General features: G+C 43.3%; 1 protein-coding gene and 1 pseudogene across 1 annotated transcript; one reads left to right on the top strand and one right to left on the bottom strand.

Annotated features, from left to right (window-relative positions):
- Positions 1 to 25,491: 25,491 nt before the first annotated feature.
- LOC121466322 (retinoic acid early transcript 1E-like) lies at positions 25,492 to 61,781 on the top strand. Its single transcript, XM_041679984.1, has 6 exons — positions 25,492 to 25,546; positions 56,122 to 56,379; positions 56,639 to 56,905; positions 57,518 to 57,661; positions 61,076 to 61,180; positions 61,651 to 61,781. Exons 1-6 carry the CDS (start codon positions 25,492 to 25,494, stop codon positions 61,689 to 61,691), a joined length of 870 nt encoding a protein of 289 aa, XP_041535918.1. The 3' UTR covers positions 61,692 to 61,781.
- On the bottom strand, positions 61,061 to 61,188 carry LOC121466660 (annotated as a pseudogene).
- Positions 61,782 to 72,089: the final 10,308 nt, after the last annotated feature.

Raw genomic sequence — 72,089 nt, 5'->3', positions numbered from 1 at the left:
TCTATCCAAGTGTGCTGTCACTTTTCCCAGGACTGATGAGGAAAACGTTTCACAGCTGCAGTCATTCCTTCCCACGGTGGCTGAATGGTACTTAGAAGCATCATGGAGACCATGTTGGCCTGGGAGGGTTTATATGTAAGAGGCTGAAGATCTGTGTATACCTCTGAGTGCTCACTGGAATTCTACTGCACCTGTGCAAGGGATGTTGTTGTCTAGGAGGGTGGCTGAGACCAGGGAGTGGAAACAAGGCTCATGAGGAGCCGCTGAGCCAAACATGATCTGGAGCAGTGCTGAGCATCTAGGTACAGTGGAAGAAAACAGAGACAATTCTGTGCAGAGAGGGTGAACAAATCATGGTGATTTTTGCTTCTACTGTAGAAGTCCTGCCCTCCATATTGCCTAAAATCTAGCAGAACTGACATGCAAAGCTATGGATTTATGAAGAACAATTAAAGTAAGTTTTAGGGGCTGGAAGATGGTTCAATCAGTAAAGTTCCTGTCTTGTAATCATGGAGGCAGGGGTTTGGATTCCCAGAGCTCAAGTAAAAAGCCCGACATGGCAGTGCACCCTTGTAGTTCCTGCACTGAAGGGGGAGGGTGGAGAAAGGTGGATCGCTGAAGCCCACTGGCTAGGCAGGAAATATCGGGGAGCTTCAGGTTCAGTGAGAGACCTTGTCTCAAAGAATAAAAGATGGGGAGTAAATGAAGGCACCCAAGGTCAGTCTCTGGCTTCCACAGGTACGCGCGCGCACACACACACACACACACACACACACACACACACACACATTCTCTCTCTCTCTCTCTCTCTCTCTCTCTCTCTTCCTCCCTCCCTCTCTTGCCCATATATCCACACTAACATACACAACACACATACTTTATGTATCATGAATATTAATTACATATTGATGCAGAAAAAATTACTTCAAAAATTGCTTAATAAAATAGAAGCGTTTACCATTTCACACTATCTGAAGGTCAGATGTTTGGGAGCGGTTTGTCTGGGTTGAGTCATCTCCAGGTGCCCATGAATTACAGTCAGAACCATTGAACCTGGACTACCTGCCTAGGGTCACTATCACCTGAAGGCACAACTGAGCGACAATGTCTGCTTTCAGGATGGTTAGTTCACATAGCTGCCACATTGGTACAGGATAGCTGGCGTCACACACTCTCCATAGGGTTCTACAGGCCCTCACACTCCAGAGAGGCTCTCTCTAAGAACATGTTCAGACAGAACGTGTTGGACTCTACAATGTTCTCTATAGTATAGCCGGTGGAGTGAGTCATACTCTGTCCTTTCTGCAATGCTCTATTGTTTACACAAATGTTGACTAGTTAATTAAAAGTTAACGCAAAGCCCTCATTCTTGACAGAAGATGGGGACACCACTCCTTCTGACCTTGGCCACCACGACATAGGATTTCCAGTCACTCTGTGTGAGAATGACTTTGTCATCACCAGAGCACTGGTTTTCTACATGACACTGTCTGTGTTCATTTCTCTGATGTTGGTGCCATCCTTCCTCATCTGCATCATGCTGACAAATTGTCCCTTTGGCCTTTATATGAGAGCTGGACTTCACTGAACTCCCATTATCCCTTAGCTTTGATTCATTGGTTGATTGATTGGGGGCGGTCTTTGCCTTTGGGGTCCTGTCAAGCATGTGCTGCCACAAATTCCCCATTAGCCAAAGAGAACAATGGAGAGAGGCTGTGGTCCTGCCTGGCTTCTTCCTTGCCTGTCCCACCTTGGAGCACTCTGACACTCTGTGGGTAGCGGCAGAGAGTCAAAGGAAAACGGAGTTTAGCTGTGCTTCTGGTTCAAATGCAGGGTGGAGGATTTGAAACCTGAACAAGACTGGACTTCCTGATCATTTCAGTTAGTCCTCTTTTTTTTCTAGAATGTGTTTCCTGTGGTGTGGCTGCTGTCCTCCAAGACTCTCACATCTTGACTGTCCTGTGCCAAATAGGGAAACCAATTTTGTGTAAACAATAGAGCATTGCAGAAAGGACAGAGTATGACTCACTGCAAGGCTATACTGCAGAGAACATTATAGATTCCAGCATGTTCTGTCAGAACATGTTCTTGGAGAGGGCCACCTCTCTATGAACATGTACTAGTTAGCTACTGTCTCTGCCTGCCTAAAAGTCCTCTTTTTTCTAAAGATACCAGTTGATCAAATTAGGGTCGAACATAATGATCTCATTTAACTTTATTATCTTTGGCCTTAATGCATCCATTTGTGTTCTGAATGGCTAGCGTTCATATGAATGTGGTTGTGAGTACACACTTCAGTCTGTAGCAGATGTTTTGAACTTTATCTAAATGACATCTGTGTTCAAAATAGTTCATCTTTTTAAAGGTGTGTGTGTGTGTGTGCATGCATGTAAGCTTGCAGAAACCAGAAGATGGGCATCAGATCCCCTGAAGCTGGAGTTACAGGCAATTGTTAGACACTTATGAGGGCCCTGGGAACCAAACCTGGATCGTTGACAGGAGCAGTCAGCTCTTGTAACCACTGAGTCGTCTCTCTGGCCCTAATCATCATTGTTAAATACTGCAAAGTTTTGCTCTCAAATGGGTCAACCAACCTAAGCATCAATTATTCTGAACATTATTCCTGTTCAGCTTTCGACAAAACCAACAATTTCATTTTTTTAAGACATAAAATAAAAGGAAAAAACACCTCCTATAAAAAGAAAACAAGTCTGAGGAGCGGAAGATGCGAGCATTAACCAGAATGAGATTTATTCACAGCTCTGATATAAGTCATGGACTTAACCTGGCACTCATTAAAAGAATTGCAATGACAGTACTGGTCCTAATTAAAATAAAGTTAATCTCGGTGTCATTCCATAAACACTGGCAGAAGGCACTGTGCCCACGGTTATTTTACAGCTCTCATTAACCCAGGATTAGAACCACTATCATCTTCCATGGCTCAGTCTGAGGCCGACAACATTTGGAAGAATAATTTAAAATTCAATCATGCAAAGTAAGCAAGCACGAGACAGATGTGACTGGGATTCCTTGCTCTCAAGTGGGTGTATCCCAGAGAACAGCCGGAACTGGAGTGACAGGAGATCACCCCGCGAGCTCTCAGGGGGACATTTCATGGGCTCAAAATGTTCAAGGCATAGCTCCTAAGCGAACTCTGACCTGCTTTGAATTTTCCCACAATGGATTATCAAGATTGCAAATCAAACCTTTCCTACATTCTCTCCTCTATTCCATCCAACTCTCTACTCTCTCACGAATGTGTGGAAGTTACAACTTTCTGTTTTTAAAGTAAAACATGTATTACATCTCTCAGGATGCCTGTTCTAGCTGGCCCATGAGAAATCCTTATTATAAGTCCTTATACAGCAAGGGTAGTTATACACCCTATTATAAGTGACAGTCTGACATCAAAACACTGCAATAGTCTCCTCCTAAGCCATGATTTTGCTTCCCATGATTTCAGTTACCTATGGATAATAGTGATTCAAAAATACTATATGGAAAGTTCTAGAAATAAACATGGCCTAAGTTTTAAAATGCATGGAGCCTGAAAACTGTCCTCTCCCATACATTCCAGAATGAGAATGATCTTTTTTCCCAGTGTATACACACTGTATATGCTACCTTCCTATAAGTCACTTAGTAAGAGTCTTGGTTATCAGACAGGTTATTACACTGCCAATTATACATACTTGTGTTCAGGCAACCCTTATATCACTCAATAATGACCCTCAGTTTCAAGGATAGTGATGCAAAGGAAGCTTCAGAACAGAAACAAGGAAAGGTCAGCTCTGGTACAGTGGGCAGCACTGCAGATCATATAAGAGAAAGCTCCACATATGTAGGATTCAGAACCTTGCAGGGTTTCAGGCATCCACTGTAGCAGATAAATAGTGTCGATTAAACTTTCCACCAATCCCTCAGTTACACTTTCCCACCCCTCTTCTTCCTAGGGAATTTAACCAGAATCATCTTTTTCCTCTTTAAGAGAGTTATAAAATTAAGAACAGGCAAAGAGCCAAGAAGACCCTGTTAAACAATTTGTCTTCCTGGTGGGCACCTCGCTGTGTTGTGGAGACGCTCTATATCATAGACCCCATATGGTTCCCAGCTTCCCCAATAACCAACAACACACAAGTAATTCCCAGCTTCAGCATGTCATAAACTCTTGCCTAATGATGAGGTTAAAACAGTATGGAGAGTCAAAAAGCCACCTTCTAGAAGGGCATAGATATATAGGCTACATAGAGGCAGCAAGAATAGAATCACATCACACTTACTAGGTGAACCTGGGTACAGGAGGCAGCTTGGGAAATCAGTATGAAAACCTCAGGTCTCCCTTTAAACCCAGCACTCGGGAGGCAGAGGCAGGCGGATCTCTGTGAGTTCGAGACCAGCCTGGTCTACAGAGCTAGTTCCAGGACAGGCTCCAAAGCCACAGAGAAACCCTGTCTCAAAAAACCAAAAAAAAAAAAAAAAAAAAAAAAAAAAAAAAAGAAAGAAAGAAAGAAAGAAAACCTCAGATCTCACCTACATAGCAACTTTAACTCCTCAGTTGAGGAACCTGTGACCTCTCATGTCCCTGGTTTCTGGGCAGTCAGGGGATCCCGGCCAGAAGCCTGGCAGAAGGCAAGATTAGAAAGCTATTTGTAGCAACCAACCCAGTAAGAGGAGATGAGTCCCTGGGTTAAGTCACTGCAGTCAACAGAAAGGTCAGACTTGCAAATAATTTGCAATGGAGCTGGTTGGATATGGGGAGGGGTGTGAAGAGAGGAGGAGGAAAAAGTGAGTACTCCAGCCCAGTTGTCTGCATCCCTGAGAAGGAAAGAGGGGGGACTTGGGGATTGATTTCCAAGTTAGGTTATATTAGAAGCTCCGTTTAGCAAATGAAATAGAGCTGAGCTAAAAGCATGGAGCCAGAAATCATACAGACAGTGGATGCCAAAGCCAGGCCATGCATGCCCTGCCAAGCTCTATTTTTGGGCAGCATCCAGAAGCCAGTTCTGTTAGTACTTCATCACACAACTGAATCCTGTCTTCTCTTTTCCAGCTCTGAGAGCATGCATTCAAGGGCGGCCACTCGGAAAAGCTAAACCCATTGTCTAGAGGGGATATTGTCCCAAGGAACAGCTGTGCTGGTCCTGTTTCATCCTCTGTACTGGACATCTCGAATGGTCTACTTTGGGGCTGCTCAACTTCTGCAGTCTCACATTTCAGTCTCCAGGGACATTAGTTCTGGGAAGTCGACTGTCACTTTCACCACCCAAGCCAGTGCCTGTCAAAGAACAGAACAGAATGAAGTGCCCTGGGAAGCTACGATGTGCCCACACATGCCCAGCTTGGAAAACTGCCAAGTCAACACTTCACGAAGCATAGCTAGGGTCTTTGGTTACAGGCCTTGGTGGACAGCACTCTCTCTGCCCCTCCCTCCATTTCATGTGGATGCTCAGGTGACCTACAGTTAACAACGGCTGCAGGCAACTTGGCAGCAGAGCCTTCCTTCTTTCCCTGAGGTCACACTCCACAGGAAGACTTTCATATCATTATATATATATATATATTGCTTAGGCCAGGACACAATGGAAATGAACAAGTAGAGAAACAAAGCCATCAGCTTGCTTTTAATTGTTCGAGTGTGTAGGAAAAGAATGGAAGAAGATATCCCTTTGGGGATATGTACACCAACTCAAATTGCTTGGATAGCCCCGGTAACGTTACTTCCAGAAGAGCCAGCAAGGAGCTAAACAATATGGTTATTTTTAGCATTTATATTCTAAAATCCGTGATTCAAAAATACATATATCGTGCAAACAGTTCAATATGTACTACTTTAATGGCCCTGTATGCAGAATTTTAAAGTACAATCAGCTACTCTCTGAGAATACCCACCTAATACTTTGTTTCCTGTTCACAGATAGACATACTCCTCCTTTCTTTCAGCTCTATTCTGTGTATTTCTTCATTAGCTTCTTCCTTCCTTTGGTTAGCTGTACTAAAAGCCAGCACCTTCCACAATGTTCCTGAAAATAGGACCTACGTAAGTCTCAAGTTTTGAGGAACCCAGTCAAAACATATCCCCCCCCATCCCCCACAAATGATAGCTCAACAGAAACCATTGCCTCTGGTCCTTTGGGGGAAATGAAGTTATGTAAAAAAGATTAATAGGAAGTAGGGAGATGAACCACCAGTCAGTTCTCTCCTGTCTACAGAAGTACAGAGGACTTTGCAGAGGGAGACACATTGGGATCTCTTTCTGCCCGGGAATGGAACATCTCCTCACTCATCATGGTAGCATACCCACGATGCATTGTGGCATGCAGCCCTTAACAAGAAGGTGCTTTCCAGTCTCTATGGATCTTTCCAAACAGTGAGGTCAGAAGATACTGCTTCACATGTCCAGGAGCTCCAAGAGGACATAGGCCCACAGTTGACCTAACAGACCAATTGCTCTGCGTTTGACCGCTGCCTTCTAGGTGTTGGCCACTCTCCCGTCAGTGGTGCCTAAGACCACTCAGCCTGTAGAAGGAGCTGTGGGCCTGCTTTTCGTCCTGCCCAGCTCCGCATGGTTAGCTTTATACCCGAAATAACAACATACAAACTATATTCATATAAACACTACCTGGCCCATTATATCTATCCTCTTCTTGGCTAACTCTCATATCTTGCTTAATCCATTTCTAATAATCTATGTAGCACCACGAGGTGGTGTCTTACCAGGAAAGACTCAGCATGTCTGACATGCATCCATCTTGGGCCGGAGCTTCATCGCATCTGACCAGAGAGGAGAGGTATGGTGTCTGGCTCACTTCCCTTCTTCCCAGCATTCTATTCTGTCTACTCCATCCACCTAAGGGCTGGCCTATCAAATGGGCCAAGGCAGTTTCTTTATTAACCGATGAGATCAAGACAAAAGAAGACCCTCCCACATCATCAGCCCACCTATGTGTGGCTCAGCTCCCAGGTTACAGAGGACCTTCTACTGTTACTTCATCCGTAGAGCCAGCCACTGTTCTCTGGGCTACATCTCAAGGTTCCCCTCTTCAAGGTATCACGTGGGTATGTCATTGGGCTAAAGGTTTATGATTTATGATAAGAGCTGCGAGCTGGAGTTAACCCAGAACTGCCACTCCCCCCACTTAAATCAGCAATGTTCAGACTTTTGTTTACCCTAACCTACAAGGAGAAATATACTGTACACTTTTTCAAAAAAAAAAAACCAAACCTTTTTATAGAGACAATTATGTACACATTTCAGGAGCAGTAAGATGGTTCAGTGAGTTAAGGTGCTTGCTATCAAACCTGAAGACCTGACCCCAGGGCCCCAGTGGTTAGAGGAGAGAAAAGGATCTCATGCGTTGCCCTCTGACAAGCATGTGAGCATCCTGCATTTTATGCACATACACACATAAATAAATGAGTTTAATTTTAAAAACTGGTGATGAAGGTGTTTCAAAGTTATTTTTTATAGCCAAGTGTGGTGGTGCACGACTTTCATCCCAGCCCTTGAGAGACAAAGATAGGTAGATCTCTGTGAGTTCAGAACCAGTCTGGGGCACATAGTGAAAACCTGTCCAAAAAAAAAAAAAAAAAAAAAAAGACAGACTTACTGCAATGAAAAAGCCTCTAGCAGTCTAATTGCAAAGCTTTAATTGTGGCAAGCACACCTCATAGGAAAGAAAGTGGGTTTTTCTTTATTTTATTGGCATATAATCATTGTATAAAACACTGGATTTCATTGTGACATATCCATAATCATATACTTTGATCATTATCAACTCCAGGTTTCTTCATTTGCTCCTCTCTTCTTACTGGTTTCCTTTCTCTTTCCAAATAGCCTCCCTAATAATTCCCTGTATTTTTAAATTTAATATCCACACATGAGAGAAAATGTGCAATATTGGTTACTCTGCGTATGACTTGCGCCACTTACCAAGACAGTGGCCAGTCCTACTCATTTTCCTGCAAATGATATGACTATGTTCCTTAATCTGATAAAACCGGACTGTTTATGTGCACCACACACATTGTCCTTACCCATCCCCTTGTGGATGCCTATATGGATCTCTTATCTTGGTTACTATGTACAATACTACAGCAGACACGGGGGTGCAGGTCTCTCCATGGTGTTTGACGTGTATTCCTCAATGTTATAGCCACAGGAGTGACGTAGCTGGATCATATGGTATTCCCACTTTTCGTTCTGAGCAATCTCCATACTTATTTCCATAGTGGCTGCAGTAATTTACATCCCCAAGATGGTTACTATTTAACTCCAGGAAATGCTTGGTTAAAGGTCACTAAAGTATTAACTCAGCTAATAGTCAACTAGTGGGTAGGTAGCTGGCTTCTGTGACCGAGTCTTCATCCATAAGGTATATCAGAAAATTGCTTAAATGTTTCCTCGGGAAGAGTGCTTTCATTCCAGAAAGAGGCTATGAACCCTAATACATTAAGGCTTCTATTTCAGTGGAGATTGGGGACAAGTTTCCCACAAATGTTTGTATCATTGAAACAGAAGTCACAAGAAATACATGTCTACTCCAAATAGTGATTTTTTTCTTCTCATTTCTGTACTGTTTTGGGGTTTATGAGATGGTCTGGTAGGAAAAAGCTCTTGCCGCACAAGCCTGACAACCTGAGTTTGGTCCCTGGATCCCACAGTGAAGAGAAAGAATGGACTCCTGAAGGTTGTCATCTGACCTCCACGTGTGCACTCGTAAAATAAAAGCAATGTCAAGGGTTGTTTTCAAAAGTGTCATTCAAATGTGCCATCCACTTACCCCAATAATGCCACCGAGCTTGTTGTTCTTTGAGTTTGGAGACTTTAAAGTGCATGACTGATGTCATATCATTTGTCTGTCAAATGTTTCTATGAACCCCATTTAAGATTTTATAACAGAAGCCAATATTTAAAGACAAGAAAGTTCATGGTGGCGTTGTGCATAATACCTGGAAACCAGAAGCAACACAAATGTCTGTCAGCAGAAGAGTAATCTGTACAGAGAGAATTATGAGAAAGTCATACAAAAGAATGCTACTTGGGATCTTAAAAGAGAGGACTTTGAATGCACAAACCAGAAAGACGCCCACAGTCATGCAGAGAACAAAGGAAGCTATACATGAACAAAGATAGGCCGTGTGAGTCTATTTACATGAAGCCAAAGACCAGACAAGAACAAACCAATGGTGAGAGGATTAAGAACAGTGGTTGCCAGGGATGGGGCAATGACTAAGCAGGTAAGAGTAGGCTTCAATTCCCAGAACCTACCTGGTGGCTCCCAATTCCAGTCCTAGAGGACAGAGCTCCTTCTTTTGGCCTCATTGGACACTGCATGTATACGGTGCATAGATAGAAAAGTAGGCAAAATACCCATACATGTAAAATAAAACTTTATTTTTTTTTTAAAAAAAGAAAGAGGAATAAAGGTTTCCTCTGGGTATTATAAGGGCATGATGATATCTTCTGGATGTGGAAGCATTCATGTGTTTGCAACTTTATCAAAACTCAGTTATTGTGGGGTGATCATATCAAGTTGATAGCCAAAATCGGACTTGCTTAACATCTTTATGGGTGGTGAGAGCAATTAAGCTCTTCTTTCTATAGGAAAGACTCAGCCAATCATCTTGCTTGCAGGGGGCGGGGTCCCCCGAGGATATTTTTTACTTATAAAGATTGCGGGCGTGCTCCCCGCCTTCCCTTCTGTTTTCCTGTTCTCCGCTGGAACTTTTGGTTCTGTAAGTCTATTTCTCAGTTAAAGCTGTGTATATTATTATAATCTTTGTCTGAGTTCATTTAAGCCGCTACACTTGGCACCCAAGTGTTTTGCTATATGTAATTTTACTATGTTAAAATAAAAGCCTTCTTTTTTGTTTAAACAGAAAAAGGGGAAATGATGTGGGAGTGATTTCTTTCTAATCTGTTGCTTTCATTGATTGGTTAATTAATAAAGAAACTGCCTTGGCTCATTTGATAGGCCAATCCTTAGGTGGGTGGAGTAAACAAAACAGAAGGCTGGGAGAAAGAAGCCGAGTCAGGAGTCACCATGATTCTTCTACCCGACACAGACGCAGGTTAAGATCTTCCCTGGTAAGCTACCTCGTGGGCTACACAGATTATTAGAAATGGGTTAGATCAATATGTAAGAGCTAGCCAATAAGAGGCTGAAACTAATGTAATGGGCCAAGCAGTGTTTCAAAGAATACAGTTTCTGTGTAATTATTTCGGGGCATAAGCTAGCCTTGCAGCGGCCGGGAGCCGGGGATGCAGCCCCGTCGCTTATTACAACACTTTCCAACAATTTTCAAGTAAACAACACCCAGTTATTAATCTATGCATTATATACTGCAGTAACCATGCTGCATAGTAGATCCCGGAACTCTGTGTTCTTTCTGCCACTCAGACCAGCATCCACCACCCACAACCTCTGAGAATCATCATTCACATCGTTGCTCTTTTGGATTCCACATACAAATGAGACAAGACCACATTTTTCTTGAGCTTGTAGCTTCTTTCACTTAGAATATTATTCTCAGGACAGGCAGTGATGGCTCACACCTTTAATCCAAGCACTCAGGGGACAGAGGCAGACAGATCTCTGTGAGTTCAAGACCAGCTTGGTCTACAGAGCAAGTTCCAGGACAGCCAAGGCTACATAGAGAAACCCTGTCTCAAAAACAAAAACAAAACAAATAGAATATTATTCTTCAGACTTAACTATGTCATTGCTTAAATGAGATTTCTTTTTTAAAGCTGTATAGGAATCTAACACACACACCATTTTGTTTGTTCACTTGTTGGGAGAGATGCATCCACTCTTATGAGTAGTGAGAGTTCAAGTACCACTTTTGAGCAGGTGACTGCCTCTCCTTAGGCAATCTACCCAGAAACAGAACTGTTAAATCAGAAGGAATTCTATTTTTATTCTTCGAGGAATTTCCAGTCTGCTTTCTGTAAGGGCTGTGCTAATTTCCACCCCACTAACAGTGTCTAAGTGTCTCTTGTTCTCCACACCCTTGCCAACACATACCACATATTATTTTTTGATAATGTTCATTCTAACAGGTGTGAGGTGATGTCTCATTATGATTTTGATTTTCATTTTCAAATGATCAATGATGTTGAGTCGTTTTATTTATCCCTGCTGGCCATTTGCTCATCTTTCTTTAAAAATGTCTATGTATATGCTTCACCATTAACAGATTTCTTGTTGTCAAATTAAATTTCTTATAGTAAGTCTTTATTAAGGTTATGCTTGGCAAATATTTTCTCCTGGCCCACAGTGTCTCTTCATTGTATTGTCTCTCCTTTGCTGTATTGCCCTTTGGTGTGATGCAATCTCTTTGGACCATTTTTGCTTTTATTTCCTGTTCTTTTGTGGTCATGTGCAAAAAAAAAAACCAATCTTTTTCCAAACCCAATAATAAAAGGGTCTACCTGTGTTTTCTCTCAGTAGTCTTGCATTTAACTCTAACCCACTTTGAGTCGATGGCTGTGTAGGATGTGAGATAAAGCCCCAACTTCAGAGTTATCCAGGTTTCCCAATGCCATTATTGTTCAGTTGGGATGATCTTTTTGTACACTATGAAGATGTGTCTATGGTTTGGCTCACCTGCCTAAGGCACCTGATTGGTTTAATAAAGCACGGAATGGCCAATAGCTATGCAGGAGAGAATAGGCAGGATTTCCAAGTAGAGAGAGGAAATCTAGGAAGAAGGAAGGCAAATTTTGCCAGCAGGAGTGAGTCAGACATACAGAATGGAGGAGAGGTAAAGATGCATGTGGCAGAATACAGAAATGGCTTAATTTAAGTTATAAGAGCTAGAGAAAGAAGCCTAAGCTAAAGGCTATGCTTTCATAATTAATAATAACTCTCATTGTCATTATCTGGGGGCTGGCAATTGAAAGAAAGTCTGATGAGAAAACCTGCTACACATTATGTTAGGTTTCACACTGTGACAAAGCATCCGAGGAAGCTACTCAAACTAAGGGGAGGTTTAGCTCAGCACACGGCTTCCTAGGTTTTAGTACAAGATCAGATGGCTTCCTTCCTTTGGGTCTGGGGTGAGGCTGGAATGTCATGGTGCATAGTGGATGCTGAGCAGGAGGCAGAAAGAAAGAGGCGAGAGATGAGAGAGAGGGGGGAGAGATTGGAAGGAGGGATGGAGGGAAGGAGGGAGGGACAGAAGGAGGGATGGAGGAGGGAAGGAAGAAGGGAGGGAAGGAGGGAGGAAGAGAGGGAGGGAAAGGAGGGTTCTGGGGACAAATACAACCTCCAAAGGCACACCTTCCCAGTATCATGTTACCTTTAGTAAATCTCAGCCCCTAGGAGCCCGTTCAGCTATGAACTCATCTCGGGCTGATCCACAAAATGAAGTTAGTGCCCCCATAATCCAGCTGTCTCTCAAGAGAAGCACCAAGTCTTCAGAGCATGAGCCTTTTGGGCTAGTGAGAGGACCATTGTGTCCAAACATAACAGTTCATAAAACTGCCCTTGCCTGGTTGCATGCTGATGCCATTGATTGCAGTGTGTAGACTTTAACCTCCAGGCTTTATCTCAGATGCTGTTGACTGCAGGATGTAGACTCACCTCCAGGCTCTCTGCTTAACTCAGATGGTGTTGGCAGCAGTGTGTAGACTTCCTCTAGGCTTTATCTCAGATGCTCTTAACTGCAGTGTGTAGACTCATCTCCAAGCTCTCTGCTTTATCTCATGGCCTGTGGTCTGTTGCCAAGTGAGCTTCCTAGCGCAGTGTTATTTTGATTGCTCCAGTTTTTTAGTAGACTTTGACATCAGATAGTGGTGCATCTCTAGTCTTACTCGTTTTTTCTCAAGATAACTTTGGCTATCCATGATCTTTTGTGATCCATGCTAATTTTAGTGGGTTTTTTTTTCTATTTCTGTGAAAAATAATGGGTTTTGACAGGGATTTCATCTAAGCTGTAGTTTCTTTGTTGGAGCATTTATTGTCAGTGTGCAATATAAAAATGCCAGTGGTTTTTATAATCTGTAGCTTTATTGAATTTGTGCATGAGTTCCAACAGCTCTTATTGGAACCCTCAGAGGATGGATAGACAGACAGACAGGGAGGCAGACAGATATATACATACATCTCTGTGTAAATATATATTGTGTGCATACGTACATACATATGACATGTCATTTGCAAACAGCGTCTTTTCTGCTTTGATAAACTCCACTTACATGGAGCCAAATACAGAAAAGGACTGTACTTTTATATTATATCTCAAGAAGCAAAAAAGAAAACACCCTGTTGGTATCTATTTATGCGCAGCTTTTGGGAGTGTGTGTCTAGCCAGCCAACTATTGAGTTCCCCTGAGTCTCCTGTCCACCATGCGATGAACTTTTATAGGAACCCCTGCAGGAGGTCCTCTCACATGAATCGTTGCTGACTGCCCTTGTTCACTTCGTTCTCACAATACTTCTGGCAGTGCAAGGGCTTCGACACCCTTATTCCGACATCCTTACTTACTTTAGACTTAAAAACAAATTAACGCTATAAATATACAGGAGACAGGTTCAGTGTTCACAATGGATTCAGGAACGCCTTAGGATTGGCACTCAGATCTTCTAAATTCAAGTCAAAAGCTCCCGTAGCCACCGTCACCACCTCCCTCCCTGAGGAGTCTCATTAGGATTTCCCTTTGGCTAGCACTCCTTAGGAGACTTGTAGCCTGCTGGCACTCGCCGCTGCTGCATGCTGTGCCCACATCACAAGCAGGCAATGCGTTTCTCCTCCATCATCACAGCTGGTTTGCTCCCCTACAAACTCGGGCGGAGATTATCTAGCTCCCTTTACAGGCGCAATAACTGCGGCTCGGGGAGATTTGATCACCTCCCCAGGGCCACATGGCAAATCATTGGGTGATCACAGGGCCACCCATTGGGTGACTCAATCCCAGGCTGCCTGACATCTGCGTCCTTCAGAGATCTGTGTCTGTCTCCTTTCCCAGACTTCACAAAAAGCAGTCTTCCATAATTGAGCACGGCAATATCCCGCCCCACCCCGACCTGATTGGTCAGTTTCTGTCCTTCAGCCTGTAACTGTTACCTGTCATAGCCAATCTTTAGATTCCCAGGAAAGGAAACCCCTGGGGATCTTCCTCTACCACACAGATGCTGCTGGAGTCAGGAGGGACAGCGTTTAAAGAGTTGAGATTCCCGTCAACACTCAAATCAGCTCAGACCTATTTATTTACATAAAGTTATAAGGGGGGGGGAGAATGCCGTATTTCCTCATAAACAGGCCAAACTAATGTGCCAACTTCGCCTTCATAACAAGTCGGTGTGTGCTAGAAATTGCATCTACACTTCAGGGCCAAGTGTTTTGAGACGGAAATTTCAATTGACAGCTCAAATTAGCGCTTTCTCACCTCCGGTGGAGGACTCAGTTCCAGGCTGAGGTCCGTCCAGCTCTCCACAATCTGCTGGTGAGAAAGAGAAAAGTTCCTGCCAGCCAGAAGCTGGCCTGGTACGCATGCTCTAGAGCAGGCAGAACCACTCTGTGACCCCTATCTGCTCGGATGGAACCAGGTTGCATCGTAATCATTTCTAAACACAGCTACAGACTAAGCTGAAATGGCCAGCGCCCTTCCCCCTCGTTCATAGATAGGATGAGAGCCGCAGCTCCTTTGCCAGTCTGGGTCTTCTCCCACCCCTCTGCCTCTGGGTAGGAATTACCAAGCTATTCAGTCACAGACGCCCTCTACTGACTGACAGTGTCCGATGCACAACAACGCTTGCCTTTAGCGACTCTCACCCCACCAGAAATCTTCCAGGCGGTCCAAGCAAAATGTCTGCAATTCTCTTCTTAAACTCCCTAACACACGCCAAGGTCCCCCCCCCCCTTCTTGCGATAAGAAGGAATTTTGTTTAGTTTAGTTTTGTTTTGTTTTTATCAGTCTTTCAATTACTAGAGTGTTCTAGAAGGCCTTTGCCAAAGAGTAACGTCCTCTGCCACCTGCCATTCTGTCACTATGTCTGTTACTATGTCACTGAGTTATATATTGAATTAAGAAAATTATATGAAATGCATGAGTATAATCCCTGTTTCTTTAACAACTGAGAATTCTATGTAACGCCAAAGAAAACAAGGTCAAAATGTCAGCGAAAAAGCTTTTGTTCAAGATTACGAGTATTTCACTTTTTAAAGATTTTAATTTTTATCTTCAATTATGAATGTAGTTATATGCCTATGGGTTTATTTATTTCTGTATTTATTTATTTATTTTTGCACATAAGTGCAGTCCCTTTGGAAGCCAGAAGAGAGCGTTGGATCCCCTGGAACTGGGGTTATAGGTGGTTGGGTGCTGCCCACTATAGGTGCAGGGAGGGAAACAGGTCCTCTGGCAAGAGCAATATGTGCTTTTAATTGCTGAGCCACCTCAGTCCCCAATCATAAAATTTCATGAGCGTCTCCTTAAGCAGGTCATATTCGTAGCTTCTCTGTCATTAAAAACTTAAGATAAGGGAGAAGTGAGCTGATGAAGAGCACTTACATCTGGAGGCCACAGTCCGGCGGCAGCGGCGGCGGCGGCGGCGGCAGCGGAGGAGGAGGAGGAGGGGGAGAGGGAGGGGGAGGGGGAGGGGGAGGGGGAGGGGGAGGGGGAGGGGGAGAAGGCAGAAAGCCTGACCCAACATAGGAATGCTAGGCACCTCACTGTTCCCGAGGGAAGCAGACAGACAGGATTCTTGCCTACAGGGGGCTTGTGTTCTCACACAGGAGACGGAGTTGGTGGCGGGGAGGAGGCAGAAATCTTTAATAATAAATAAATAAATTTAACAAAAAGAAAAAAAAAGAAAACCATACACAGGAGAGGAATAAGCAGGAAAGAACAGGACTAGAGATAATGCATGAGGGACACACAGAGAGCATTCTAAATAGCTGAAGTGTTATCAAAGAGAAAAGCACTGTGGCTTTGGGTCTGTGAATCACACGTGATACTCACAGGCTGCCACTCTGATGAATTGCTATGACGGTAACATAGCAATTCTTTTTTTTTTTTTTTTGGAAGAAATCGGATTTTTTTTTTTGTAAGAAATCGGACTTTTTTTGTAAGAAATCGGATTTTTTTTTGTAAGAAGTCGAATTTTTTTTGTAAGAAATCGGATTATTTTTGTAAGAAATCGGATTTTTTTTTGTAGGAAATCGAATTTTTTTTGTAAGAAATCGGATTTTTTAACATAGCAATTCTTGAGAAAGCTTATGACTTAGCTAGCACTTGCAGCTTCCTGCTGATGGTATCTCAGATGACACCAGCCACCAGGTGGAAACCCGAGCTACTTTTTAACCACAGTTCTAAACGCAGGTGTTTCCTCCCTTCCTCGAGTAAATGCTGGAGAATAATACTCTAAACTGCCACCAAGGGGATTTGGTTTCCGGAAAATATTAGTGACAATAGGATTGTTTACTTCAAAAGAAAATAGCTTCAATTACAAGTGATTTGGGCACCGCTATCTGAGACTGTGCATTCACTCAGTCACCTCCCCTAGCTCCCTAGCATTGCATAAGATAGAAAGTCAGTGTGGTTACTGACTCAATGCTGCCACCCCAAGAACAGTGACTGCCTGTGGATGTTGGAGGCGTTCCTGTTGCTGGGGGATTCCGTAAGGGCACAATCACAGATTGCAAGGTCTTCATGAAAGGGACTGTTCAGCTTCTGATAATAGTGAGAGCCAATAGTGACACAAAGAATGAGCTGAGCTAGCACGTACAGAGTGAATCACTACTGGGAAGCAGTCCATGGGATGAGGGAAACCCTCCCATCATTTTAACACTAAGGAGTGTCCTGGCAGTGTCCACAACCTTGGTAAGGTCTTCTTCTCCCATTGCCCTTTGCTCAATAACAATGGCACTGTGACCTGAAGTGAATCAATGGAGCCTATTTCATCAGCTTGACTTTCCATTGACAAACGCCAGAGGTGAGTCAGTTTATACGGAGGAAAGCCAAGGACTTGGGAGATGGTAAACCATGAGGACTAGAATTCAATCCCCAGGAGCCACTCTAAAAAAGGCAGACATGGTGGTGTACATTTGTAAGCTCTGCTGTGCAGAGGCAGGAGGATCCCTGGCATTTACTAGCCATCCAGCCCAGCCTAATTGGTGAGCTCTATGTTCAGTGTGCGATCCTTACTCAAAATGCAAGGTGACAAGGGTGAGGCTTGTTGTGAGAAATAAACCACCAGAGCTGTGCCGAGGTTGAGAAAGCTTTATTTGAGGCTCAGACTGCCAGGCTGACTCCAAGTAAAGGGAGAGTGGCCTCACTAAAGGGGGAGTTGAAGATTTTACAGGGTGATTTAGCTGGGCAAGAGAGTGGTGGCAGAGCATTTGAGGGAAAAGGGATTGCTATAATCAAAAACATGTCTTCTGTAAAATTAATAGTTGTAGGCAAAATGTTTTCATCACTAACATGGCAGGATGCTGTGCTGTCAACCTGCTCCACTGAGATAAGGGTCAGGTGACTTCTGCAAAGTGTAGAAAGTTGAGCTTCCATTTCCCCAAAGAGGGTTGGTTCCCACATAGGTCATCCATCTTGATATCTTGGGTGACTCCGTCTTGTGCCAGGCTAACATCTCAGACAATTTTACTGATTGACTGATTGAATGGGGCATCAGTGGTCACCTCTAACTATTTCCTGCTGGACCAGGGCACAGAATGGAAAGACTGAAACATTGGGTGTAGCCAGCCCAAGTTATAGAGCCGTCTCTCTTCAGGAGAGCATGAAGGCTGATACAGGGAGGGAGAGAGACAAGGAGGAGCATTTAAAAAAAAGCTGTGCTGGGTGATTTGGTTTTCCTGGCTTTGAACACATTTGAAAATGCAGGAGGGTAGAAGGAGAAGGAGAATCCCAGTTACAGGTCCCAGAAGAGGTAGAAGCCAAGGTCAGGTATGCCAAAGATAATCTATGGCCCAGAAAGTGACAAGCCTCCATTGTCTGGAGAAAACCCACCAAAAAAAAAAAAGAAGAAGAAGAAAGATAGTAGTGGGTAGGGTGGGAGGAAGAAAGCAAAGGTGGTTTTTCTGGGGGTTTTGGTTTGTTTATTAAATCTAAGATGGGCTGACAAGCAGTAGGTTTAAGAGAAAAGCCAAGGAAGGTGACATGATTCAGGGAAAGGGAGGAGACCCTATAGCCTCTAGACCTGGGTAGGTATAAGAAAGAAGCAGTATAATGCAGGCAGAGGACAGAGAAAGAGGTTGTGTACACATTATAGGGGTGTGATAGGTAGGAGGTTTAAGATAAGGAGTTCAGTCACCAGAGCTTGGCCAAAGGAATTGGGACTGCCTCGAACCTCCGTGGGAGGACACTCCAGGTGAAATGTGGGGTACTTTGAGTGGTGAGGTCCTCCCAGGTGATGGCAAAGAGATCACAGGAGGCAGAACAGGATGAAAAAGGAAGCATCCTTAAGGTCTAGGACTGAGAAGTGGGTAAAGGGTGAGGGAGTGTGAGAGAGAATTGTGTATAGGTTGGGGACAACAGGGTGAATAGGGAGAAGTGCTGTATTAGTGAGACAAAGGCCCTGGACCAGGCTATAGGAGCCATCCAGCTTGGCTGCTCAAGGGACTGGGGTATGATAGGAAAAATGACTCTGGATAAGGTGACCTGCCTTGAATGAGTGGGTGAGGATGGGCCTTAATCTTAGTTGATGTTTAGGAGAGATGGTATTGTGAATAGCGAGGAAATGCTGTGTAGCTCTTGAGGTAAGAAAGAGGGAATGAGAGTAGAAGTAGAGACGTCCCACAATGAGAGGTTCACTAGTGAAGGGGAAATGGGGTGTGGGTTGTGGAGCTGGGGGAAAACAGAAAGGACAAAGGGTGTCTGACTATGGGCAAAGGGAAAGTTTTGGCCTGAATCTTGGCCAAATAGGGAAGGAAGACTGGGGGACATGACTAGAAAGGAGTAGGTAAGGGAAATGCTGTTGATCATACAAGGTAAGGGATCTATGGTTCTAGGGATGTGGGTTTGCCATTAATCCCCACTTCAGAGACCTATGAAGGATGGGTTTTACCAGAGTAATAAATCAGTACTCACCATGTGGCTCAGTGTCTAAGACAAATGAAACAGGCTTACCTGCCACCTGGACTGTCAGCCTGGGCTCCTCCATTGTGGTGGGAAGAACATTGTTGGTGGCCAAATCAGTCCTCAGTCTCCAGACCCAGAAGATCTCCCAAAGCATCCTGTGATGGGTGTTTTGGAAGGGGCTGGCCTACCTTGTAGTGGTAAGGATGGAGAGTTGATCTTCCAGTGTCCTTCTCCACATTGTAGGCACTGATTAGACAGACATTCCTAACTGAAATGAGGGGCCCTAAAGGTGAGAAGCTTCACCTGGTATTCAGTCATGACTTAGGCTGAAGGCAAAGCCCTAAACCCAGCTTAGCTAGAAAGAGGCACACACCAAGAACAGGCTTGTTGTTTTTCCATCATCACAGAGGTTGCCTTTAATCCACTGCCTTTTCAGCCAGTAATCACAGTTACTGGTTTGCTTCTCTGGCAGTGGTCTGGCCACTCAGGCTATGGCCTAATGAGAATTCTGTTCCCACAAGCATTGGCTCTGCTGATGCCACCAAATATAGCTTTTAATTAAACCTCTATCATTCTCTCTACCAATAAGACTTGGGAATCAGAGGCTGAGGTGAAAACCTGCTAGTTCAGAGAGGCTGAGTAGCAATTAGTTGACCTCTTTTTGCCAGCATCTCTGAAAGAGAGCATCCTTACACACTGCCAAAAAAATGCCACACAAACTCCCTCCCTATTACTTCCTGTGCATCTCTCCATCTCTTCCAGACATCCTCTAACTCTCTGCAATTACTCTCTGTCAACTAGTTGCTAGTGTGGCTTCCTGACCCAAGGTTGGCTTTATTTAGTCAATGCTAGCTTGGGCTTCATAGTATGATCAATTATCCCACAACAGAGGCCAGCCTGAAAGGTAACATACCGAGAAGTGGCTATCCCAGAAAGGACTCTAACCAAAAAGGAGATCATAGCAGAGACACAAGGAAGCCAGCAGGAGACATCTGAATCAGTGGTGAGGGCAGAAGGTGCCTATCACAGAAGGTCTGAAGTATGTGCAGGCCCCAGCGGCAGTTCGGTAGTCAAAGCTGAGGGAACATAGGGGAGGAACAGTGACCCGAGGAACAACCATGCTCACTCTCTATCCTATTCATGGAACCAGATCTAAGACTTAAGGAAAGAAACCCACCAGAACTGTGCCAAAGCCAAACGTGAAGCCTTAGTTTAGCCACGAACTGCCAGGCTGTCTTCAAATAAAGGGGCAGTAGCTACGACAAAAGGGAAGCTGAAGGTTTCTTAGGGTGATTTTATTTGGGCCAGAGAGTGGTGGGGAGGAAAGGGAAGAGGAAGGGAGAGGCAGGAAAGAGGAAGGAGAGGCAGGAAAGAGGAAGGGAGAGGCGGGAAAGAGAAAGGGAGAGGCAGGAAAGAGGAAGGGAGAGGCAGGAAAGATGAAGGGAGAGGCGGGAAAGAGGAAGAGAGAGGCAGGAAAGAGGAAGGGAGAGGCGGGAAAGAGGAAGGGAAAGGCAGGAAAGAGGAAGGGAGGGGCAGCAAGAGGAAGTGCTGCAGGCAAAAACAACTGTAGTAAGCAGCAACACTTCCTGTTGTTAAGAACAGCAGGATATTGTGGTCAAGCTGTTTTTCTGAAATGAGGATCAGTTGACTTCTGAGAAGAGCAGAACATTTGGTTTCCATTTCCTGGAAGGGTCCCACAGTAGTTATCCATTTTGCTGCCTCTGTCTTAGGCTAGCATGAGAAATAATGGCTGAGGGAGGCATCTGAAAATGACCTCCAGCCTCAGCATATGTATCCACATATATCAGCATATGCATACATGCATGGACTTGAGTGCATGCATGTGCAGGTGCACACACACACACACACACACACACACACCCCACACACACCAAGAATTAAAAAATTAAAGGAATGTTGTTGTAGGAGTCTGCTTGTTCATCCTGGCTTCCCAGAACTGAAATAATCACACAGAAATTGTATTAATTAAAACACTGTTTGGCCCATTAGCTCTAACTTTGTATTGTCTAATTCTTAGAATAAGTTAACCCATTTCTATCAATTTGCATAGTGTCACGTGGCAGTGGCTTACCGGCAAAGATTTGGTATGTCTGACTCTGGCAACTCCATGGCATCTCTCTGACTCTACCTCCTTTCTCACAGCATGCTGTTTAGTTTTCCCCACCTACCTAAATTCTGTTCTACCCTATCAGGCCAAGCCAGTTTTTTATATTCGTTAACCAATGAAAGCAACACATAAACAAAAGAACCTCCCACACCATTTCCCCTTTTCTGTTTAAACAAAAAGGAAGGCTTTAACTTTAACATAGTAAAATTACATATAACAAAACAGTTATAAAACAAGAATTACAGTTACAATATGTATATCTACTTTATCTTTTATCATAACTAAGAAAATCTGTAACTATAACTATAAATTCTTCTACTCTATCAAAGACTCCAGAAGGATATAATATTACCTATGTAAACAGGAAGTACATTGTAATCAACTTTTAAAACTCTAGAATTGACAGAGACATCTCGCTGCCTGGACAGTCACCCAAAGTTTTTCTGTACAGTTGGGGCATCCATCTTCAGCCTTAAAGGCCCATAGTATCCAACAGACTTGTCCACGAAGCAGGAAATTTCAAAGACAGTTCCACCTATGTTGGCACTTTGTCAGTAACTTTGTTCTGTGTCCTGCAGAATGTCTAGCAGACTCTTTTGTGTAGCAAGAACCTCAAAGGACCATCTCATCTTTAGTTAAGTTCAGCAGTCATTTCTCTATGGGTCCTGCATGTTCAGTTAAGTTGTCTAGGCAAGAGCAGTTTCCTGCCCAAATGGCTAGAAAACTCCATAAAGAACCTCTTCAATGATCATCTCCCTCTTGAAGTAGATTGGTGATGCCAGGAGCAGATGTATCTCACTGTCATGAAAAGTCCTAAGTTATTAAAACATTTTAAATCCCATATTCTGAAGGTCTCTGAAAGATTTGAAGAATCCCTAGTTAATTGAAATATATCCCTATATATCTAGAAAATCTAACTAACATAACTACAAGCTTGACTATTATATATGAATATCTATTAACTTACATTTCTTAATTATACATTACATTTTTAAATGAGCTACACAAACACAATACCTTAATCAAGATCAGAAATACACATATATATATATATATATATATAACAAAATTGACTTTAAATTTGTATCAATAAACCAAGATCCATACCAATGCAAAGTATCCATCTCTATAGCATATCCCCCTTTAAATGTAAAGTAAAGAAACATTTACAAAAATATTTGGGAATGTGGGTGCAGTTTTGTCCAAACTTCTTCCTGCTATTTGGGGGCTCCATGTCAGCATCCTTTCTGAGACTCCACATAATCCAGACAACCCCATCCTTTTTTGAGCTACATATCCCCAGACATAGAACTTTTTCTTTATAAGTATTTCACAAAATAAACAGATACAAGTTAAAAAAACACACCACATTCATAGAGAGAGACCACAGAAAATCTAACAGCCAGAGTTTAGGAAAGACTTTGCAGACTTGGTCTTCCACTTACCCTGAACTCTGTGCAACTGTCTCTCAACCTCGGCTCTTCCGGGGAGGTGATGAGTCCTTTTGTATACTGCCATCTCCCTGCCCTGGCAGACAATGTGACTCTCAGTTAAGTGGCTGACTCTTGGTTTGTTTCTACCTAAGGTGAATCAATGATATCTGAGCTGAAGATTATAGAAATGTTTACCTAACTTTTCCACGGTGGTGACAGGGAACAGTTACAGTCCCTTGTCTAGAAAGCAGTTTAAACGAGTAGAATTCCATCCGTCTGGGATAATTAGGCATGTGTGCGCAAAGCCAGGGAAATGAATGAGACAGAATCTACACAGCCGCACAGACACCGCCTCTGGGTTCTTGCTTGCTGCTTGTTTGACTATTCATTATTTCTAACTCAAGGAAGTGTTTTCTTCACCACTAATCTGTCACAACCTGTGTCAAATAGTTAGGAAGAGCTTCGGGGAACCGTGACACAAATCCATGAGTCTGCAGGCAGAGGGACCTGCAGTAGAATCACCCGCCTCCACACCCCAGCTGTCTGCTACCAAGGAAACTACTGTCAATGGAAGGTTGCCAAGAATGATAGAAACTTCACCGCCACTGAAATATGGATTCAACATTCATCTCGGTCTGGTTGAAAAAGGAGAGGAGACTTCTTCCCAGACAGCCGAGTTTGTTCCCTCATGAACAAACACCTGCATGACATTTTAAAGATAATTAGGTACTACTGCATAGAAAAATGAATTATTTTCCAGAGGGGAGAATATGCTGGAGGTGATTGCACATGCTATAACCCTAGCACCTGAGAGCTTGAGGCAAGAGGATAGACTTGAGGTTAAGGATAACCTGGACTACATAGAGAGACCCTGCTTCAAAGCAAACAACAAACAAAGGAGGCAAGGTGGCTTCTTTACTGTAATGAAGACCAAGCAGACCTCGGGATCCAACAGCCTTGTTGTTTGTGCACTATAAACTTGCTTGTTCAAGTTTTTAACCTCTGTACGTATAAACGTGGTCATAATTAAGAATAAAACTATAAATACATATTGAACTTGAGTTTGAAGAGGTAAGTCTGATCTTAGAATGGGGGTTCATGATCCAAAGAAACCAGAACACTTGGGAAAACTGTTGGTGGTCTGAGCATTGATAGTTTAAGAGAACATTCTGAGAAATTGGGCACACTTATATACAGTAATGAGTGACCCCCAAAAGAAATGTTCCAGGGGCTTTGGTTTGTGACTTATTCTTGTGTTGAAAGATAGATGTAGCAATATGCTGGACCGCAGAAGGCTAATGGTCGTGTGGTGGAACCAAAGAGAGTCATTGCTCGAAAGGAGGCTGCGAAGCCTGCTGCCCATTTAGCAGTGAAGAAAATGTTTGTTTGTGGCATTAAAGAAGATACAGAATGCAGACAGCAGAAGGGAATGCCACACAAGGCCTAACTATAGCATCTGAGACCTCAAAGCCCCATCCCACAGTGACACACTTCCTTTAACAAGGCCACACCCACTAATAAGGTCACACTTCTTAATAGCACCACTTCCTATGGTCCTATGGGGGCCATTTTTATTCAGCCCATCACAATGGTGGTGGACTAGGATATGGAAATGAAGGTGGTGGATTTAGTGGTGAAGGAGGCAGATGTGGTGGTTACAATGAAGGAGGAAATTTTGGTGACGGTAATGATGATGGTGGTGGTAGAGACTATAACGCTTTTGAAAATTATAGAGAACAACAGCAGTCAAATTGTGGACCCACGAAGGGGTGTAGTTTGGCCTGAAGAAGCTGGAACAGTCCCTGCATGGTGGCCATGGCTCTGGTGGTAGAAGTGGTGGATACAGCAGCAGAGGTTTTTAAAATAGCATCTTAGGGCTACAGTTCTTAGCATGAAAGAGTGAGGAGCTGTCAGGAAAGCTGCAGGTTGCTCTGAAACAGTGCTACCAAGTATATTAGAGAAACTGGAAAAATCTGCTACAGAGGAAGTGATTACCCATAGTCAGAAAAGTTACTGCAGTGTAAACAGGAAACCCTTCTTGTCCGGGACTGTAATAGACAGTTTGCAGCTTCTGATTGATGCCCATGCGCTGTAGTGTCAATTAGATGTGGATTCCTAAAGTCTTTTTCACTGTTGCAGTTTTGCCTTTTTTTTTTTCCTTTTCATTACATCAAATATATTGCCATGTAAATTGGGTTAGTGGTGCCAGGAATTTGAAAAGTAAGGAATCTTTAACTTAAAAAACAGAAGAACAAAATTGTATCCGCCTTTCTGTTATGACAGAAATCCAGCCAAGTGCTTTTTCCACGGTCTGAGTGGCTCCCCTGAGCTGGTCTGTGGCATAGTAATATAGCCACATTCCCAACCAGGTATCCCATAGTAATAGAGCCACATTCCCAATCAGGTACCGCATGGAAACACCTGCCATAAACCAACTGTAAAGGAGTAAAAATGCTCCGTACCCTGAGATGTTCAGATAAACTATGTCTCTTGGCAACCTAAACAATAAGTAAACTTTGCTTGTTTTGTGAAGCCTAAATAAACATTAAAAGCAGATGCAGTGTCCCAGGATTGATGTTGTTCATGGAGCTCCTTGTTCCCTAGACAGAATGATGTCAGGGGCTCCAGACATCCGAAATGACCTCCAAGTGGGCTGTGAGATATGGCTCTATTTTCCACATCATTTCATTAGGTTCACCATAAAATGTGTGAGTTGGCTGAAATGGAAACCGAGAACTGGGCCACGCCCAAAGTAAATTAGAAACCTGAGTATTGCTATTCATCCTCTGGACTTGGGGTGTGAATGGATTATTAGTTAGAACCAGGAAAAAACAAATGATGCTGTCTCAGACCTGATGGCAAAGAGGAGCCCTGCTAGACAAGGAACCATGTATATCAAGAACATGGGTCCCAGGGGCCAGATCAGCTTGGAGTGCGGGGAAGGTGAGTCATGAATGAGGAGGGAAGGAGTAGATGCAAGACTGGGGTGAGACGTGGGTCTGATGCCCTTGCCCCTCCTCTTCCGGACAGCACAGCCTAGGAACCCTCTGTGCAAATTCCAGATTCCCATCTCTGTCCCGGGTCTCTTTGTAAAGTCAATCACATATAACACATCTCAGGATCAATGAGGAAGTTTTTAAAGCCAATTCAGATGAAAATGGTGTAGAAGCCACAGGAAGAGACTGTATAAGGAAAGAAACTAACATTTTTCCAGCACCTATATAGGTCTAAAAGACAAATACTTTTCACACGTTCTACCCAATGTAATAGAGATGATTATGAAGGATTCACTAATAAATTGCTCTTTGGCTTATACTTTATTTTACTTTTAGTTTGTTGATATAGGGCCTCAAGCTAACCTCCTGTTGCTATGCAACCCAGAATAACTTTGAACTCTTAATATTCCTGCCTCTGTTTCCCTAGGGCTGGGTTACAGGCATGCCCCACCACCACATCTGGATTTGTTAGTTTGTTGATTGGACGGATCCAGTTGCATCCTTCAAAGATATCATTTCTTAAGTGGCCAGATGGTTCTTCAAAACCTTTCTTGGCGTCAGTATCTGGGAAGGGCATCACTGGAGTCCTTAATTAAGAATTAGTTAATTAATTAAGAATTAATTTTTAATTTTTAATGCTTACAACTTCAGGCCTTTTGTGGCTTGGTCACCTACCTGAGTGTCAGAAGCCCAAAGAGAGCATGACTAACCCAACCTGGGCAAACATGGCACAGTTCCTTATCAACTGGGATGGCACTTGATTTATGACAGACTCCTTGGGAGTCAGAGGCAGGAGGATCACTGTGAGTTCGAGGCCAAGTTGATCCACATGGTGAGTTCCAGGACAGCCAGAGCTGTATAGTGAGACCCTTAAAAAACAGGAAAAAGATTCGCTGATGCCCAGACTTGCTGTGAGGACGGAACACTTGAACAGTGCTACACGGGGACGAGTGGCATCACCTAATAAAAGTTTGATTTCTAAAAAGCAAGACAGAAAACACTTGCTAGAAAAAGTCAAGCCCATCAGGTTCAGCATTTACTCTACTTTGTTTCAAAGAAAGATAACTTTGTTTTTGTTGGTGGGAAGAGGGACCGGATTTTACCCTTTCTAATCATCCAATCAGGCTGAGAGCTCTGCATTGTCCAACATATTCACTTCTTAATTTTTAAGTACCAAAAACTCAACATTTTTTTATTTATTTTGAACTTGAAATAATTGTTATCACCATCATTATTATTATAACCACCAACAGGTTCCATTCTAAAGTTTATTGACAAAACATTTTCAGAAGCTAGAAGCAGCCCACCATTGGAAAGGATCCTAAAAATGGGGAGTGGGGTCCTGGCTAGTTCTTCCTGGGAGTACAACTTAGGAGCCCCACAAAGTCATGTACCCTGAGTGCCATGCACTTAGGACCGTGGATTTTGAGGCTCCCTCTTCCTGTTCCATCCTGATTACTATGGAGAACAGTAGGATTTCAGGTTTTCTCCTTCCTCAACTTACACACACACAAACATGCACACACACACACACACACACACACACACACATCAGACTTATATACACACACACACACACGCATGCATGCCCTTAAACAAAAAGAACAGAAACCAAGCCTGAAGCTTAAGCTCACCGATTAATGAAGAGTCATTTTGCAAGGGCTGTGTGCCAACTTTTCTACCCATGGAAAACTCCTGCTGCCTGGTGAGCAAAGCCTCCCCCACAGGCATCTCTTGCACAAACCAATTCGCTGTGGGCCTTTTGCATTAGAAATTCAGGGAAGTTGTGAATTACAAACTGAATTGACAATAAAGATTTCCTAAATGTCTGCCACGTGCCTCCCAATTATGTAGTATTTCACTGAACTGTTTACACAGACCTCCAAGGAGATAAATCGGGTCTTCAGGTCAGATGGAGCATAAACTTAAATCCCACCTTGCTACCTTCTCCCCGTCATGGTGGAGACACTTAAATCTGGTGTTTAATTTATGCATGGCTCAGTGCCAACCTCCCCTTCCTGCTTCACCTTCCTACACTATGTGGATACTGACCCTCCCCCGAACAGGCTGTGCTCCCAGGAGTTCCCAATGCCACAGCATCCCTGCCCCATCTCCACACCAGCCTTCCCACTGACTCCCTCCTACTGCAGGTTTTTTTCCTCTGAGGCAGGAGGTGATTTATGCAGGTATAAGTGTTCCCCAGCACTCAAGTGCTTTCTGTTACTAATGTTCTTATTTACTGTAAATAAGCTTCTGGAAGAAGGCCTCAGCCTCACACAGCCTGCTCTTTAGGAAGCATCTCCCATGCTCAGCATTCTCTAGAAGAACAGACTGAACATATAACAGAGAGAGATAGAGAAAGGAAATCTGATTAGAGCAGTTTAAAGGCTGTGGTCCAGCTAGTTCAACAATGGCTGTCTACCAATGGCAAGTCCAAGAACCTAGTAGTTCTTCCGTCCATGAGGCTGGATATCTCAGCTGGTCTTCAGTAGACACCAGAATCCCAAAGAAGTAGGCTCGAATTCCATTGACAGGTTGGACTTGCTAGAGGATGTGCGCAAGCAAGAAAAGGGTCAAAGCTTCCTTCTTCCATGTCCTTTAAGTAGGTTGCTACCAGAAGGTGTGGCTCAGGTTAGAGGTAGATCATGAGCTGTGATTCCTGACTTAGCCTACAAGCAGTCAACACTGTGGCTAACAGAGTCATCCCTATTAGGAAGGAGGAAGGAGAGGTGCTCGCCAAAGGGATGGTGGTCTCCCCTGCTGGTAACTTACTTCATTTTGTGCTCAATAAGGGAATATTGGAAATGAGTGAAGCTGGTTTTCCTCTGAGACAGTATCTCACTATATAGCCCCAATTGGCCTGGAGCTCACACAGCTCTGCCTGCCTTTGCCTCCCTACCTGGAATTAAAAATATGCACCACGACAACCAGATTTATTTAGTTATTTAGATATTGTGGGAAGATGTGTGTATATGGGAGGGGCCGTGCTTATGACACGACCTGAGTGTAGAGGCTGAAGGACAACTTGCTAAAGTTGAAGATTCTCCCCTTCCACCTGGGGACCAAACTGAAGTCATCAGTCTTGGGGACACACAACTTTACCCATTGAGCCATCTCACCAGCTCTAGAAAATGAGCAGTGTATAAAGAACGGAGATTAATTTCCTATAGTTCTATGGTATAAACCTAAGTTCATAAAGGCCCATGTGGTAGAGGACAGGATGACTAAGGAGAGCTTGAACTCACAGGCTCATGCCTTTGCTAACCAGCATGAATCCATCCCGAAGACTGCATACTAACATTGTAAACACCTGAAGGTCACCCCACTCACTAATCCTGCTGCACTGGCGATAAAGTCTCCAGTCTATATGGAGATGTGTTCACCCTGCAGCAGATAGTAGAGAACAGTGAATTTCCTGTCGAAACAAAGGAATAAAGGCAAGACTGATTCTGTTGTCCCATCCTGATCTGACTTTCTGCTGCCCACCTCAGGTGGGCTTCTCAGGGGAGGAAAGCACCACACACACTTCAGAAAAGACATCTACTTAGAAGTCAAGTGTGGGCCTAAGCTCATGCTGCTGTTGGAATTACTTATACAAAAAAGGATGCCACTGTGCCAGCTAGGTGAGACTTAGATCTAATCACATACATTTATCTGTAGAATCACTCATTCACTTCTTCACCTGGCAAAACCGCCTCATTTGCAAATACTCGTGTCAGATGCATTTCTTCGAAAGCTTCCACAGTCTCCATCCATTTCACAGATGCGCCTGAGCTATTAGGTCTATTGTCCCCTGTGGTTGGTGTGGGACAACCTCAAACATAGCGGCTGTATCACCACCCTTGTGGGGCCCTGGCTAGCAGGAGGTGATGCAGATTAAACCTGGAGCTCAGAATCATAGCAGTCTTTGAGGCTGTGATATCTTAAGCTGCCTCCACCCTTGGCATTGCACTTGCCCATGGCAGCACTGTGCTGGCTGGTCTTATGCCAGCTTGACACAGGCTAGAGCAATTGCAGAGGAGGGAGTCTCAACTGAGAAAATGCCTCTGTAAGATCAGGTTCTAGCAAGGCTGTAGGGATTTTCTTAATTAGTGATTGGTGTGGAAGGGCCTAGCCCATTGTGGGCAGGGCCACGCCGGGCTGGTTTTTATAAACCTGGTCCTGGTTTCTACAAAAAAGCAGGGTGGGCAAGGCAATAAGCTGCTCCTCTCCATGGTCTCTGTGTCAGCTCCTGTTGTATTTGGGTTCCTGTCCCAACTTCCTTCCATAATGAACAGATGTAAAAGCCAAATAAACCCTTTCCTCCCCAGTTTGCTTCTGGTCACAGAGTTTCATCACAACAATAGTGACTCTAGACAAGCAGTAATCACAGATATTTGAAACCGTGGGGTCCATCTGCTCTCATAGGTCAGGTACAGGATGGGTCATCAGAAGTCACTGACCACAGAGCCTGGCATGCAGCAGTGCCTACTAAGAGCTTGTGAAACGAATCTTCCAGCACTCAAGCCCATCCCTGTGATAGAGTGGATGCTGGTTATATAAGAAGTTCGAGTCTCAACAAATTGTGTCCCAACCACACCTAAGAGGCACTGTGGGTAACCTGGCTGTGGATATTTTAAATTGGTTCTTCATATTCTTCCAGCTGGAAGAGGCGAACTTGCAGCCCAGCCATTTAGCTGTTGGTCACCAGCCTCTCCTCCTAGCACAGAAACCATGACACAGGTGGTAAACTGACCTCTGACCTCTGGTACATCCGAAGTTTGCATTGAAAAGAAGCCACAGCTTGAAAGCATTATAGTGACTCACCCTAGCACAATGGTTCTCAGCCTGTGACTCGGGACCCCTTAGGCAAACCTCTGTCTCCAAAATTATATATGTGTGTGTGTATATATATATATATATATATATATATATATATATATATATTACAATTTATAACAGTAGCAGAATTACAGCTACGAGACAGCAACAAAAATAATTTTACAGTTGGGGGTCCTCACAGCATGAGGAACTGTATTAAAGGGTCACGGCATTGGGGAGGCTGAGAACTATCGCCCTAGAACAGGCTTTCCTATCATCAGTTAAGGTCACAGAGCCAGTTAAATGCTATTCTCGCCTGGTCTGTGATAGTGAGTGAGAAACAAACCACTCCAATTGACCTGAAAAACCAAGCCTCAGCAGGAGAGCATGTATGAGCCTTCCAAGGGGAGGCCACCCCAGAAGAGATAGCTGCAGGGTCCATTAAAATATTCTCAAAGGTCACACAGCTTGCGGAGCCTTTGCTGACTTTGTAAAGGGCACTCAGGACTCATTAGTATGAAATTGGTTGAGAGAACTGAAACAATTTCCAAGAGATGAGCTGGCTTTAGCTCATTGGTTCCTACTCAAATTGTGCTGTCTTCACAAGACACTGGTCCAGAGTTTCCCGGACTGAGGGTCAATTGTGACTTCAATAGGACTGACTGGGCAAGAACCAGCAGGATCTGGAGAAATTCCCTTTTAAATCCCCCTCGTCTCAGTGATATTTGGCGCTTGCCTACCTAGCTGGGAGGAGACTCTTGATAGCTTGATAAGAATCTGTAGGGATCCACAAGGCAAGGTGACTCACGCACTGGCATCTGAGAGCTTGCTATTTTTAAGTATTTTAAGTGTTGTTGCCCATTCTCTCATATATTTGCTCATCCTGCTATTCAAAGCCCCTTCCCGCATGGTCTTTTCAGTCTATCAGAGGATGCTGTCATCAGTAGCGCTGGCTCTGGAGGTGAAGAATCTCATGTAGCCCACAGAAACACTCAGAAAGGAGGGTCTCTGCGCTGGAGACCTCTTGAGGGAGGTGACTATTGTAGTTTGCTGTGTGCCCATGACCAAAGCTTGGCCATAAAAGGATTATTTGATCCATCCTGATCAGAGTCCATCAAGGGACATCAGGGCAGCAGCTGAAACAGAAACAGAGGCAGACACCATGGAGGAGTCTGCTTACTGATTTGCTGTTCATCCTCAGCTCAGCCAGCTTTCCCATACAACCCTGGTTCATCTGACCCCGGATAGCATTACCCACAATAAGCTGGGCCCTCTCATATCAATCAGTTATCAAGATAACTCCTCGTAGACATGCCCACAGGAAAATCTGATAGAAGCAATTCCTTAATTGATATTCCCTCTTCACATATAAGTCTATGATTGTTTCAAGTAAACAGAAACTAGCCAGCACAATGACCAAAGAATGATTCATACATGGGGTTTGGAGGAAAAACACTGCTCAGATAGACCACACAGGAGAAAGTGTTAGCTTCTCTAAGCTTCAGTACAGTCATCCAAAAACTGGAGGAAGGCACCGTTCCCCATGTCATCTCAATGACTTAGGTTCCTGAGAGCCTTAGGGGGCAAATGGCTGGCACAGCACTAACACTCGGGTCCCACTCGGGTCGCTCACACTGGCAGGCCCAAGTTTCCAGACGGTATCAGGTACATTCCAGAAGATTCCTTCCTGTTCTTGCCCATTTCCCCTGGCAACAAGGAGAATGTGTTTCTCTAGCATCGAACAACCAGAATTAGGAGGGAGCCAGCAGCCAGGGAGGAAAGCAAAGCTCGACCATTGAAGCTGTCGGATAAAGTTCTAACCACAGGCTGGGTTGCTAATGTTTGAAAGTAAATTTGTTCATCACATGCCAGCCTCGCAGTCATTCAAGGGCTTTCAGCTGTTAGATCCCAGTCTCTGTCTCTACCCTCCTAACTACCCCATCAAGACTCGCTTCACAATTCTTACCTTGTTTGGTCTCTCTAGCAACTCGTGAGGCAAGCATGATGGCTATTCATAATTACTTCTTTTTAATACATTTGTCTGGGCTGGTGAAATCACTCAGTAGGTAAAACATCTGCTGTACATGCCTGACAAGTAAGTTTAATCCCTGGGACCGACATAAAGGTAGAAAGAACTGACTCTACTCTCTGTACACTTGCCATGGCATTCATATGCACACATGCACACACATGCACATACTCACACACATACATGTCCCACACCACACACACAACATACACACATATAATAACAAATAACTAATACTAAAAATGCACCTCTGCATTGTTGAGGGACAGAGACTAACTGTCTTGCTTGGGTCATGGGTTAATTGGTTATACAGAAGAGTCTAGGGTCATAGGTCATCCTAAGTTCTTCCTTGGGCCACTAAAGTCAACTTCCCTGACTTTTCTAATTGGTTAAGAAGCATCTAAAATTAAACCGAAGAAGGCCCATGGATCCAGACTATATAGAAATCAAGTTTTCTGTCTGTGCTTTTTCTCCTTTAGATTTCAAATGACACTGGACATGATCTCTGTTTCTCTGGTGTGCCAAGACTGACGGAATGCGTGACTAAACACAGTTTCTACTCTAAAAAAAATAAATAAATAAACCTAGAATCACACCTCAAAGAAACCCTTTGCAAGAGAGAAATTTCTTTGATTTTTTAGCTCTTGTCTGAATAGTCATTTTACTCCACATTACAGCTAGATTAGTTTTAATATAAATATGAATTAGTTAATTTATCCCATACTTTTTTTTTTTTTACTAAAATTGACTTCCTGTGCCAATGCACCAGCCCACCATGGTCTCCTACATACTTGCCACTCAGCGAAGGATGAAAAGACAGGCAACATGAAGGGTCTGAGGCCACACTTAGCTTTGGCAATGCCTACCTGTTTTTGTTGTTGTTGTTGTTATTTTTGAGAAAGGGCTTCACACACCCCAGGCTCACCTTGAATTTATTAATAAACTGAAACTGTCCTGGAATTCCTGATCCTTCTTACCTCTACCTCACAGAGGGTTAGGATTACAGACACATGTTACCACACCCAGCACCCAGGAACAATAATATAGTAATTGTTACATTGTGTGAGTTTCGAGTTTCATCTGGGGCCGGCTTTCCACCCTTGGCAGCTAGCTCAAGAGTTTCCAGAAAGATCAGACAGGTGGCAAACAAAGCTGCGTTAGCCAACGAAAAGGAATGCAAGGTACAGCGGTGTGGTAGTGGCACCAGAGATGTGGGATTGACCAACAACCATCTGACTGGAATTAAGGCCCACTCCTCCCATTCTGTGATGGGGAACCCATGCCCAACACTGCTCACTGGCCCAGCACCTGAGGCTAGGTAGGTAATAGACGTAGAAGGAAACCATATACTACTGTCTCCTAAAAGAAAATATCAACTGAATGACTCTGAAAGCACTCAACTGTACTGGTAGATCAGTGTCGTGCTCAGCCAGCATCAGAGAAGCTTCCTCGGGCAACAGAGAGGAACAAATACAGAGACCCACAAACGGACAATGTGCAGAGAGTGAGAGACCCTGGAGCACTCAGTCCTGAATAGGATTTCTCCATCAAACCCCTCCCCTCAGGGCTCAGAGAACTCAGCAGAAGAGGGAACGGAAAGACTGTGAGAACCAGTGGGAACTGAGAACACTGAGGAAACAAGACTTCTACACACGACAGACTGACACACACATGCACTCACAGAGATGGAGGCAGTATGCACAGGCCTGCACAGGGCTAAACCACACAGGTTCCCGGTGCTGAGAGGGGAAGCAGACACAAGCCCCCATCCCTAACCCAGAAGCTACCTCCAACTGAGAACCACCCAAAAAGGAAAAATTCATTTTTTTCTAATGGAGTCTCACAGGGTACACAAAGCCCCATGCCCAGCAGGAGATGGCCAAGACAAAATGAACTCAGTGGTGTTTTTGAAGGTTTTCTGAGTTTGTCTTTTAAAAAAAATACAGGTTTTTTTGCTTATACATTATGGTTTCTGATTTTATTCCTGTGGGGTTTCTCTCTCTCTCTCCCTCTCTCCATCCCCCCCCCGTGTGTGTGTGTGTGTGTGTGTGTGTGTGTGCATCTGTATGTGTTTGTTGGGCTGTTTCTTCTTTCTGTTTGTTTTGTCCTGTTCAGATTTGTTTGTTTTTATTTATCTTCCTTATTATTCTTAGCTGCCTGCTTATTGTCTAATGAGAGGGAGACGGAAGGGTGTCAGCTTGGATGAGTCCGGTGGTGCCGAAGATCTGGAAGGAGTGGGGGAGGAGAAACTGTGATCAGAATATATTGTAAGAAAAAAAAATCCACATTTAATAAAACAGATTGGAGAGATAAAATGGTTCAATTGAGTATAGTAATTGTAACTTAAGCCATCTCTCAACAATCACCCATTCATCTTTTATTCATCACTAACATTTGTTATTGCCCTGATACCTGCTTTTGAGCATTTGAGCAGTTTTTTTTTTTTTTTTTTTTTTTTTTTTGTTTTTGAAGCTGAAGTTACATGTGGCTGTGGCTGTGGCTGTAATTTCATGGTTCATCTATTTATCGAGTGCACCTTCTCCTAAGCGCTGTGAAAGTTTATAATCCTCATAGCGTACAAACATGGATATTTTTTCTTCTTGACCTCACACAATGGAAAGTAATGGCACTTTCTACTGCATAAGAATCCATGCCAAACCATAAACATTGTTAATCTTTGTTATGTGTTTTTGCTTCGTTAATGTGACCTCTTTATGATGGAAATCCAGAGGATGGTAATAAAACCACACACGATCACTCTCCCGAGGCATGCACATGTGGGTGCCTGAAGACTGAATTCAACAACCATTACACGTGGTTTCATGGAAGACTAACATCCTACTATTTTGTGCCTTGGGTTCAGCCTTGTTTTAACCCTGAGAAGACAGACCACAGTAACTTCCCCTCCTCTTCCGTCTTCACCTCAAGTGCCCCCTGGTGCCTTCTGTGTCCTGCTTAACATGAATCACAGAAGAGATTTATCCTATTCGTAGGCAGAATGTAAGGCTTAAGAAAATCTACTATTAATATAGATTCATCAACTCTTGCCTGACATACTGGATATATAATGTTTCAGGGGTGCAGTTTGCTTTGTTATGAAATGTAGAAAGTCCCCTGCTCATGTGATCCCCAAATGTCATTGCTGTTTGGAGAGGTACTAGAGCCCTTGGGAACTGGAGCCTTGCTGGAGGAAGCAGGCAGGTCTTGAGGTTCATAGCCCAGCCTTATTTTTGGCCTTCTCTTCCCACACAGGAATTCCTCTGCCCACACAAAAACCCTGTCTCTATACCTTGTCTGCCTCAAGCCCTGGGTCACAATAAATCCTTTGTTCTCTAAATTGATTCTGGTAGGGAATTATATCACTATATAAACAGATGATATGATGGTCCAGGTTATGGTTAAGGAGAAGTTTTTTATGGTAGATATGAGAAAGAGAACAACCAGGGTCATCTGGGAGAGTCCAGAGCAGAGGAAGAAAGAACATGGACAACAGACTGGATCTGGTCATGAGAGAAGCAAGAGCAGAGTGGGGTGGAATAGAGAGATGGAGAGAGAGAGAAAAAAAGAGAGAGGGAGGGAGAGGAGGGAGGAAGAGAGAGCCAGCCTGTGGAAAATAACAGGGTTATAAGGAGAAATGAGTAGCTGGAGTAGGAAAGTTCATGACATAGAGTGGCTTAGGTTAGAGGAGGAAGTGAGAGACTTAGGATGCTAAGATGGACTTCTAAATGTCTAACAGCTACTTGTGATGCTGAGGGAGCCTGGAGACCAGCCTGTGCTTTGTTATGCTCACAGACACCTCAGGTACCCATTTTATCCCTTCTGCCACTGATAGAACTGACTCCTGGTGCTTGGAATAAGAATGGCTCCCATAGGCTCATATTTTGAGTGCTTAGTCATCGGGGAATGGAACTACTTAGAATCAGGAGGCGTGGCCTAATTGGAGTAGGTGTGATCTTGTTAGAGGAAGTGTGTTCCTAGGGGTAGGCTTGAGGTTTCAAGGGCTGAAGCCAGGCCCAGTGACTTTCTCTTTATCCTGCTGCCTGAGGATCTGGATGTAGAACTCTCAGCTCCTTCTGCACCATGTCTGCCTGCATGCCACCATGTTGATAATAGACTCAACCTCCAAATGTAAGAAAGCCACAATTAAATGGTTTTCTTTATAAGAATTGCTGTGGTCATGCTGTCTCCTCACAGCAATAGAACATCGACTAAGACAGATGCCTTCTGATGGAGCTGACTTCACAAGTTCCCGAGGAATGCTGGTTTTTATCTAACCACCAGAAATCATCCTAAAGTCCAAGTTGAGCCCTTTTCTGGATATTAGGACTGTTTTTTTGGATTTTGGGAGCTGGAGTTTCCATTTTAGACTTAATAGTCACCACGCTAACACATGTTTAGATTCTAGAATATTTACTTAGAGAAAATGAAAGGTGTTAAGGACCATAGTTTCAAATATAAAATTCTTAGACACTATTAATTACTTAACCTAATTATAAGTGACCCCCAGACCCTAGCACAATTGATGGAAGTTACAAGTCAGGCCATAAAACTCAGCATGTAGACAGTACCACCTGCCAGAATGAAAACAAAGGCCTAATCCATCACAGTCCGCAATTCTGACTAAGTCTCTAAATGTACTAACCTTGTTAGTAGGCTTCTGTTCTACTGCTTCAGTAGACTGAAGTATGTCAAACCAGGATGGGATCTTTTATGTTTAAAAGCCCATCTTGAGAAAGGCTCCAGACTACACTGGGATCCCAAACACCCAGTGTAGCTGCTGGTCAGCTATGAAAGATTTTGGTGGAGCTGAGGATGTATGTCATTTGGTAGCGTGGTTGCCTAGCGTGAATGAAGTCCTTGGCACAATCACCAGCACCGTTCAAACAAGATGTGGTGCCAGCCACACCTATCATCTTGGCATCAAGGAGGTGAGGGCAGGAAGCTCAGGAGTTGATTATCTTTGACTACATAGTAAGTTAAAGGCTGTTATGAGCTGTATGACCTCGGTCTTTAAAAAAAAAAACAATTAACCCGAGCTGGCAGCACAACTCAGCAGGTAGTTCACTCCAGGGACTCACATGGTAGAAGGAGAAAAATGACTTTCCCAGCTTGTCTTCTGCCTGCCACACATTGTACAGCGGCACAAGCAAGTGTACATGTGTGTATGCAGATATGCACACATGAAATAAATTAATAAATTTGAATGTTTTAATCATCAATTAACATATTAATTTTGGTATGTCTTCATATTGACTACACCCTATAGAGTTTTCCACCTGTGGCATGATGTCAGTATTTACATTGATCTAGGCTTTGTAATTTTAGATAAGGGTTGCTTAATTTCCCATCTAAATGCATGGAGACCATTATTTATGCTATCACAAAGTGTTAAGTAATGAGCTATGAGATAGTTCAGTCTATAAAGTGTTTGCTTTGTAATTATGAGAACCTGAGTTTAATCCCCAAACCCAAGTTTCAGTATGGTAGTAGTACTTGGAATGCCAGTGCCAGGGACTCAGAGATGGGCAGATTCCTGGAGGTCTGTAGCCAGCCAGTCTAACCTAATTGGTGAGCCCCAGCCCAGTGGGAGACAAAACTGGTGGCTAAGAGACTGGAGAGATAGCTCAGAAGTTGAGAGCACTTACTCTTGTTTTGGCTCAGTTCCCAATACCCATATGGGGTGGCTCCCTACTGCCTTTGATCCCAGCTAAAGCTGCAGGGTAGATGGATGCCTTCTTCTGGCCTCCACACATCTGTGACATGTGCACACATACACACAAATTAAAGTAAATTGAAAAAGTGGATAGCACCTTAGGAACAACACCCCAAATTAACCTTTGTCCTTCATGAACACATACATGCATGCAAAGTTGCACACACACACACACACACACACACACACACACACCCCTAAGTAAACAACTCTAGTGCCTCTAGTGCTTTGTTTTCTCCAGGAAAATACTTGGGATATTATAAGCTTAGGAATTCAATCCATTTTACAGATTAGAAACTAACCTGGAAAAAGAAAACAAAACCAAGAAACAGACTGTAGTGTCATTTCATTTGTTTTAAAAATGCTGCAAGATCCCCGGCAGGCCTGCAGAGCAACTAGTCCCAGGCAGAGATGGCTGCTGGACCCCTGAGGGGTTGCAAGATCCCCAGTGGGCTGGTCCTTCCCAGTGCAGTTTCCCAGCAGCGAGCAGCTGAGCAGGAGGCAGGTAGAAGGGACATGGGCAGACACATCATACAGAATAGAATTGAATATTTATACTTAGAGGAAAGAGAGACAGTGTGGGGGAAGAAAGAGAAGAGAAGAAGAGGAGAGAGATGGAGAAGTGCCCGAGAGACACACACGCAGGCCAAGAGGGGACAGAGAAAATCTAAGATGGCGGGAGGAGGGAGGGGCCACCGGGAGTGGGCATGTCTTGCCTCTTAAAGAGATGAAAACTATAACAACTTGTATTTTAATGAATAAAGCTTGCCTGAGGATCAGAAAATTAAAACAAACTGGCCAGCCTTACAGACCAGACAGCAAAGACACACACCTTTAATCCCAGTAGCCACAGTGACACACATCTTTAATCCCAGTAGCCACACTAGTTTGCAACAGAAACCAGATGGTAGTGGTGCATGTTCTTAATCCCAGAACTAGAAAGGATTATAAAATGGGAGGAGACAGCTTTCAGTCTCAGTCTCATGCTGAGGTTTCCTGGAGGCAGGAACACCAGTTTTTGGACTGTGTAGATGGACCAACGGGACACTTCCCGCCACCCGGCTAGCTTTACCCAAAATAATTACATGGAAACTGTATTCTTTTAAACACTGCTTGGCCCATTAGCTCTAGCCTCTTACAGGCTAACTCTCACATCTTGATTAACCCATTTCTAATGAGTGTAGTACCACGATATGGTATCTTACCAGGAATATTCTTAACCTGCATCCATCTCGAAGAGGAGAGCTATGGCGACTGCCTGGAGAGGAGAGGCATGGTGTCTGGCTCACTGCCTTCTTCCTCCCAGAATTCTGTTCTGTCTACTCCACCTATCTGAGCTACTGTCTTATCAAAGGCCAAGCAGTTTCTTTATTAATTAACCAATGAAAGCAACAGATAGATAGTAGACCCACCCACATCAGGACTGAGATCAAGGTAAGAGCCAGTGGTTGGCTGCTTTGTTTTTCTGGTCTTCAGGTTGAACCCCAATATCTGTCTCTGAGTTTTTATTCATTGTACTACACCAAGACCAGTAAAACAGAATGACTTACAAGATAGTATAATACATCAGAGCTACCGCCTTGATCTTCAGTGGCCACAAAACAAAAATATCCATGATTCACTAAGTAGCTACCATGAGCCAAGCACTATGGTGATTCTGTTTCATGCACCATCTTACGTGGGTTTCACAAGAGTGTCCTGGGGTAGGCACTGTTGTGACACCCACTTTAGCAGGGAGGGAGGGCTAGTCTTTGAGACAGATGTTGAGAAAACACCTGCCCGTTTCACATGAACAGAGATTTTGATCACAAACTGACTCTAGAGGCCGTGCTGGAAATCACTATTAATCTTGCTGCCTGTGCAGCGATCATGTATACAGGTAGACAGCTGCAGATATGTGGCCATACATGTACACATGATAAGTCAATAAGTGAGACACAGTATTATTTACATACTTTTGAGACTATAACTAATGGCATTCTGATTGCATACACCCAGGGAAGGCGAGGCAAATAGGTGTGTAGCATTCATGTTGTCTCCTTTCTGCTGTCTCTTCCTGTATTATAAAAACAGCGAACCTAAAACTACCTTTTCCTGACTCCTTTGCCATCAAACTCCTGGGTAAGATTCAGATTCCATCAATCAATCAAATGTGGCCGAATTAGAGCAAGGCCAGGCATCCGGTACCCGAGCTGGCACGCCTGGTTGTGGAGACATGTGCATTTCCCACAGGAACACAGTCATGCCAGGCTGTGACCACAGCTTTGAGGGCACCAGTATCCTTCAAGGGTAGAGGCCTTTAATATCCGTTCATAGGCACAACGAGTCCAGACCAGCAGCAACAGCTGTGGCTTCTGGCTGTGGTGACTCCTTAATCACAGTGGTTTCCTAACCTTCTGGGTGGTTTCCTATAACTATGCAGAAGTGGTGGGAAGGGTAGACGGTAAAACAGCAGAAGACACCCTGAGTTGCTAGGAAATAATCCGTAGAAAAATGGAAAACAGTTACCAGAAAATAGAATGGTGCCCAAATATCTCTACTTTCATTAGAAAAGTGGGACTGAGTGGTGGTGGTGTATGCCTTTAATACCAGTGCTTCAGGGGCAGAGACGGGGGGATGTCTGTGAGGTGGAGGTCAGCCTGGTCTACAGAACAAGTTCCAGGACAGCCAAGGCTAAACAGAGAAACCCTGTCTCAAAAACATAACAAACAAACAAAAAACAAATAAACCAAACAAAGAAAGGAAGGAAGGGAAGGGGAGAAAAAGACAGAGCAATAGAGGGAGAGAGAGAGAGAGAAGAACAGGAAAAAAATTCAGAGCTCTGCTCCAAGAGATTGGTTCATTTGAGGTAGCCCCCTGTTCCCACTAAGATGGAACTCTTACCACAGACTGAAAAAAGCAGAGGCTTAGAAAGCCTGCACTTAATTTTCAATAACAGACATTCTAAAGACCTGGAAAATAGTGTGGACCCTAGAGAGTAGTAGCATTCAAAGAGGAGACAGATGCTAGGGAAATCCTCTGTCCTTGGTGCTGTGTGTTTAGTACTTCACTCTGTGAAAGCCAGATGCCATTACTAAATGGTTCCACTGCATCATTGGCTCAGCAGCCCAAGACCCTCTGTGACCAGCTCTCTTGGGAAACTGAAAGCAGGAATCACAGGACAGACCACACACAGGAATTGGTAACCTGAATATCGCTGGGCTATGGGAAAGAAGCTTAGAATCAGGACCAAGCAGCTCTCAGAAACTTGAATATCTGGTTGGAACCAGTTTCTACAGAGGGACTCCCCCCCCCCACACACACACACAGGTGCCAAGCCTTCCTCTAGACAGGGGGAAGAACCCTCCCATGGGCAGGATGAGTAATTACATCCAAAATTCTCCAGGAACAACCAGATGTGACCAGTCTCTAAGACTCTGCTGGTGCAGCACCACCCATGGACTGGACCAGTCTCCCAAAATAAACCCAGGGGAGAAGATGTCCATTGTAGAGGAATTCTCAGGTACTAGAGAAACTTCTAGAAGCCAGGCAAGGAATACCAAGAGACCTGAGACTGGATTCAATAAACAGGTCCACCAGCCCTCCTCCTCCTTCAAATCTGTTTCTTCTTCACTTAATATCCACTGTCAGTTTGGCAGGCCCTGCTCTGTTCTCATCCTACATCACTTTTTTTTTGAATTATGTGCATTGGTGTTTACCAGGGTGTTGGGTGCCCTAGAACTAGAATTACAGACCATCCTGAGCTGTCATGTAAGTACTGGGAACTGAACCCGGATCTTCTGAAAGAGCAATCCATGCTCTTAACCACTGAGCCATCTCTCCAGACCCTTTCCCTTCCCCCTTTATCACTTTTTGCTCTCCTTTCTTGCCCTTTGCTTTTTCATTTCCCTCTTTCAAAAAAGGATGAGGAGGAGGAGGAAGAAGAAGAGAGACACTGGCCTGGTTTTCCAGCTCTCTGTATTGAACTCTTCAGAGATGGGACATTGTAGGTAATCTGATTGTCTATCTTTATCCTTTTCGTCTTAGTCTATCTTTAGCCAAAATTCCCTCCTGTCTCCCCTCACCTGATAATAGTCGCTATCATTTTCCTTGTCACTCATAAACAGCAATTAATGTACTTTTACACACAGAACTGAATACTGGGGAAGCAAGTTTTCTTTTGCTTTCTGTTATTCAGTTGTCCCCAAAACTTGCTATGTAGTTCAGACTGGCCTCAAACTCACAGAGGCTTGTCTCTGCCTCCCATGTGCTAGGATTAAACGTGTTGACCTCCATACCTAAGAAGAAAGTGATAATTTAGGAGCTGTCTACTTCAGGTTGGCCTTTGGGTGCTGTGGAGTAACCCTTCTGTACACTGTGAATATGTATTACTCTCATTGGTTAATAAAGAAGCTGATTGGTCTATAGCAAGGCAGGCTAAAGCTAGGTGGAACAATCATACTGGGATCCTGGGATGAAGATGGGAGTCAGAGAAGAGCCACCAGTCAGTCACAGAAGAAACAGGATGTGTAGAAATGAGGTAACAAGCCATGAGCTACATGGCAGAGAATAAATAAAAAATATGTGTTAATTTAAGTGTAAGAGTTAGCTACTAACAAGCTTAACCTCCGAGTAGTTATTTGGGAACTGGAGGGTGGGAGAGAAAATCTCCATCTACATGTGGGCATGTCTGTGAAGGGTTGTCTTGATTGTTAATTGGTGTTGGAAAACCCACCCCCTCATGGGCAGCATCATCCCCTCGTCAGGGTCTGTAGATGTATGTCACCAGCTGTTTTAAGTTCCTGACACTTTGATTTCCCTATTATCATAACCTGCAATTAGAGCTGAATTAAACTCCCTTCTCCCTTAAGTTGCTTTTTGTCAGGATATTTTATCACAATAACCGAAATGAAGCCAGAACAAGAAGTGACCATTTTTGTTGTTCAGTATTTTCATAGTATACAAACCCTTGGATAGTGACTGTCATGCAGACAGCATTCTCTGGTCATGGCAGCAGGGAGTGGGGGTGGAAATGAGAGAGAGAATTCAAGTAGTGTGAGATAAGAATGTTCTGCAAGCCATAACTGAACGGAAGGCAAGAGTACTCCTTTGAGAAGAGGATTACAACACAAAGAAATATGAAATACCTTCACAATGATGAGAATGGGTGGCACTTTCCTGAAAAGCCATTTTAAAGCATTCACCATTGTGAGAGAGAAAAAATTTAAAAAAAATACTTCATAATATACAAAAACATAAAAGAAAGGAAGATAAAAAATCATCAACTGCTTAGTTAAATACAGGTCAAGTGAAACAGTTACTGCATGCCTGCTACTCAGGCAAAGTAACTGCATTCAAAAGTACATTGTTAGCTTTTAGTCTTACGTTCATACCTTCTCGGGTGAACAGGAATCCACTCTATGTAAAATTATCATCCAGCCCACACTGGGTGATAAGGAAAGAGAAGTAGATGTTGTTTGTCATTGTTATTTACATATTAGTTTGCCAGAAGGAAGGGACATCTTCATCGAAATGTTGTAGGAAGAAAAGATTTGAAGTAAGTTTATCTCTAGCAGAAATCTCTCCTGGCTTTCTTCCTCTGCTGTTGCTAGGTCACATGGCATCTGCCAGCTAGAGCTGAAAACTCCATTATGCCATTATGCCGTTTCTAAGCAGAAAAATGCTCCCATGGCGAGTAAACAGCCAGCCGTCCCATGAGGTGTCTCTGGTTAGAAAGGTTTTCTCTGCTCATTTGTGCTTTTAAAGGCACAATTCTCCTGACTCTGCATGTGTTCCTAACATACCGTTCTACGTATTAGTGTCAAAATCAGTGACTTCCCCCGAAAGGCAAAGTGTTACTATAATTCACATGGATTAGGCATATTAAGTATTCAAATCTATTTAAAATTATTCATTAAGCTTCTGCTAGATTCACAAAAATGTCTCATAACATCTGATCAGTTCAGCTGAGAGCAGTTTGGAAAGGGGCTGCTCTGCAGAAATGATGATTGTCTTTGTTTGCTTGTGTTTATGGAGCAAGAGATTGAACCCAGGGACCCGTGCGTGTTCCTCAAGTGCTCTCCACCACTGAGCCATAGCCTTAGCTCGATTGTTTTTAAAGTCTAAAACCAATATGTCTGTCCAATGTATGAAAGGGACTGGATGGTTTGTTTATCTACCATAATTACAATGTAGGATCACAGGAGCTGACTTCATGAAATCTGTAAACTACACAAAGGATAAGGAGTGCACAAGACCTTGGTGCAGTTATAGCATTCATTTTGTCTAAGAGCTAAAGCGTGTCCACCAAAAATACAGATTTCCTGCTGCATACCGAGAGACAGTACAACTTGGAAATAGGATTCTCTACAGAATTCATGAGTTGGTAGGTAACTTATAGCTGAAGGAATGTCATTCATCTGCTTTGGCTTCCGAATTGTCCATTTATTGTTTTTGTTTTTTGAGACAGGATCTCTCTATATAGCCCTGACTTTCCTGAAACTCATTATGTAGACCAGGCTGGCCTTGAACTAGATCTGCTTGCGTCTGCCTTTCCAGTGCTAGAATTAAAAGCGTGCACCACCATGCCCTGCTGCCATTTATCATGTTAAAATTATTTTATTTATTAATTTATTGGAACATGACAGGATCTCACTATGTAGCCCCGGCTGGTTTTGAACTCAGGATCTTTCTGTCTTAGCCACCCCTTCCAGGGCTGGGATTAAAGAACTGTGCTACCACACCTAGCTCCATGTTTCTAATGATGCTCCCTCAAATAAAATACCTTTAAAGTGTCGTCTGCATATTGTAATCTCAGTAAGTCCAAGTTTTATAAAACATAGGGCAACAAGAGATGAGTAGTAGCTGAATTAAAGAAAAAAAATCATCCACACCTACAAGTGCTAGCTATGAAAATGGGGGAAGGTGGTTAAATCTTTCTCTCCCTCTATGAGACTGTGACTGGCAGTGAAGAAGCGACTGGACTGGGACTGAAAAAGCATGGGATAAAACTGGACTCTCTGAACATGGCGGACAATGAGGGCTGATGAGAAGCCAAGGACAATGGCACGGGGTTTTGATCCTACTTCATGTTCTGGCTTTGTGGGAGCCTAGCCAGTTTGGATGTTCACCTTCCTGGACCTGGATGGAGGGGGGAGGACCTTGGACTTTCCACAGGGCAGGGAACCCTGGCTGCTCTTCGGACTGGAGAGGGAGAGGAGTGGGGGAAGGGGGAGGGAAATGGGAGGCTGGGAGGAGGCGGAATTTTTTTTTTCAATAAAAAAAGCAAAAAAAAAAAAAATCAATGAATAGAGATGTAACCGCACATCTTAGTCACTGTTCTGTTGCTGTGAAAAGACCCTGAACACAAAAACTCATAAAGGAAAGCGTTTAACTTGGACAGGCTTACAGTTCTTAGTCACTGTTCTGTTGCTGTGAAAAGACCCTGACCACAAAAACTCATAAAGGAAAGCGTTTAACTTGGACAGGCTTACAGTTTGGAGGTTTAGTCTGTTGTCATCATGGTAGGAAGCGTGGTGGCACATAGGCAGACATGGTCCTAGAGAAGGAACTGTGAGTTCTACGTCTGAATCTGTAGGCAACAGGAAGAGAATTCTACTGGGCATGGCTTGGGCTTCTTAAACCTCAAACCCCTTCCCTAGTGACATACTTCTTCCAAATCCTTTGGAATCGTGTCACTCCCTGGTGACCAAGCATTCAAATCTATGACCTAGCAACGGGCATTCTTATTCAAACCACCACACCACAACTTTCCGGATTGCAGCTCCAAGTTGTTGGTTTGTGTTTACGGAACCAAGGATTGAACTCAGGGACTTGTGGATGCTAAACAAGGCTCTGCCACTGAATTATAGCCTCAGTCCAACTATTTTTAAAGCCTAAAACCAGGTTCTCCAACAGCAAGAGTACAACGGAGTAGTCTTTCTACAATGGAAATAATTTATTAGTTGGTCAGGTCCTTTCTTGAATAAGAATCTGTATTAGTTCTCACAAATGGACATGCAAATTACAGTAGACCTGTGATTACAGTAAGCCTGTCCTGGTTAGATGTTTGTCAACTTGATGCAGATAGAGTTGTCTGAGAAGAGGAACTTCAGCTGAAAAAATTGAATCCATCAGATTGACCTGCAGACAATCTATAGGGAATTTTCTTGATTAGTAGCTGGTAAGAGGGCTATGGCAGTGCCAACTCTTGACAGGTAGTCCAGAGTGGTTTAAAAAAGCAGACCTAGCAAGTCACATGGAGCACGCTAGGAAGTAGGATTCTTCCATGGCTTCTGCTTTAGTTCCTGCCTCTAGGTCCTGCCTTGCGTTCCTGTCCTGACTTCCCTTCCTGATGGTCTGTAAACTGTAAAATGAATGAACCCTTTCCTCCCCAAGCAGTCATGGTGATTTATCACAGCAATGGGAATATGACTGGTATGCTGCCTAAATCAGTGTGTGTTTATTGTCTCATATGTCCTGCATTTTTTTCTGTTCCTGTAATAAAACACCTTGACAAAAAGAAAAAAAAACAAAAACAAACAAAAACTTAGGGAGTGTCTTAGTTAGGGTTCCTGTTGCTGTGATGAAACACCATGACCAAAAAAGCAAGTTGGGAAGGAAAGGGTTTATTAGGCTTACACTTTAGCATTGTTGTTCATCACTGAAGGAAGTCAGGACTGGAACTCAAACAGGGCAGGATCCTGGGGGCAGGAGCTGATGTGGAGGCCGTGGAGGGGAACTGTTTACTGGTTTGCTTCCCATGGCTTACTCAACCCACCTTCTTATAGAACTCAGGACCAGCAGCCCAGGGATGGTATCACCAACCGTGGGCTGGGTGTTTCCCCATTGATGACTAAATGAGAAAGTGCCTTACAGCTGATCTCACAGAGGCATTCCATCAACTGAGGCTCCTTCCTCTGATGACTCCAGCTTGTGTCAGGTTGACACACAAAATCAGTCAGTATAGGCAGGAAGGGTTTATTTTAGCCCCCAAACCAGATTATGGTCCATGATTTCATTATTTCAGGGATGTCAATGCAAGAACTTGATGCAGGTGGTCACATGAACAGGCAAGAGCAGAAATAGAATGCATGCATGCGTGTGGGTCTACTTGTACTCCCTTCTCTATACTTACAGAGTTCAGGACCCAAGCCCAGGGCTGAACTTTCCATGTCAATTAACCCAAGCAAGAAAATCTCCCACAGATAAGAGCAAAAGTCAATTGCATCTAGACACTCCCTCACTGAGACTCTTCCCAGGTGAGTCTATTGTCTATTTAACAATCACATCACAGTTTTGTAAGTCAGATATCTGTTGGCTCAGATAATGATGCCAATGTAGGTCTCACAAGGGCAAAATCAACAGCAGTTGGGCTGTTGCTTGGACACACGGGAAAGTATGTGTGTCTCTCCCACGCATCCGGGTTATCAGGAAGATCCTGGTCCTGGGACTTTCAGAAATGAGGTCCCTGCCATCCCGCTGGCTGGAATCTGGGTACCTTTAACTTCTCCGGGTTTCTCTCCTGTCCCCATACCACAGAAGCAGCCACAGAACAAGAACTCCTTCTTGCGTCTACAACCACTCTAACTTCTGCCTCAGCCTTCCTACCCCCAACCAGAGAAACTTCTCTGATTTTTAATAGAGCAGTATGGGCCTGCTCAGATAATCTGGGAAATCTTTCTATTTTGTGATTAACTGCCTTATTCTATAATGATAACTGTGAAGTGCCTCTTGAAAAGTATCTAGGTTTAGTTAAATAACTAACGGACAGGCACTTGAGAGAGCAGCTTTAGAATTTACCTGCTAAAATGAATTTAAAATTTTTTTGATGTTGGCTATGGTGGCTGTGGTGGTTTGAGAGAAAAGGCCCCCCAAAGAGAGTAGCAACATTAAGAGGTGTTGCTTTATTGATGTAGGTGTGGCCTTGTTGGAGGAAGTGTGTCACTGTGGAGGTCTCATAAATGCTCAAGTCATGCCCAGTGTTCGGACCACTGCTTATTGCCTGCAGATGTAAGACTCTCAGCTACTTCTGCAGCACCATGTCTGCCTGTCCCATAATGATAATGGACTAAAACCTCTAAAGGCATAAGCCACCCAATTAAACGTTTCACTTTATAAGAGTTGCTGTGGCCATGGTGTCTCTTCACGGCGATAGGAACCCTAACTAACACAAGGGCGCACTCCTGTAATCCCAGAACTTGTAAAGCCAAGGCTGGTGTTTGTGTTTTGTCTCAAGAGGACAAATGCAATTTAAAAAATACATCTTGTATGATATATACACAAATATATATTGAATATATATTGAATACCTAAACATTGAATGCCTAAAATAAATTTGCCCCAAATAGATCTAAGTTGAAAATAAAGATCTGTAGAAAGTACTCTAATATGAAACAAGAGGTGTGTCAAGAGCCGAGAAAATATTCAGAGTTTTAATTGTGCAGCAAAATGGGAGAGAGGAGGATGACTCTAAACAACAGAAAATAAGATGACAGTTAGCTAAGTTATAGAATTCAAAACGCTTCAGGAAACTGGGTCTGGAGACAGCACACAAAAAGTATGAAAATATGCTTTATACTTTTTTACTAAACGTAAAACAAAATAATAATAAATGTGAACCAACATTGGTAGGGGTCATAGGTCAGTCACAGCCATCATGAGAGGAAAACAGAATATAACATTTCAAGAAGAAGAAAATTCAGCATAAAAACAGCCCAGAGATATGGAGATAAACCCCAAATGCACAATAAGGAGACAATATGGTGTCGGGGATGAGTATTTTAGTGATTACAATAGATGTAAATTATGAAATTCATCAATTAAATAACTTAAACTCTTAGGATAAACCTTTAAAACACTAATCTAGCAAAACATAGTTTTTAAGCCACTCTTAACATGAAAACAAATAGGTTCATAATTAAGGAGGTACTTAGTATGTGATGGTTCATCTTTGCAGCAAGCTGGAGAATCCTCTAAAAGACTGCCTCTCTAGGCAAGTCTTCTCCGGAATAGATTAGGTGAGAAGATCCACCCTAAGTGTCTGAAGCACCATCTCCTGGGCTGTTGTTCCAGACTGGATAAAAAGAAGAGAGTCAAACACTGGTGTTCATCTCTCTCTCCACTTCCTGGCTGTGTGTGTGATGTCAGCAGCCACCCCTGATTCTTGCCCCATGACTACCCAGGCTGGTGGACGTACTCTTGATGTGGGAGGAAAAATCAACCCCACCTCCATAAACTGCTTTTGTCTGGTAGTTTGTGACAACAACTAGAAGGGTAATTAGTGTGTGGTATATCAACCAGGACAAGCTGTTTTATTGCAGATATAAATACTAAATAATGGCTACTGTATGCTTATAAACAGTTACAATGAGAAATTTGTAATATGTTTTTACATAGGGTTGCCTCCCACATACATACAAAACTTTGGGAAAAAGTTTAATAAAGGGTTACATCTGTTGCTTACAAATAAAATGGAAAAATGTCTTTTTATATATTAACAGTTTTGAAAACTTATTTTTAAGAATGTGATACCCTGGTTATGGGGTATCCTCTGCCACCGATGTAATAAGTCAGTCAAGTCAAATGAATAAATCCAGGTTTAATCTGAGCAGAGCAAAGCGTCTCCAGGGTGTCTCTCCAGAAGGCAGGGAGAGGACTTAGGAGAACGCTGCAGGTGCCTTGCCACCTCTTAAGTAGCTTGGAAAGCATGGTTTTGAGCAGCCCCTGGGAGAGACTGGCATTTGGTGGGCTTTCTGAGGGGAGGGGCATCTCCTTGGAGGGCTTCCTGAGTGGGTAGGGTCTGGGCAGAGAGAGAGGTGTAGCTTCCACCTAATCATCCCAGACTCCCTGGGTATATGGCGCCAGCAGGGCTTCCACCTGAACGGGTGTGCTTACCCATGTTCTGTGCCACACATGGGTTGACAAAGGGACTCTATACATTAAGACAAAGGACAGAATCTCCCACACTGCATAGAAATCAATTAGAAATGGACCAAAGACCTTATGATAACACCTGAAAATTAGAAATTGCCAAAGGAAAAACTTAAGCAGAACAAGATACAGGTATAGACAAGAAGCTAATGAGAAAGGTCTCATATACCACAAGACATAAGGACTGTCCCGTCCCCTAAGGTGTACCACGTACAGTTTCCCCCAACAAAGGACACAACCAGAAGCATATAGAGAAAGCCACAGAACAGGGGTTCTTGACAGCTACTGTAGTGGGAGCTGTGGGGCTGCATTCTGCCACCCAACTCCCGCCACCGGCTAGCTTATGCCCCGAAATAACAACACACAAACTGTATTCATTTAAACACTGCTTGGCCCATTTCTATCTAGCCTCTTCTAGGCTAATTCTCACATATTAATTTAGCCCATTTCTAATCATCTGTGTTGCACCCCAAGGTGCGCTTACCAGGGAGATTCTAGCCTCCGTCCATCCTGGGTCGGAGCTGCATTGCGTGTGTCTGCCTAGGACAGGAGAGGATGGCATCTCTGAGCTCACTTCCTCTTCCTCCCAGCATTCTGTTCTGTTTACGCCACTCACCTATGTCCTAAGCTATGAGCCCAAGCAGTTTGTTTATTACTTAGCCAATGAAATCAACAGATTGATATATGACACTCACACATCAAGCTACACCACAGACAAGGGGTTGAAGTCTGAATGTGTACAAGTTACAGAAACCACACACACACACATACACACACACACACACACACACACACACACACACCTAATCAATAAATGGAACAATGGACTGAACAGACAGCTCTAAAAAGAAAAAAACACAATAGAGCAATAAACATCTGAAAAGGCATTCAGCATCTTCAGCCTTCAGGGAAATGCAAATTTATTACTTGACAGTACCGCCCACTCTGATCAAATCAGTTGTCATTGAGAAAATGAACAATAACAATAACAAGCCCCAGCAGGCTGTGAGGAAGAAGGAACCCTATTCGGGGCTGTTGGATGATAACTGACTTGGCCACTATGGAAATCAGTATGTGTGGTTCTCAAGCAACTAAAACTATGGCCCAGATACACCACTCCTGAGCATATATACACATTCTCTAAGTCCTGCACAGATGTATGCACACCATGTTTACTGCTGTAGTATTCACGATAGCTAAGATACAGAACCAATCAGTTCACAACTGTGGTCACCACTGTCATCCTCCAAAGGTTGACACATGTGTCCTGTGTCAGCCACTACACTGGAAACAGAAGAAATATAAGGAGTAGAGGGCTTAGTGGCCTCTGGATTTTGGGGAGATCTTAGCCTGAGATGAGGACTAAAAAGGACCCCGAGACCTACTGTGTGCCTATCCACTGAACCATATTTCCGCATTAGTTGAAAAAAGCAGACTAGACTCCCCACCCTCCCTAACCTCTCAGAGTGCCCACATCCTCTCCCCACAGTCGCTACAAAGCAGGATCACCAGCCACCAACTTCAAATCCCCAATCCTCAGGCTCTGGGAGAGTGAGGAGGCCTGAACTGTGAGCCCTGGGCCCTGCTCTACTCAGGGACCCAGAGTAGCCTCCACTCTGAATGCCTTAGATCCAAGCCCAGAGAGTTCTGCATGGATCTTGATTCAGGAGCACAATTTGGAGGCTGGGATGGAAACTCATGGCCCCACATCTCAAGTGTGAGGTGATCAGGACTAAAGCAGCTTGGTAGTCTGTCTGTGGGGAAGACATTCCTATCCATAAGACTGTGGCATGGCCTTGGGTTCATCCCTGAGCGGGGACAGCTCTGGAGGACACAGCATAGAGAGAAAGAGAAAAAAAACCCTAAAAGTCTCTGGAAGGAGGATGAATGTGTTTGGGGCTTCTCTCCAGTTGAGTTGGGAACCCAGCACAATCACAACTTCCTGTGAAGGTTGCTGACATAGGGACAATAGTTCCTTCATACAGAAATGCTTTCAAATTAAAATGTTAAGCTGGCAGTGAGCCAAGCTGAGAGCCCAAGCTCAAGGGACCTTCCAGTGCGGCCTGATTCATTTCGCAGTATTTCTACTCAGTTTACATTTTTAGAAAAGCTCTTGCCCTGCCCTTCCTTGATCTAAGCTTTTACTCACCAGCTTGGTTTCCATCAGTGAACCCACAAAACATATATTGAACACATTTGAAAAGAAAAGTCCCTTAGTCACCTGTGAAGTGTATATTTGGCAACACTTGCACCCACTAGTGGCTTCGTTTTTCAGAAGACCTCACCCATATCCTCAGATATGACTTTGCTCCCAGGAGCCTCTTTCTTCTGACTGTCGTGTTCTGAATCTTTTTTAATTAACTCTGGTTCTGCTCCAAACTCACTCATCCTGCAATTCTTTTCTGTGGTGAAGTCAAGACTCTGGCTTCACCTCAGCAGAGCTCTCTGGGGGCCTCCTGAGGGTGGTGGCAACAGTAGGAAGCAGTATTTCCACCCAGGGAGGACTTGGCAGTCTGAGCCTGAGGCTGGCGAAACAGGGAGGTCCCTGGGAGAACAAGAACAGGGATGCATTAGATAAGACCTGGAATGAGAGCCTGAGAGCAGGGTGGACCTGGGCACTCCTGTCTTTCCTCTGGCTGCCAGACTCACACCAGCCTCCAGATGGTCACGGACTCAGCCCCAGAGATGATTTTAATGAGTGTGGGCTACAGGCATGGCTTTCAGAAATTTAAACAGTTAAAATGCATGTAGCATTTTAAAAACTTTCCCTGCTCAATCCTCACATATCAAAAGGTGAAACTTTCTCATTGGAACGAATGGGGTTAAGGAGATTATGTAAGTGACCTTCTGGGTTTCATTTATGCAAGTGACTGACTAACTAATTATTCTCACCTTCCTGTGACATCGCAGACACAAATTTATACTAATTAGAGCTGCAACACTCTCCTGTCCATGGTGACTTGGTAGGATTGCAAATTCTTGAATGGTGATGAGAAAAACCATACAACAAGGCCGCCCACGAAACCTGAGACTTCTCAGACTCTGTCTGTAGGTGTGATTGTTTCACTCCCATTCAACACCACACTGGCCTCAAACACTCACTTGAGGTTGTTTAACCGGCATTGAACTGTTAGCTGGGTGGATGCATGAATAGCTGGAGGGACACTATGGTTGTAAAAATTCACTGAAGTGGAAATCTTAAGAAGACACTCTAGGCTGGGGTGCCGACAGCTTAGTTATTGAAGTGTTTGCCTTGTAAGCATAAGGACCTGAGCTTGGTTCTAGAACTCACCTTCCAAAAATTAAATTAAATTATAAGTCACCAGGTAGGTGCTGTGCACTTGGAAGTGAGTGCTGGAGAAGGAGATAGGCGGATCCCTGGGACCTGAAGAATGGTGTGCAAGGAAACCTCTGCACTCCACACACACTTCCTGGAAGTCTTAGACTTCGGAGTTACCGGAAGTGCAGAGCGGTGCTTACAGTAGGGTAACTGTACCCGTGTCGATTTCAGAGAGGCCAGAATCTGGGAGGAGACCTAGGCACTTTTAAAAATAGAAATAAACAAGTAGGACTTGTCTTTCTTCTGGGGGTAAAGAATGTACAGGTTGGAGGAGGAGCTTCGGAAGTTGTCTTGGTAACCAAGGAGGAAACAAAATCTCTGCACTCCTCAGACTGGGCGGGGAGCCATTCTGTCCAGTCATCACCTACGTGTACTCACCTGATTCTCAGGCTATAAATGACCACAGCCACAGCACTAGCTTTTAGTCTTCCACTTTCGCTGGTGACGATTTTGGAGCAGGTGCCGGTAAGTTCTGGGAAGGGACTTCTCGGGGCCTGGGAGGACCTGGGGACACAGGAGACCTGTGCCAGTCAGCTCATAGTCAAGACCTCTGTTCACTGATGGTATTGGATAGAAAAGAATCACTAAGTTCCACAAAGAAGCAAGCAGAGCCCCAGGGACCCTGGAGTGCCCCCCCCCCCCACAGGAGTTCGAGGAAAAGGTGGGGCTAGGCACTGATATAGCAGGCATGACAAAGAGGAACTCACTGCCCTGGTTTGTGGAGAAATCTGCAGGCATCTGTACAAATTACTTACGCTTCCTCTCCTCTCTCTCCAAAGCTCAAACCATGACTGCTGTCAGCCTGGAATGGAATAAAGATCCATGGCCTGGACTGCAGTAAACAATCTCAGTCATTATGCTCTGATTTTGTGTCTCCTCTTCTGGCTGAGCTGTCAAGGCACACCTCTCCCCTCGGGTGAGTTCCTGGTATTTGACTGGGGGACGGGGCACTGGGAGTTAGGGTGGCGGCAAGGAATGCAGTCTTCCCTGTGGAACTCCTCCTGGCCCTCTTCAGTCAGTCTAAGATATGTGGAGGAGCCCACGAGTAACAGAAATCAATTACTGCAGAGTGGGACACAGGGGCTAGAGGAAATGGGACGTCAAGAAGGCAGATAGAAATCTCTAAACAGAGAGCTGTGACTGGCTGTGACAGGCACACCTTGTGATGGCTCTAGGAAGTTAGCAAGGACAGACTCCTGCACCCAGGCGCTGGGTACTCTATGAACTATCTTCTCCATTCCTTACAATCCCTCAGGCACTCCCTCGGCTCTTTGCCCTTGAACATTAACAACAGATCAGGACACCTAAGGTCTCACCGTCCATACCCACACACTGCCCCTTTGTTTGTCTGTTTGTTCAGAAGCCGATTCCACTTTCTAATCCTAAGCAAGGATGACCTGGAAATCAGTGAGTGAACCTGCCTGCCAGTCTGAGCAGGTTCAGCATGTAAAGAATGTTCCACCACACCCAGTAAAACTCACTAACCGGGGATCCCAGCTTTCTCATGCATGGCAGCATCCGGTTTCCTGGCTGATCATGTATCTTCGTGCAATCTGACTGGATGTCTATCTGTTTTCCTCTAGGATTTCTTTGTTCTGTCAGTCATGACCACCCTACTTGGTGTCACCACACTAATCATGTGGACCATGGTCCCTCCATGCTGTTCGCTGCTGCTCACCCCAGCTAGGTCTACTGTGCTAAGATTTTTCTGCTCTGTGTTTACTAGCATCCCTTCTCAGTAACACCAGCTCCTAGTAGTAAGCACTTGCCATGAATGAACTTCTGCAAAGGCTGGAGCCCTTCTCCCTGGGTAATCTTCCCATGTTTGGTGAAAAAGGATGGGGTTTTTCTGTCTTGAGCACCTGCTCCCTGTTCCAGTAGCTGATTCCAAATTACCACACAGAGACTTAGTATTATTTATAAATGCTTGGCTGATAGCTCAGTCTTATTACTAGCTAGCTCTTACATTTAAATTAACCCATTTCTATTAATCTACATTTTGCCACATGGCTTGTGGCTTTATCTGTCCTCTAGTAGACTTGTTCCCCAAGAGGCTAGCTCGCATCTCCCTGACTCCACCCTTCTTTCCCCTAGCAGCCTCAGTCTGATCACCCTGCCTATTCTTTTTACCTATCAGCTTTTGTAGGAAGAGGATAAAAGTAGCTTCCTCCCTGCCTGCCTTCCTTCAGCTTTATTATTATTATTTTTCTCTCATATATCCCAAAAGTAGTTTTTCTCCCTCCCCTCCTGCAGTTTCTCCTCCTCATATTCCCTCTCCCCCAGATTCACACTCCCTCTGACTCTCCTTAGAGAAGGCTTTCCAGGGTCATCAGTCCAACATGGCATAACAAGCACATTAAGCCCAGGTACATATCATGACATCAAGGCTGGACAAAGCAACCCAGCAGGAGAAAAAAGGTGCCACAAGCAGAGAAAAGTGTCAGATACATCCCCACTCCTACTGTTAGGAATATCACAAGAACACCAAGCTATGCAGCCATAACATACATGCAGAAGAACTAGGTCAGACTCCTACAGGCTCCCTGATGTCTATGAGCCTCCAAGATTCCAAGACTAAAGATGTTAAAATTGATGGACATCTAAGATGGAGGCTTCTCCCCCCGCCCCCCCCCCGACCCTAATCAGACCTTCCTGAAGGAGTCTAGAGATCACAGATAATGATTCTTTGCTCCTTCTTGTTTGGGCCTCATCTATGTGTTTTTCTCACAGATAAGCGCAGTCTTTGCTTCAAATTCACTGTTGAGGCTTCCTCTGAACTCGGAAAGTCATGGCTTAAGGTATACTGCTCATTGGATGAAAAGCTTTTATTTGAGTACAATAATGCCAACAAAGCTGAACTTGTGGGTAGCATTGGAGAAGGAAATTCCACCAAAGTATGGGAAGATGTGACTCAAACGGTTAAAGAAATGGGGCAAGAGTTCAGGAAGAGGCTATTACACATCAGACCAAAGACAAATAATACCAAGGGTAAGTATGGAACGGGGCGCGGAGGTCAAGATAGTCAGCTTGAGTGACGAAGGGAAGAGCACAGGTGGGAAGGGCACTTGAGGTCTATCGTGTAAGAGCTAAGTGTCAGCCCAGCATGGAAGCACCTGCAGCTGTGAGTAGTGGAGGGCACACAGGACAAGAAACTGTCCCAGTCCCTAGGCCTACAAAAGAAGGGTTAGCATTTAGGGAGGTGATGGCTCTATCAAGAGTGCAAGATACTAACCGTGTGTGTTTTCAGATCATCCTGAGTTGCAAGTCAACATGTGCTGTCAACGTGAACTTGAACAGAACACTGGTGCCTCCTTGCTGTTCAACCTTAATAAACAAAATTTAGTCTTATTTGATCCAAACAGCATGACTTGGACAGAGCTTCATCCTGAAGCAAGAGGTGTTAAAACCATATTGGAAAATGACAAGGAACTAGAGAAAGATCTCAAGAAGTTTTCCATGGGAGACTGTAGTCACTGGCTCAATGAATTCTTAAAGCACTGGACAGAAATTTCAAGTACGTAGTTAACTGGATTACCTCAAGGGTAGCCTCAGCAGGCTGGGGGGAAGGTGTGGAAACTGTCTTTAAAGGTTTAATGGTTTCTCTGAATGTTAGCATGTATGGATAATGGTAAATTTGATAAACTAGTTGATTTCTTTATGCTCTTCCTGTCGGAAGAGCCTCTAAGGAGCATATGGATTTCTCACCATTCTCTTTCCTTATCTCACCTCTTTATATTTCTGGTTCTTCATTAACCAATGAACCAGAAACCAAATGGTCTCCTATTAACTCCCCAAGTCTATATGCAATTTGTAATATTTCATGGCTTTCTTCTATAGCAGCCTTTTGGCCAGCTCTGGTGACACATCTTAAGGAGGCTGTATAACACTCACCAGAAACAATTAAATGCCACTAACTGTGCCAATGTTCTAAACCTAGTAAATATGTCACATTTAAGATAATGGATGGTCATTTGCCTCCCTTTACAGCAAAATAAGCTCCTTGTGGGTAAGGTATATACAACTCCATTTCATGTAAAATAATTGTCACATATGAACCCCATGGGCTTCTGGAGGGTAGTAGATGCTAATAAAGGCTTATTTTTATGTTCATCCAAAATACTTTCAGGACAAACGGTAAAGACTTTAGATGCCGTACAGATGTCACCAAAATCTTGGAATATGAATGCGATCATCACTGTAGTCTTCACAATCGTAATCCTTATTCTTATCGGTGTCTTCATTGGTGTCGTCATTTTCTGGAATCACATAGGTAAGGAACAGACTGGTATGCAGCTGGGGAGGGCTGTGCATGCTATGGGGTTTGTCTGGAGTTTTGGGAAAGGAGTCCTCGTGGCTTCCCTCAAGCACATCTCTCCACTACAATGAGTCCTCTTCTTCTCAGTTGGGCTGGGAATGACGGTTGAGACAGATGGGGCCAGCATAGGGGGCAGAACTCTGCAGTCAGAGGAGGGATGTAGCAGGAGAGGCCTCCTCAGGTTGGACAAGGTCCAAGATATAGATAACTTCACTAGAGTGTTATTTCCTCATGACCCAACCAAGTTCCCGCTTTGATTAAAAGCTGTTTGCTCTCTAAGGGTGACACGCTGCAGGGCAGCAAGGCTTAATGCTATAGGAGATGTCTGCCGCCTTCTGTTTCTTCACTAGAGCATGAGAAACAGCGTTACTAGACTCACTGTAAAAACATGATACATAAAAAGCAGCAGTCCCTGCTGGCCTGGAACTTACTGTGTAGGCTCACAGAACTCTGCCTGTGTTTGCCTCTGAGTGCTGTAGTTAAATGTGTGAGCCACCATGCCCAGATAGACTAACCTTGATAGCAAAGATCTAACTTTATGACAGTCTAGTTGCCAGTCAGTTCAACATACGATCTTCTGCTCGGACACCAGGCATGTCAAAAAAAAAAAATTAAGCAAGCTTCCAAATGCCTCAAGTATATGAGCTCTTAACATGACCCTTGCTTGGACCCTTACTATGTACTAATATCAAAAGCATTCGCAAAGATATTTCTCACAATCATTAGAACTCCCCATTTTACTCTGTCTGTCTCATGTCCCTCCATGTTCGATGTAACTGAGTGGTTTTTTACGTTTTCTAAGAGGACTGTAAGTTGGGAATGTATTTCCTGAGATTTAGTCTACACGAACACCCTTTTTTGTATGTAGTTGATACTGATGTGCAGAAACCACAAGCCAATTATGCTAACTCACTAAAAACTACAATTTAAACAACAGATTGAAGTGACATGTGAATTAGCCTGCACACGAGCGTGCGCTGGCTCCTGCATAGCAGAAAGTGAAGTGTGATATATCTACAGACAGAAGTAAAGTACTGCCCTAAGATCAGAATCACAGCCTCAAGAGCCTACACAGTTTCCAAATACCACTCAGTTTTCATATAAGAAAATATTCATCACCTGCAGAGTCATTGACCCAGTCATTGTTGGGGTCCTTATCACTATGAAAAAAATTAAATACTGCAGAAGGTGAGAGGCAGACCTGGTAAGGCCCATCATATCTTAGACTCAAGAAGCGACCCACATAGAAGGCATGAAATCCTTTCCCAGTATATGTCCTGGGGATTGCAGTTGCTTGTGGAGGCCCCAAAAATGTGAGCCTATTTCCACTTTGACCAAAGGTCAGAAAGTTGGAACTTACCCCTATTCCTTCAAGGTGATTGTGATTCTACCTCAAACAAACGTCCCACCTAGATTTGGATCAGAGAGTTTAGCTCAATCTCAAGGTTATTGAGTTGAGTTCAATCTCAAGGTTATTATCAAATGGTGTGGCTAATATCTAGCCCTTGTATTTCAAGAATAGAGAAATACATATATTTCTATTTTAAACAAAAGTCTAAGGATCCAACTAAGTTCCAGTTCCCTTAAGGAAATAATATTGGATTCTACTCAGGGAGTGGTGTGCCTACAGAATATTTTCGTCTAGGGTGTGTGACTTGTTTTGTTCTAGCAACAAAACAACATGTTTAACTATGGATGTAGCCTGCAACCTTCAACTGGTCTGTTCATTTCCTTGTATCATGTTAATGCAGTTCTTTGTCGTATTTCTGATGTTTGGGGTCAGGGATATTTTAAGCGATTGGAAATTAGACGTGGGCTATTTCAGTATTCACTAAAACTCCCTCCAGATACTTTTCTATGTTTTTCTGTTTTGTTATTTTCACAGGTGGCTTTGTATTCGTTACTAATATTTCTAAATCCCCACATCCCTTCCCTGCTAAGAGGTGTTTTTGTGGAGGCTGGTCCCCAACAATTGTTCTAGAAAACTTCTTGTGTTTTGAATGTATTCACATCACAGTATAAGAACAAGATTTGCGGAGTCAGTTCTTCCATCTTTACTTGTTGTTCCAGAGATTCAGCTCAGGTTACCATGTTTGTACCATCAGCTCTTTAGCCACAAAGCCATCTCAATGATCCTAGGACAAGGAGTGGCCACAAGTTGAAGTGTGCTATGGCCCAGTAGAGTGACAACAGGGACAGTACGCCACAGTTCTGTCCAGTAGGAAGACAGACGTGCAAGAAGTGCGTAATAAAGACATTTATCGACTCAGTTTACCTATTTTGCTTTCAGCATTTCAAGTTCGGTTTTCTTTACCTAAGAACATGGACATGTGAGTAGCAGAAGTGAGGCCTGAGAGGAGGACACATAAAACTTTTCAGAATGTAAACTACTTGGAACTTGGCATTTATGTCTCATGATAGTCATTTAAAGACTTAAAAGACTCTGTTCCTTGCTCATTGAAAATATCATTTTAGCCAAATGTTATTAGTGCAATTTGTTTTAAATTTCTAGTATAATGTCTGATGGATATAGGGGTATAGCTAGAATCTCAGCACTCAGGAAGTAGAGACAGGAGGAATAGTAATAAAAGGCCATTTTTGATTATATAACAAGTTTGAAGCCAGTACAAGCTACAGAAGGAAAGCTAATCTCAAAGTAAGAAAGAAGAAAATGAGGAACTATTATTATCATTTGTTATAACCACCACCATCATTATTATTGCATGGATATATATCCAGATAAAAAGCTTATTGTAGAAGAGCACCAACTATTAAGCCTGTGTCATACTCTGTGCACTAGTAGATAAAGGTTTATGATAGTGTTTAAGAAAAAAACAGAATAGACAAAGGTTATTTAAGAGGTGACACAGTAGTACATACCTCTGCTTCCAGCACTCAGGAGGCTGAGACAAAAGGATCACCAAGTTCAAGGCAAGCCTAGACTACAAGGTGAGATCCTGTCCAACAAAGCAAATAGCCAATCAATCAAAAAAAAAAGGCATCTAATTTGATCAATGTTGTTTGCTAGACTTCAGTGCACATGAATCTACGATGCTATTATTTGTGATTTTGGAATTGAAATGAGCTATTTACAAAAGCAAAGCTCATCCTCAGCACCATCACGGTTAGATTTTGCCATATGCAGTCTAGAGCAAGCACAGAGAAGTATGGTGAAGATGGGTAAAGCTCTGATTTTCATTTATTATTTCAAAGTATTTCCAATAAACATGCTTAGTGTGAAAGATTTACATTTAATATCAATTAATACAAAGGTCTATGTTTTATTTTGCTTTTTTCGTTTTTGAGTAGGTGTAATTATTTTAAGATCATTTTTTTTTTTATTTGCTCCTCTATGATTATGCCGCCAAGTCTCCTACATTCGTAGAACTCTCAGGGGTCAGCACACCCCAAGTGCAGTGGGTGAGCCTCACCCTGAGGAAACCATCTGCATGAACGTGATGTGTCCTATGGAAGGTAAGTATTGAAGATAACATTTTTATGAACTGTGAACTTGGGGTATGGTTGCACATACTTGTCAGAACAGGCCTTGAGAAGCTAAGGTAAGCAAGAGTCTGTGGTACACAGGAAGTTCCAAGCAAGCTCGGGCCACAAATAAAACCTAGTCTCAAAAGAACCACAAAAGCACATTAAAAGTAAAGTAAAAGGCCTGGAGAACCAAAAATATAGATATCTGCCTGACCTCCTACTTGTTTTGGTTTTATTCAGTCTCTTTTTAAAAATATTTCAAAATGTCATTTTCATTTGAAAGACAAAATGGCAGAAAGGTTTGAAATAAATACATCCAAATGAAAAAGAAAAAAATCCCCTGGGAAGCTGAGCTGCACAGTCTGTGAAGCGGGGAGAAGAGTCCTCCTGAGATGGAGTAGAGTAGGATGCAGATGTGCAGGAGCCCACTGTAATTAATATCCTCTTTTTGTCACTAGGTGATTCTCCATGCTGCTCCTCAGCTTCTTCTGTAATCTGATCTGCAGTCATTGTCAACAGCTGCCTCTGGTACATCTCTGGAATAGTCCCTATCTCTCTACATCACAGCCAGAAAACAAAACCTTCTGATGGTGTTGTTAATCTGCCATTTCACTTCTGAATAAACATGGTGTGAAATATTAAAGTTGACTGTCTCCATGACTCCTCTATCACCTCATTAAGATGGAACAGGTCATTGTCACCAGCAACTCCATCTTCCTTTGTTACTGTTTCATTTCTCATTCTTAGACTATGACCTTGGGGAGATCAGGCTGTACCCTGCTCTAGGATACTCCTTATTGTGTAAAATGATGGCTTTCAGACTGGGTCTTGCTCAAGGTGGCTTCATTAATAAGCAACAAGTTGATGCCTGGGCATCTCCAGTGCAGATAGACAAGGCTTCTGTCTGGCACCACCTACAAGAAAAGGCAGATAAATACCTTATTCCTAAAAGTGAAAAAGACATCACTGATAGACATATCAAAATCAATTAGGCACTTGAGAGTGATGACATATAAAAACCATATCTGTTTTGGATAGTTTTATGCCAACTTGACATAAGCTAGAGTTATTTGAAGGAAGGGAAACTCAGTTGAGAAAATGTGTCTATATGATCCAGCTGTAGGGTGCTTTCTTAAATTGTGGTTGATGGTGGAGGGCCCAGCGCATTGTTGGACCCATCCCTGGGTGGGTGGCCCTGGGCTCTATAAGAAAGCTACAGAACATGTCTTGAGGAGCAAGTCAGTAAGCTGCACTCTTCCATGGCTTGTGCAGCAACCCTGCCTCCAGGTTTCTGCCCTCTTTTTTTCTATTGTAGTTTCCTTCACTGATGGACTATAATATTAAAGTGCAAACTAAACAAACGCTTTCCTCTGCAACACGCTTTTCATCAGGTGTCTCATCACAGCAATAGAAACTCTAAATAAGACAACATCCGAATAATCAGGCCTGATATATTTTCAAATATCCCAAACTGAAGGAAGAACAACACCTCTCCTGGACCCACAAAGAGGAGAACACCTGACACTATCGTGGTGATACCTACCACCAATCTCACCACAGATTCCCATGCATGTATCAAGAGACCAACAAGCAGAGAATAGATTGTCCCCTGTGCTTCAGCTGTCACATGCTTCTGTTCCTACCCATGTAATCTGGTCATCCTAACTGTGTCCCTCCTCTCCCCATCCCATGGTCCTGACTTCACCCCCTGCAGCTCCATTGAACCCTGAACCTGGATAAGCCCTGTTAGTCTGTGGCTCTCCAGCTGGCTCCTTAATGTCTTATCTGGACAACTGCATCTGAACCAATCTCTACCTCTGTGCTGAGTGAAGCTTCTATGACCATTTCATGACCTACATACATACATCACGTACATGGACACACACATCACATACATGCACACACATGATATATATATACACATATACATATATGAATATATATGTATATGTGTATATATCTCCTATATATACACATATACATATATGAATATATGAATATATATGTATATGTGTATATATCTCCTATATATACACATATACATATATAAATATATATGTATATGTGTATATATCTCCAGCCATTCCATAAACTACACACACACACATCACATACGTGCACACACATACACAATACATACACATCACACACATGGATACACACAAACACACACATCACATACATATACACACATCACACACATACACACATAATAAATATATCTTATTCAGTCATTCTATAACCTACACACATACATGCACACACATACACACATCACATACATGAATACACATATCACACACATGTATGTATGTCTTCTTTAGCCTTTTTATTGTTGACAGAGGTTTCTGTCCCACACAGCCCTGCAGTTGTTCAGTCCCAAAGAAAACACACAGAGGTCTCCATTAAATATAAACTGATTGGCTTCTTATTACATTTGCCCATAATTCTTGTCTGTGTTAGCCATGTGGCTTGGTACCTTTTTCAGTGAGGCAGTCACATCTTGCTTGCCCTGCGTCAGGCTTCCTTTCTGTCTGGGTGACGACTACAGACTGAAACTTCCCTTTTCCCAGAATTCTCATAGTCCTGTCTCTACTTCCTACCTGATCGCCCCACTTGTACTTCCTGCCTGGCTACTGGCCAATCAGCATTTTATTAAGCAAGCAAAAGAAACAAATCTTTATAGGGTAAAACCATTGTCCCACGGCATTCCATAACCTACACAAATATATCACATATATGCAAGTTCATGTACACACACATATATACATATATATGTATTGTACACATATACTATATAGTACACAGTATATGTATATATACATACAGTATATAAGATATGTATATACTGTGTGATATGTAATATAAGATCTGAAAGTTGAAATTAGTAATTAATGCTGGAATAAAAGAATGTATACTGGCCAGTGGCCACCTATCAAAAAATAATTGGAATTCCTTGGCAAATTATATCTGATATACGATTTTGAATTTTTATGTGGCAATAAATACCGATATTGTAGAAAGATTCAAACATATCCACCTATATTTCTGACATAACATGTTTATGGCAGGATTCCATTTGGTAAAGAAGTCCAATGAATAAACAGGCCTTTGGCAAAGTTATCAGAAATACACAAATTTTTGTTAATCAAGTTAAATCACTTGGTAATGTAAATAAAATTCATCAACCCTGCCAGAGACTTGTGAACGGACACTAAGCTTGCTCTGTTGACCCAGGGTCTATGGCACAGTGTAACATTTCACTGTTCAGGTGACACCTGACCCTGGGCTAGAATGCAGGAAGCCTCCAATCCAGGTAGATAAAGAGTCAGAGGGAAGAGGATTGGGCAGGCACATGGCCTCATCTGTGAGGGGACCCAACTCATAAGGAATTGTTTAGGTAAATTAAGCAAGAAATAAAGCAGAACAGAAAGAGAGAAGCAAATATCAGATCACATCGCACAGATCCCAGCTCTTCTAAACAGTTCTCTGTGGTTTATCCATTACTTGTCAGACCAGCTCCAAAGCCATGTGTGTCCAGAGAAGCATGGCAGTTTCAAGAGGACCATTGCTGTAAGCATGGTTAAAATATTAGGAGGATTCAGGGAAGAGTCTTCTTTTCACGCCTGATGCTCTCTAGTCTGAAAGCCTGTCTTGTGTGACTTTATCTACCTTCCAGGAACCATACAAATCCATATGCAGTTGGGGTTCTCTTTGACAGCAGACAAAGACTTCTGCTCAGTAGCTGAACCAACATTGGGACTGTCTTAGGGCTTTTATTGCTGTGAGGAGACACCATGAGCATAGCATCTCTTATCAAAGAAAACATTTAATGGGTGGGCCTACAGTTTCAGAGGTTTAGTCCATTATCATCTTGACATGACACAACATACATGGTGTTGGAGAAGAACTGAGATTTCTATCTCTTGATCCACAGGCAGCAGGAGGAAATTGAATCATATCTACCCAACTTGAACTTCTAAGAACTCAAAAACCCACTTCCATGGTGACACACTTCTTCCAACAAGGACATAGCTTCTCCAACAAGGAGCACTCATAATAGTGCTATTCCCTATGAGCCAAACTTTCAAACACATGAGTTTATCCAAGCCATACCTATTTAAACCATCATAGTTACAGTTCAGATGGGTCTGCTTAACTATCTCTATCTCTCTCTGCCTGGAATACATGGGAAATAAACAAAGTGAGAACACGCAGACCTGAAGCTCCTAACATGAATGTTTCTTGACACGTGACTTGGCTGCCTGTTGTGGAATATTTGCTTAATGATGCATTAAAGATGTGTTGCTTTTTTATGTTGCATTTGTTTAACTCTGCAATGCTGAGTTACTTTACCTGTCTAAAACATCTAATTGGTCTAATGAAGAGCTGAATGGCCACTAGTAGGGCAGGAGAGAGAAAAAGACGGGGTTGACAGGCAGAAAGAATAAATATGAAGAAAAATCTGGGAAGAAAAGATCACACAACGAGAAAAGGAGGAGAGGAGGACTCAAGGATCCAGTCACCCAAAAGTAAAAAAGTAGAGAAACGTAAAAGCCCAGAGGCTAAAGTAGAGGAGATTATTTAAGTTAAGTAAAGCTAGCTAGAAATAAGCCAAGCTAAGGTTGGCATTCACACATAAAAATAAGTTTCCATGGGATTTGTTTGGGAGCTGCAAGGCAGGTCCCCCAAAGAGCCAAAGAGTAAGAACAACAACTAAGCACAGAGAAGGTGTTTGCTGTTGTTCTGGAGGTTGCATTAAACCTCAAACTCACTGCCTCAGATTGAGGGGCAGGCACTGTGCTTAGAAGACAGGAATTTGAGTGTCTCTAGGTGGCTACCTGGATCCTCACCCTAACCTGCTGTGCTAAATGTAGCAGCAGCCTGTGTTAGGTAAGGGAGAGGGGGCATTGGAAACTCAGGTAGTCTATGGGGAAAGACAGGGTCTCTGTTCTACAAGCTCTTTATTAGAGATCAATCAGGATTTTTAGACTGGGTTCTAAGACTTAGCATTCACAGTCAGCCATCGTTGGAATAAATCTTTTCCAATAAATCTCCTTTATACAGAGATTTATTTATACATTTCCAATAAATCTCCTTTATATATAAAGATTCCTTCTCTAACCTCTGTTTCTCTAGAGAACCCTGACTAATATAAGGAGTCTGAAGGAGGAGCTGCAGTTAGGGAGAGAGAGGAGATGGGGCCAGGGAGGGGGCAGGAAGATGGATTGCTGCAGCCAGAGAGGAGTAGAAAGGATTCCTAGGTCATAGGCAAGAGGCATGAACATGGGGTGCAGGGGGAGGGGTGCGGGGAAACCCCACAACCTGTTTGGCCAGAGTTACTTCCATTTCTGGTTGCAGCCCATGTGGCCACTTTCTTTGCCTCCTGTCCAGGTTTGCTGCAGAGGGTCCCCCAGGACATGGCTGCTGAGTGAGCTCCTTGAGGAATCTGGGTGTTATGAACTCAGAAGCCTGGAACCCCTGCTGCTGGGTCCCCACCCCACCCCAGTCACTCCTGTTGCCCCACCCCCATCACCCCGCACTCTGACTTGAATCAACGGAAGGGGAGGGGCCACACTGCAAGCCACAAGGGAGTAGGGACCATCCCACAGGGACCCTGGAGAAAAGGATTCCGCAAAAGGGGAACTAGGAACTGGATTTGACTGACCCAAAGAGGAGAAATTACCTCGAATTCACTGTCAAGTTTTGAAAATCTCCTGTGGGTGGGGCCATCAAAGGAGAGTGACTGAGCCTTTTCAGACTTTGCAGACAGCTCACTTCATCACAGCAATCCAGAGAGTTCGCATTGCATCGCACCTGAGTCTAGGGAAGAAACCATGTAGCTGGAGGCAGCCACCAAGGTCATTTATTGCCACCTGATCCTGCTTCTCACTCTGCTGCCTGTCTGTCTGTCTGTGTGCAGGACTGGATGGTGAGTTCCGGGATTCCATGGGGACAGTGCCTAAGCGGAGTTTAAGTGGGTTGAGGGGCACATAGTTTGTCTGTGTTAAGGGCTAGTGAGTTTCTGGATTCCGACATTGGGGTGGGGGTGGGGGATGGCACAGATTAGCCAGTGAGTTCCAGAATCAGACTGGAAAGGGAATCACAGGGGCATCACAAGGGCGTAGTGTGGGAAGACTGGGTTTTCTCAGCTCAAGACTATTTTCAGAAGAGCCCAGGTCTCAAATTCCTTCTTGCCCTCACCCCAGCCCTTCCCCTCTGTCCCCAGACTTGCTCTCAGGCATTCTCTGGGCTCTTTGCTTTTGAACTTCTCAGTGTGCTTTAACAGAAGATCACAGTACTACATGCAACCAGCAGCTGTTCCACATAATCTCACCCCTTACCCCCCCCCCCCCCCAAACGATTGGTCTTTTGATGGAAAAGTTCACTCTGTAGCCCAGGATAGCCTTGACCTCACCATGTAGCTCCAGCTGACCTTGAACACAAACTTACACTCAAATGCAGGAATTGAGGGTAAAACCCACGATACCAAGATTTACAGCTCACTCATTTGGTTTATTGTTGAGTGACCCCTCAGGTCACCTCCCTTCCCTGCCTTGCCTAACTAATCCACTGAGAACAGGGTTTAAGCCCCTCCTTCACTAGCTGTCAACACTCACATACCCTTGACTGAGGATACTCTCCTCCAGCAAACCCACCCCTTCTCACCACACAGCCCAAAGCAGAGGGTGGGGCTCCATTTCCACTGTGGGGGTCAGTTAAATGGTGCGGAGTAGGAGCACATGGAAGCTTCTGCCCTTGCACCCCAGGCCCATCTAGTCCACCTCCTGGGCAGGCAGCATTAGATAATGGTATTCATTTAGGCAGCAATCAGTTTTTCTGTAAATGTCAGGTACTAAATATTTCCAAATTGACAAGCCATACAATAGCTGCCTCTACATCAAATATTGAATCAATGAGCAGGAGACCAGAGTTAGCCTCTGACCTAGTCTTCTGACCCCAGATTAAACCATATGCACTATCACAATATTGGTGCCCATCCCCCACAGCACCTTCCCCAAGGGACTTCAGAGGTTCCTGTTTCAGAATCAACAATGTGCTGCTGTGGCTTCTGGTGACCAGGAGGTGACATGAAGAATAAAGTTTGTGACTCACTCCTCTCTCCTCTGCTCTCCAGTGGGTTCTTCGTCACATAACCCATGGGGACATGAGTTAGGCTGAGGTGGCAGATTAGTTAGGATCTAATCTATGACACATCGTCTACAGGAAGCTTTTTTGGGTTTGTTTTGGTTTTTACTTTTTTAAGACAGAGTTTCTTTGTATAACAGCCCTGGCTGTCCTGGAACTCACCCTGTGGACCTGGCTGGCCTCGAAGTCACAGAGATCTTTCTGCCTCTGCTTCTCATGTGCTGGGATTAAAGGTGTGCGCCTCCACTGCCTGATTGTGCCACCTCCACCCAGCCACGGCCACAGGAAGGGTTTTTTTTTTTTTTAATGTACTGTCCAAGGGAACAAGGAAAGCTGTGTCAGACAATTGTCTCTTCCTACTATGGAAGCCCCGACTCTCCACATGACACACCAACTATGCCACTGTCACACATTCTTCCTGAGACTCCTCTGTGCATACTGGACCTGTCTCCCTAAGGTCCTGCCTACATGGTAGGAGAGAAGCCCAGCTTGAGATAGTCTCCTGAGGGTCTGTGATCACTGATTTCTCATCACCATGTCCCAGGGTTCATCACAATGCCAAGAGCCACTTTGGATGTTGCATGCTAGGAGCAGGAGTTGGATCAGAGGTCAAGAGTTCTTGCTGTTCTTCCATGGGCACAGAGTTCCCAGCACCCTGGGCAGCAAAACACAACTGCCTACAACTCTATCTCTAAGGGTAATGAGGCTCTCACCTCAGCAGGTGCCCACATGCATGGGGACATACTCACACACAGACATACAGACATGTACACCAATTTCAAATATTAAAATAAAAGAAGATACATGTTCCTCTGCTGTCCTGTGTCATGAGTTTGCTTCTGATCCTAAGGGTCCATATCATGATTCTCCGATTAGGAACTTTCATACACAATCCCTTAACTAAGCATAGATGCTTTGGTAGTATAGATTGTCATGGATCAATGGAACAATAGGCAAGTGTGTGTATGTATGTGTGTCTGTGCATGCTCACACACTTGTGTGCATATGTGATCTCCCCTGGAAAATTCTTGTCACACAACGATTATTAGAGAGATAGCCAGGTACTAGTATAGAAGGCAAGCAGCACAGAGAAGCTTAGCAAAAAGGTTTAACATCCCCTTTAAAGTGTTTTCTTCTTTTTCCCTCATATTGAAAATAGATTCTCTTCTCATACACTTTCCTCTGATTTTAGGTTCCCCTCTCTCTACCTCTCCTAGTTCCTCCCCTACTCCCCAAAAGAACAGGCTTCTAAGAAATAACAATTAAACATGACAAAACACAATATAAAAGATGAAGCAAAAACCATCATAGTGAAGTTAAACACAGCAATTCAACAGGAGGAAGAGTTTTAAGGGCAGGCATAAGAGTCAGAGACCCACTCATTCTCACAGTCCGGATTCCCATAAAAATGCTGAGCTAAAGCTATAGTGACCTGATGCAGACCTGAAGACCCATGCAGTCCCTGTTCTTCTTGCTTCGGTCTTTCATTTGTTTTATTAGAGTTAACTAAGATTATATTAGTTGAGGCTTTGTGAAAGCTGTTGTTTCATAGATTTCTTCCTGAGTCTGTTTGTCATTTTTATTTAAGAGGTTTACTGATTTTTGTGAGTTAATATTGTATCCAGCTACTTTGCTGAATGTGTTTATCAACTGTATGAATTCTCTGATAGAACTTTTAGGGTCACTTATGTATAATATCACATCATCTGCAAATAATGATACTTTGACTTCTTCTTTTCCAATTTGTATCCCATTGATCTCCTTTGATTGTCCTATTGTTCTAGCTAAGACTTCGAGTACTATATTGAATAGGTATTTAGTGAGCGAACAGCCTTATCTTCTTTCTGATTTTAGGGGAATTGCTTTGAGTTCCTCTCCATTTAATTTGACGTTGGCAATAGGTATGCCATATATTGCTATTATTATGTTTAGCTAACTCCCTTATATTTCTAAACTGTCCAGGACTTATCATGAAGGGGTGCTGGATTTTGTCAAAGGCTTTTCCTGCATCGAATGAGATGATCAATCACATGACATTTTAATTTCACTTTGTTTATACAGTGGATTGCGTTTGTTTATTTTTGTATATTGAACCATTCCTGCATCTCTAGGATGAAGTCTACTTGATTGTGGTTGATGATATTTTTATTGGGTTCTTAAATTCAGTTTGCAGATATTTTATTGGGTATTTTTGCATCTATGTTCATAAGGGTCATTGGTCTGTGATTTTCTTTGCTGGGTCTTTATGTGGTGTGAGTATCAGAATAAAATAAAGTGGGCAATGATACTTTTGTTTCTATTTTGTGGAATAATTTGAAGATTATTGCTCTAACCCTTCTTGAAAAGTCTGGGAGAATTCTGAGCTAAAATAATATGGCCATGGACATTTTTGCTTGTTTGTTTGGGAGACTCTTAGTGATTATTTCTATTTCATGAGGGGTTGTAGACCGATTTAAATTGTTTTTGTGATCTTGATTTAACTTTGGTAAATGGTACCTATGGAGAAGGCTACCCACTTCTTTTAGATTTTCCAACTTGGTGGAGCACAGTTTTTTAAAGTATGCCTTATGATTTTCTGGATATTTTGGTGTCTGTTGCTATGTCCTCCTTTTCATTTCTAATTTTATTAATTTGGAAATTCCTTGTCTAAATTTTTATTAGTTGTATAAGGTTTGTCTATCTTGTTGATTTTTCTCAAGGAGTCAACTCTTTCTTTCATTGATTCTTTATATTGTTCTCTTTGTTTTTACTTTGTTGATTGCAGCCCCAGTTTGACTGTTTCTTGCAGCCTACTCTTCTTGGGTGCGTTTGCTTCTTTTTGTTCTAGAGATTTCCAGTGTACCGTTAAGTTGCTGTTTTGGGATCTCCCCACTTTCTTTATGTAGGCCTTTAGCGCTATGAACTTTTCTCTTAGCAGTGCTTTTATTTTGTCCTGTACATTTGGGTGTGATTCTAGGAAGTCTTTAAATTCTTTCTTATTACTGTCTTGGCCCATTTTTCATTCAGTAGAGAGCAGTTTGATTTTGTAACTGAGTTTCCAAGTGTTTTCTTGTTTCTGTTTTTGATGATAACTGGCTTTAATCTGTGGTGTTCTGATAGAATGCAGGGAGTTATTTCAATTTTCTTACATCTTTTGAGATTTGATTTGTATCTGAGTACATGGTCAATTTTGGTAAAAATTTTAAGAGGTGCAGTAAAGAAGGTTTATTCCATTCTGTTAGAATGAAATGTTCTGTAATTTCTGATAGGTCTATTTGTTTGGTAGCATCTGTTAGCTCCAGCATCTCTATGTTTAGTTTTTGTCTGTCCATTAGTAAGAGTGTGGTATTGGAGTCTCCTCAGTGTGTGAAGGTCAATTTGTGATTTAAACTATAGTAGTATTTCTTTTACAAACTTGAGTGCCTTTAAGTTTGGGGGGTAGATGTTAAGAATTGAAATATTATCTTAGTAGATTTTTCCTTTGATAAAAATTTAGTGTCTATCTCTTTTGATTAGTTTTGGTTTGAAATCTATTTTGTTAGATATTAAAATAGCTATACCACCTAACATTTTAAGTTCATTTTCTTAGAATATCTTTTCCAACCATTTACCCTGAGTAAAGGTCTTTGCTTGATGTTGACATATATTTCTTGGGTACAGCAGAAGGATGAATCCTGTTTTCACATCCATTAAATTAATTTGTGGCTTTTAATTGGGGAATTGACATCTTTGGTATTGGAGATATTAGTTAGCTATGATTGTTGATTCC

This window comes from Microtus oregoni, unplaced genomic scaffold, assembly GCF_018167655.1.
Source record: "Microtus oregoni isolate MIOR12 unplaced genomic scaffold, Mior012 000033F_ref0000390, whole genome shotgun sequence".
Lineage (NCBI taxonomy): Eukaryota > Metazoa > Chordata > Mammalia > Rodentia > Cricetidae > Microtus > Microtus oregoni.
This window is presented reverse-complemented; position numbering and strand designations above follow the sequence as displayed.

Excerpts from the sequence above, each read along its gene's own strand:
- LOC121466322 (XM_041679984.1), top strand. The coding sequence starts at position 25,492 with ATGTATATCAAGAACATGGGTCCCAGGGGCCAGATCAGCTTGGAGTGC. Across the intron at positions 56,906-57,517 it reads GCACTGGACAGAAATTTCAA|GACAAACGGTAAAGACTTTA; the intron begins GTACGTAGTTAA and ends AAATACTTTCAG. Across the intron at positions 57,662-61,075 it reads CATTTTCTGGAATCACATAG|TCTCCTACATTCGTAGAACT; the intron begins GTAAGGAACAGA and ends TATGCCGCCAAG.